The sequence below is a fragment of the Siphateles boraxobius genome, unplaced genomic scaffold (genome assembly GCF_051911475.1).
Source record: "Siphateles boraxobius isolate OS27281-9 unplaced genomic scaffold, OSU_SipBor_1 30, whole genome shotgun sequence".
NCBI classification, from domain to species: Eukaryota; Metazoa; Chordata; class Actinopteri; order Cypriniformes; family Leuciscidae; genus Siphateles; species Siphateles boraxobius.
The window spans coordinates 1,242,870-1,314,958 of record NW_027508920.1 but is presented as its reverse complement, the minus strand read 5'-3'; the positions used below and the strand labels follow the sequence as shown (position 1 = coordinate 1,314,958).

Here is a 72,089-nt window from a genome sequence, read left to right as displayed (position 1 = left end):
AAGAACGAAAGAAAGATTAGTTAGAAACAAAGAAAAATAGATAGATTAGTTAGAAAGAAAGAAAGATTAGTTAGAAATAAATAAAGATTAGTTAGAAAGAAATACAGATAGATAGATTAGTTAGAAAGAAAGAAAGAAAGAAAGAAAGAAAGAAAGAAAGAAAGATTAGAGAGAAATAAAGATTAGTTAGAAAGAAAGATGGATTTGTTAGAAAAAAGAAAGATTAGTTAGAAAGAAAGAAAGATGGATTAGTTAGAAAGAAAGATGGATTAGCTAGAAAGAAAGAAAGAAAGAAAGAAAGAGGGAAAGAAAGAAAGAAAGAAAGATGCATTAGTTAGAAAGAAAGAAAGATTAGTTAGAAGGAAAGAAAGAGAAAGAAAGATAGCTTAAGAAAGATTAGTTAGAAAGAAAGAAAGATTTGTTAGAAAGAAATAAAGATTAGTTAGAAAGAAAGAAAGATAGATAGATTAGTTAGAAAGAAAGAAAGATTAGTTAGAAGAAATAAAGATTAGTTAGAAAGAAAGATGGATTTGTTAGAAAAAAGAAAGATTGGTTAGAAAGAAAGAAAGATGGATTAGTTAGAAAGAAAGACGGATTAGCTAGAAAGAAAGAAAGAAAGAAAGAAAGAAAGAAAGAAAGATGGATTAGTTAGAAAGAAAGAAAGAGAAAGAAAGATAGCTTAAGAAAGATTAGTTAGAAAGAAAGGAAGATAGATAAGTTAGAAAGAAAAAAGAGAAAGAAAGATAGATTAGTTAGAAAGAAAGATTGATAGATTAGTTAGAAAGAAAGATAGAATAAGTAGAAAGAAAGAATGAGAGAAAGATTAGTTAGAAAGAAAGAAAGCAAGATAGATTAGTTAGAAAGAAAGAAATATAGATTGGTTAGAAAGAAAGATTAGTTAGAAAGAAAGATAAATAGATTAGTTAAAAAGAAAGATAGATAGATTAGTTAAAACGAAAGAAAGATTAGTTAGAAAGAAAGAAAGATTAGTTAGAAAGAAAGAAAGAAAGAAAGAAAGAGAAAGAAAGATAGATAGAATAGTTAGAAAGAAAGAAAGATGGATTAGTTAGAAAGAAAGAAAGAATGATGGATTAGTTAGAAAGAAAGATTAGTTAGAAAGAAAGAAAGAAAGAAAGAGAAAGAAAGATAGATAGAATAGTTAGAAAGAAAGAAAGATGGATTAGTTAGAAAGAAAAAAAGAATGATGGATTAGTTAGAAAGAAAGATTAGTTAGAAAGAAAGAAAGAGAAAGAAAGATAGATTAGTTAGAAAGAAAGATATATATAGATTAGTTAGAAAGAAAGATGGACAGATTAAGTAGAAAGAAAGAAAGATTAGTTAGAAAGAAAGAAAGAGATTAGTAAGAAATATAGATTAGTTAGAAAGAAAGAAAGAAAGAAAGATAGATTGGTTAGAAAGAAAGAAAGATTAGTTAAAAAGAAAGATAGATAGATTAGTTAGAAAGAAAGAAAGAAAGATAGATAGATAGATAGATAGATAGATAGATAGATAGATAGATAGATAGATAGATAGATAGATAGATAGATAGATAGAAAAAGAAAGAAATATTAGTTAGAAAGAAATAAAGATTATTTAGAAAGAAAGATGGATTTGTTAGAAAAAAGAAATATTAGTTAGAAAGAAAGATAGATTATTTAGAAAGAAAGATGGATTAGTTAGAAAGAAAGAAAGAAAGAAAGAAAGAAAGATGGATTAGTTAGAAAGAAAGAATAGTTAGAAAGAAAGAAAGAAAGAGAAAGAAAGATAAAGAAAAAAGAAAAGATAACTTAGTTACTAAGAAAGATAGATTAAGTAGAAAGAAGGAAAGAAAGAAAGAAAATTTAGTTAGAAAGAAAGATAGATTAGTTAGAAAGAAAAAAGATTATTTAGAAAGAAAGAAAGATTATTAGATAGATAGATAGATAGATAGATAGATAGATAGATAGATAGTTAGATACATAGATAGATAGATAGATAGATAGATAGATAGATAGATAGATAGATAGATAGATAGATAGATAGATAGATAGATAGATAGATAGATAGATAAGTTCATAAGTACATATAGAATGGTTGTTTAATTGAATCTAGGGCTTCAGGGAGTTTAGATTTGAGTTTTTGTGTTGTACACTACTGGGCCACCGTAGCCTTGGCTCAATTTGAACTGTTGCAATGAAAGTCAATGGTATTTTTATGGTTTTTAATATTAATTTTTAAGAAAACTGAAAGTCAAATCAGTCTGAAAAGATATATCAACTCGAGTCAGAACAGTCTGAAGGTCTGACCCGAGTTTGGAGTTTGTAGAGTTAAAACTCTAGGAGGAGTTAGAGTCAGAAAATTTTGGTTAAGAAGAAGAAGAAGAAGAAGAAGAAGAAGAAGAAGAAGAAGAAGTTTAAATAGGATTTCAGTAAGTTGGCTTTCACAAGCCAACTTAATAACAATATTTCAAGATTAATATTTCTCTGAAAAAACTAAAGTATACATTTTATCATACATATTTCAAAGTTAAGGATTCATTAGTTTGAATAAAGCCTACATTGGAACAAACACTATAATAGCATCCTAGTTGATGACTTTATTTTTGACAAAACAAACATAGCCTAATATATTTAACATTTGAGCAGAAATTGGTGAACAAAAGCTTATTCAATGTGGCAGTAGTCTAGTTTACAGTAAACATTTAATAATCTATCCAAAACTAGTCAACGAAATGTTGTCTTTCATATTTCGTCTGTAACATAGGCATATCGTTTGTTGTTTTTATGAGCCTATATTAGGGCATATAAATATTAATTTGCAGTTTAATACGTTGCTAATACAAAGCCATTTTAACGTTATTGCAACATATTTCAGTCGATTTTCACTCATCTCAGTATAGCAATAGGGTTTGGTAAAATCTGTTCAGTTCATTCATTCACACACAGACGCGATTCATATTTAAACATTTTTGCGGTTTACATACACTATGATATCGCGATTAGAACAATAATAAAAAAAAACGTACTTCTCGGCTAGATCCGTTGCTCCTCGAAATGAAAATAAATCAGCACATGTTCTGAGCTAAATGTCCCAGGATTATTCCTCACACAGTCTCGCAAGAAGAAATAGTACATTAATCTGATGATTACATTTATTGTGTTATCGCGTTTATGAGGGGCGTTGACACTTTGCATGTGTTGCTTCAGATCATTTGCGTTTGAATACCGCGCGCTCTCCGTGGGCGTGTCACATTAGCAGAATAATGAGCTGAGAGAACGATAATGAGATCGGCTGACACCTCTCTCTTTTTTTATAGATTACATAAACAGAGAATATTTATTTTAGTTTTGAATTAGATATTTTAAAAGTACAAACTTAAATGATTATAAAGATATATTGCTCATGCTTGTGTGAACAGTATTCGCTGAGCTTTGTTTAAGTTTAGAGACGTGCTCCAGAAAAAAAGTTAACAGAGACAGAGAGGCAGAAAGCACACCCTGTTTATTTTCTTTATTTTACAAAAGCACACGGTTTTGATGCTAATGTGAGTGTACACAAAAAAAGAAGACCCTCTATAGTTTATAATCATGTATTCATTTTTTTTGTATGACCAAAAATGACCGAGTATTTTAAGTCTATGTTGCTGCTATGTGGAAAAAAAACAGCAAAACGCGCCGGCGCGTTTCTGGACCCCAGAGGGTTAAAGCTGATAATGAAAGGCTGCGGCAAGAGACAGTCTCCGTTGCGCAGCCGGGTCCATCTAATGTTGCTAATCCCGTGGCTGCGGATCCCCCAAGTATTGGTGCTGGTGCATCGACCCCGGAGCGGTTTGTTTTCGTTCCCTGGGATCGTAAGTGCCCAAAGTTTCGTGGCCGGTCGGGCATTGGCATCAATGAGTGGGTGGAGGAGGCCCAGGCTTGTATGGGGCTTCGCCATCTGTCTACAGCGGATCAGGCATTTTTCTTGTTTGATCATCTGGAGGGAGAAGCAAGGGAGGAGATTCGTTATCGATCTAGGGACGAGAGGGAGGATCCGGATCAAATTATTCAGGTATTGCGTGATTCTGCGAAGTCTTATGTAGCGCTCCAGGAGTCATTTTTTTCCAGAAGACAGCAGGAGGGGGAGACATTGGTGGAATTTTCTTTGGCCCTGATGAGTCTTCTGGAAAAAGTTAAAAGTCAGTCGCCTCATGGTATGCCTAATAGTGAAATTTTGCTAAGAGACCAGTTTGTTGAATATGTTAATGATTGTGCCCTTCGACGTGAACTTAAGCACTAGTGCGTCGTCAACCCACTGCTACCTTGTTCGATATTCGCGGCGAAGCGCTTCGTTGGGAAAGAGAAGGCATGCCTGGTGGAGTGCGCGGTCGAAGTCAGTCTGTCCCATCTGTTTATGGCATTCAATATGGGGTGCAGGGACATCCGCATCGTAATGGCAGTGGTTCAGCAGTGTCAAAAATAAGTGAACTACGGGATATGCTTAGAAAGCAGCAGCAACAATTGAACCAGTTGACTCAAGGTATGGCTCAGCTGCAAAATCCCCCGTTACGGTTGCGACCATTTAAGGCTAATTTAATTTGCATAAGGTGTCAGCAACCGGGCCATTTTGCCAGGGATTGCGAGGGGGAGCGGATATTGGTTCCGCCATCAGCCCGTGTGAATTCTGATTTAATGAGGGGTGGACAGTCATCGTCTATGCAGCCGTCGGAAAACTAGTTCCCACCGAGTCTCAGGGCCGCAACTTGGTTGGGACAAAGATAGGCTCCAAAAATGTATCTAGTTCCGATTTTATGTCACGCTTTATGTCTACTTGCCCACAGCTCGTAGTATTGATGGGTGGGGTTCAGGTACCGTGCCTGGTGGACACCGGATCCATGTCGTCCACCCTTACGGAGAGTTGGTTTGTGGCTAATATTTTGGTTATGGGCTCAGAAACGGCTTAGATCGTGTCATTGGTTACAGCTTCGAGCCGGCAACAGCCTTTCAATCCCTTATATTGGTTATCTAGAATTGGACGTGGAGCTTTGTGGCCGAGTGGTTTTGGCTTGCGGTGTGCTGGTGGTCCGAGATCCTCCTGGTGGTGGGTGTGCAGCTGTTCCTGGGGTGTTGGGTATGAACATCCTGAGCCGCTGCTACCAGGAGCTATTTGGCCAGCATGGCACAGCGCTTTTCAAGCTACCCGTGGTGTCACAGGCCCCTAATTCTGTTTTTCAGGCTTTACAATATTGCCATCAGGTTGACGTTCAGTCGGTTTCGGATTGTGGGGGGCGAGTTAAAGTGCGGGGACATCGGGCGTGTCGCATCGCGGGTGGCACCATGAAATTTGTTCCAGCAACCTGTTCGATGACATATTCGAGCGTTACAGTATTGTTTGAACCACCAGCTCCTGGTCTACCGGCAGGTTTGCTGGTGTCTCCTTCTCTTTTAAGGGTCGATGTTGGTACAGTCTATGTGCCCGTAGTTAATGTTGGTACTATAGATGTAGTGCTGTACGCTAGTACTGTTATTGGTACGGTGAATAAGGTGGATGTGATCAGTTTGCCCCCAGAGGGTACTGAAGTTAAGACTGTTACAGCTAAGGTGAGTACTCAGGTTGTGCAGGTCTCCCCCACTGTACGGGAACAGATAGCTCTGTTCGACTTATCAGTGCTGTCGGAAGAAGAACAGGGTAAGGTCAGGGCACTACTGGAGAAGTATGTGCCTGTGTTCTCTATGAACGATGGGGATCTGGGTTGTACTAATTTGATATACCATGAGATCCCCTTGTTAGATGACATCCCTGTCAGGCAGCGGTTCCGGCGTATTCCTCAATCCAAGTACGAGATGGTGAAGGCACATATCAACCAATTGTTGGAAACTCAGGTAATTAGAGAGAGCTGTAGTCCTTATGCCTCGCCCATCGTCCTGGTCAAAAAGAAGGATGGTAGTCTGTGCATGTGTGTGGACTACCGTCGCTTAAATTCAAAGACTAGGAAAGATGCGTTCTCTCTACCACGTATTGAGGAAACTTTGGACTCGCTGGCTGGGGCCCGTTGGTTCTCTACCATGGACCTGGCCAGCGGGTACAACCAGGTACCTGTAGCTGAGAGGGACAAATCTAAAACTGCTTTTTGCACTCCTTTTGGCCTATTTGAGTGGAATAGGATGCCATTTGGGTTGTGCAATGCTCCAAGCACCTTCCAACGATTGATGGAGCGGTTGTTCGGTGACCATCAGTGCCAATCTCTCCTTTTATATCTTGATGATATTGTTATCTTTTCCTCCTTTGTGGATCAACATCTTGCTCGGATGGAGGTTGTCCTGAGCCGCTTGCAGGCTGAAGGATTGAAGGCCAAACTATCCAAGTGTGCCTTTTTCAAAAAAGAAGTACATTATTTGGGGCATGTCATCTCTTCAGAAGGAGTATCTACTGATCCCGGGAAGGTAGAGGCAGCTGCACAATGGGCTTGTCCCACCAGTGTTGCAGAGTTCGCTCATTTTTGGGATTTTCTAGTTATTACCGACGGTTTGTGGAGGGGTACGCCAAGTTGGCTGCCTCCCTCCACAGGCTGGTGGCTCAGCTGGCAAGCCCAAAGCACCCGAATCGGGGTGTTCAGGGGTTTGCTGAAGCTTGGTCTGCGGAATGTCAGTGTGGCTTTGAGGGGTTGAAAGGTAAGTTAACCACAGCCCCAGTGCTCGGCAATGCCGAATTTTCACTGCCTTTCATTTTGGAGGTAGATGCCAGTCATGGAGGCCTATGGGCCGTCCTTTCACAGGAGCAACAGGGCAAAGTGCGCCCTATAGTTTATGGCAATCGCAGTTTTAGGCCCACTGAGCACAATACATCTAACTACAGCTCAATGAAACTGGAGTTTCTGGCGCTTAAGTGGGCCATGACTGAAAAGTTTAGAGAGTACTTGCTGGGCCAGAAATGCACGGTATTTACTGATAACAACCCCCCTAGCTACCTGACTTCTGCAAAATTGGGTGCCATGGAACAGCGTTGGGCTGCCCAATTAGCATCCTTTGATTTTGAGATCAAGTATAGATCAGGGAGAAGCAATCGCAATGCTGACGCAGTGTCGCGTCAACTTTTCCGGGTTCGGGAGATGTGCACCAGTGGTGTTCAGGTATGGCTGTTCCAGTGGCCTTGCAGCAAGCTGCCCAAGGTGGATTGGTGACCTCGGTTAACCAGGTTACCTCCTTTCCTTGTACTTCCAACAGTGACATGGGAGCTCAGCAGGTAGCAGACCCAGTCATAGGAGAGTTGTTGGTGTTCTGGAGGCGCAAGTCGCCCCCGACTCCTGACGAGCACAAGAAACTCTCCAGGTTGGCAATTATTCTGCTCCGGCAATGGGACCGCCTTGTGGACACTGATGGAGTGCTCTACCGGCATGTGTTTCGCTCAGATGGGGGAGAGGAAATCTTCCAGGTGTTATTGCCGGCAGTTATGAAACACTATGTCTTGACCCAGCTTCACCAACAGCATGGGCACCAGGGGGTAGAGCGTACATTCCAGCTAGTGTGCCAGCGATGCTACTGGCCTGGTATGTCGGCAGATATTGCCCACTGGTGTCAGGAGTGTGAGCGGTGCCAGTGTGCTAAAGGTGTTCCTTCTGCCCCTGGTAGTTTTATGGGGCACTTGTTGGCTGCTCGGCCTAACGACATTGTGGCCTTAGATTTTACAGTGTTGGAGCCCTCGAGGTCTGGCCTTGAGAATGTACTGGTCATGACCGATATTTTCACAAAATATACCTTAGCAGTACCTACAAGAGACCAACGAGCAGAGACTGTAGCCCAGGTTCTGGTAGTAGATTGGTTTTGTAAATTCGGAGTGCCGGGTCGTATCCACTCTGACCAAGGTCGGAATTTTGAATCCGTCCTCATTCAACAGCTTTGTTGTCTGTATGGAGTTGAGAAATCACGTACCACTCCATATCACCCGGCCGGAAACGGGCAGTGCGAACGTTTCAACAGAACATTGCATGATCTGTTGCACACTTAGCCGCCCTCCAAAAAGGGTGATTGGCCGTTTTGTCTTCCTCAGGTCCTCCTGGCATACAATACTACTCCTCATCAGGCAACCGGGGAGTCTCCATTCCTTTAATGTTTGGACAGGAACCCAGACTCCCTGTTGACTTCTTACTGGGCAGAGTCCAGGAGCCATTGGCTGGCGGTGTTAATAGGTGTATTCTGGAGCAGCAGGATCGGTTGCAAGTGGCGTTCAAGGGTGCTGGTGAACGGTTAGGTACTGCAGCCGGTCGGCGAAAAGCCCGGCATGACCTGCATGTGAAGGAAGTACCACCTGGTATACTTCCGCAATCATAGTGTGAGGGGTAGATGTAAAATTCAGGACCTGTGGAGCTCAGGGGTCTACCAGGTAATGAGGGCACCTAAAGCAGGTGGGGCAGTATATACCATTGCTCCCATTACATATCTGGGAAAAGTCAAGAATGTGCACCGATCTTTGCTAAAGGCTCAGATCTGCCAGGACCTGCCGATTGGGTTGTCTGACAGTCCGGATAGTCCAGTGGCTGAGTCTGTGCAGTCCCTGGAAGAGGGGTGTGATGAGGATTTGTTTGTCCTGGTGACCGAGACACCACAAGTTAGAGGCAGGGCGAGGTTACAGGACATTGTTCCTCCTCCCCCTCAGACATCTGGTGCTCTGCAAGTTGTGGACACCTGCGGGGTAACAGAGGGTACTATGGTTGAGATGGGTTTACCATCATTGGTAGTGCCTTCTAACTCACTAGAGGATGGTGAGGTTATGGTGAGAAGAACTGGGCGGAGAACTGCAGGTCAGCACTCTAATAGGCATCACCTTCCTCGAACATTGGGTACTGGTTCAGTGTCCCGAATAGTGAGTAGTGCAGATGGTACCCTGTTTCGGCCTTGGAACTGAGAGTTCCTGGTTGGGAGTTTGTCTGGTTCACCGTCGGGGCGACGTTGCAGAAATTGGTGGTGGAATGTAACGGGATTAGGTGATTGACAGCAATATTGGCCTATCAGCAAGTGGTACTTTCCATTTAAAGGCTGATTGGTTGTCACCCGGGATGCGTCACGTCCGTTTTCCCCGTTTGTTTGCTCGTGTCGACGGTGGCTGTAGGTAAGTGTGCTATTTTGTGATAGTTGATGATTCTGGGGATTGTTGTGGTGTGCATAATGTGGAATTGTCTCTCTGTTAATCATAGTGCAGCTTTATGTGTTGGTGCTGTTGCCTATTTGCGCTGTCTGGTGGATGTGCTTATTGTTCACCTTGCAGGTATGTTTATTAAGCGCTTGTTATATAGTGCTGGTGTGGCTGTGTGGGTTTAACACTTCTTTTCGCGTACTAAATATGCGTGTTTCCCTGTATCCTAATGTGCCATCGATGGGCATGACTCTGACCAATCTGTGCGATCTTACGTGATATCCTGATGGTAAGTGTTTAAACGCAACCATGATTGGGACTGTGATAGTATGATGATTGGTAACATTTTCTTTTATGTCGTTTTAGGATTCTCCCTCTCGTTCCATAAGAAGGGGATCTCTCGTTCTATAACAAGAAAGGGGATCTCTTGTTCTCTGACGTGATTCGTTTGTTGCTGCTCTCACGCTGTTAACGCGCTGCGGTTGATACAGCCGCGCTGATGCGATCATCACTATAACAAGAAGGGATTGCTCGTTCTCTGCCGTGATTCGTTTGTTGCAGCTCTCACGCTGTTAACGCACTGCGGTTGATTCAGCCGCGCTGATGCGATCATCACTATAACAAGGGGACTGCTCGTTTGATTCTCTTATCGTGTCGTTTTAGTGTCCTACTTCATGTTTTCTTGTTTTGTTCCTTTGATCTTAACTTTTTCTTTTCTTTTTCTTTATTTAAAAAAAAACATTGAAGTGGTTATCTGGATGCATGTGATTTGCGATTAATGTCATCCCATTTGGGGGTGTGAACATCTACTGAGTTTGAATTGCTTTGTAATAATCTCAAGACCAACTCTTTGATATTTTTAGGTTACATTTACATTTATATTTATTCATTTAGCTGACGCTTTTATCCAAAGCGACTTACAATTGCTATATTTCAGAGGTCGCACGCCTCTGGAGCAACTAGGGGTTAAGTGTCTTGCTCAGGGACACATTGGTGTCGCACAGTGGATTCGAACCTGGGTCTCTCACACCAAAGGCATGTGTCTTATCCACTGCGCCATCACCACCCCAATTTCTTATAGTTACTATAAATAAGAAACACCGCAATAAAAAGGTTATTGGTTTTCCTTTTCTTATTTTTTTTTTTTTTTGCTTTATTAGTAATGTCTTTATTGCCATTTCTATGTTAATTTGTATAGTTGCTTTTTGTTCTTATTTTCTACTGCAGGAGCTGGGGTCCCACGGCCGGAGTGCTCTTCTTCCTTGTGGTGGTGGTTCTTCTTTATCGTGTGCAGTGTACACTTTGAGTGTGTGATAGTGTGATTCAACTGTACGGGTGTGTTTGCGCCAGTGGCGTAGGCAGAAATTGTATTTTGGGTGGGCCAGTGAAAAAGTGAGTGGGCCTATAGTTTTTCCTTGAAAAAAAATGAATTAAATAATAATTAAACCTAAGAGTGAAGAATATATATATATATTTTATTATTATTAGCCTATTAAAACAGTTACACCTTTATTTCATGTTCTTAAATCATCATATTCAACCAACAGAGCTCAATAAAGGCTGGACAAACCAGTTTAGACTAAAGGCTAAAAGTAAAAGAAATTAAAATAATGAAAACTCTCAGCAGAGCACAGTATGAAATAAATAACACACTCTGTTAAATAAACCATATACAATGCAATCAGCCTGGTGTGCCAAAAAAATAGCAACTCATTTAAACTAAACAATGTAGCCTATAAGGCATACAGCTATACACAACACACCATTAAGTTAAATCACTTCATGGGCAAAAATTAAGGAAATTAAGGCCCCTTGTTGTTTTCTTTCTACAAAACTAGACGCAAGCGCCTGGGTTTAGTGTTGAAAACAGAAATGATCTCATCATAGTCCAAAGAGTCACAGAGTTCTTTTTCAAAGGACAAAAGGTACAGCTTGTTGAGGCGGGTAGTACTCATGTATGCTCTGAGGTTAGTTTTTATCCTACCTGCAGTGGAGAACAGTCTCTCAACACTACAAGAAGTCATGGGAAGGGTGATGATGACTTGAAGTAGTTTGTTGAGGTTTGGAAATATGTCAGGAGCACAAATGTCCAATACTTCCATGAGGGATGGAAATTCCAGGCCATTGGCTAATTTCCGACGCAGTTGCTCAATAAATACTGTTAGTTCAGCATCCTCAACCAATATATGAAAGTGATCACACGGGGCCCGCAGTGAATACCTGTCTGCAAAAGTCTTAGACTGTGGGAGAAAAGTTGCTGCTGCCCTCATTATTCCATACTGATCCTGTTGGAAACGATTGTCCAGCTCTGTCAGCTGTCTGTCAAGGATGTCGTTCCATATGTGTCTTAGGTCATCATCATTTCTCACACTTGTTGCTTTCCCCAAACTAGTTGTGACCACTGATCCTGCAAGCCTTGGCGGGAGCTTTCTCACTCTGGTCCCAAATGTGATGTCCCAGCTTGTGATTTCTCTTTTCTGCATCAACTCTTCTGTTAGTTTCATTACATGCTCAAAATCACACCCTGAATTCTCTCTAAACCGAGCAAAGCTGTCTTTTAGTCCCTCAATTAGGTCAATGCACTCAGAGACTGACAATGTTGGGCTTTGTAAACCTTGTGTGGGAAAATCGCTCGTCTGAAATAATTTTCCAAATGTTACGAGTAAAAATAAGAACTTTTTTGTTTGTATTTGTTGCAGCAGGGACTGCGCCTCAACCTTCGAGTGGCCGCTGCTTTCAGCATACTCTGCAAGCACTTCTAATATTACGTCGAGTAACGTCAGTACTTTGCTCACTGCTCCAGATTTGGAGCTCCAGCGCGTGTCTGTGGATCGCTCAAGTTCCAAGCGCGGGCGTCCCGGATGAAGCTCCTTTTGCGCTTCCACAAACTTTGCGTGTCTGCTGCTGCCTGTCATGAAACTGTGAAGATTGTTCAGTGTATCAAAAAATGTGCTCACGTGTCCAGACACCTTTGATGCACCTGTCCAGACACCTGCACAGAGTACCAGATTCAGTCGGTGAGAATTGCAGTGGACATACAACGCTTGAGGAAAAGTTCGTTTCAAAATCACATGCACACCTCCCTTGTTTCCTGACATAACAGAGGCTCCGTCGAAACTGAAGCCAACGCACAGAGATGGGTCAAGTTGCAGTGGTTCAATCCCCTGTAGTATCTTTTCTGAAATACCTCTTGCGCTCAGGTCACTTGTGTCCATGAACCCGATTGCCCGTTCTTTTATTTTCCCTGCGTGAACATATCTCACACAAACAGCCACCAGTTCACGCTTTGACTCATCCTTATATTCATCTGCCATAAGAGCATAATAAGTGCCCGGTGTTTCACAGACTTCTGCTTTGATTTTACGCAACAGCAAGGAGGCTGCGGACTCCAGCAGGTCATTTTGTATATCTGGGCTCATCAAAGTTCCGTTTCTGGGCAGCTGCTCTAGACGATTTCGGATCTGTGGGTCATATTTGCACATGAATTTGAACAGTTCTATAAAGTTTCCTTTATTGAGAGCATCTTCATTTTCCCTGTGTCCACGTAGGGGGATGTCCTGCTTGGCACAAAACAGCACAATGTCTAAAACGACTTTTAGATGGTCCCGATTCCGTTCAATAAATGAATAGTCCACGGCATCACGGTTCATTTGATTTAACACATTTCCCCGGCCTGCAGTTTGGTTGGCCCTGTAGCCTTGAAACTTATCCAGTGAAACGGAGTGGGGCTTGCTCAGCTGGTGTTTTTCACATGCCTGTCGTAGGTGCTTCCAGTCCACAAACCCCTCTCTCGCAAATGGGCTGTCAGCCCCGCTGGGAAAATGTCTGCACATTTTACAGAAAATCGCGTCCTTAATTACACTGTACTCCAACCAAGAAAACTGTCCATACCACTTTGACGAGAAGCTCCTTGATTTTCCATTCTTGACAGTGCAGGGAAATACCTTCAAATTGGGTTGTGAAGGTGGTTCGTCAATCGCACTTAAATCAGCGGGTAAACCCGCGTCAGGGTGACCGGGAGAGAGCACTGGCACTGCCGCCTGGGAGCAATCTGCGGCCGCCACCAGCACCTTCTTGTGGGTTAACGAGTCTGAAGAACTGGGCTGGGTGGACTCGGTAGATGAAGGCAGTGGCGTGTCTTCTTTCTCTACTCTTGCTTTTTTAAAATAGCACATTAAAGAAATTCGCCAGTGCCGCCCTGGCCCATTACTAGCTACACCCCTGGTGTGCGCGTGAACGTGTGCCCCATAATACCGAACTCCACAGTGGTTCCTGTCATTGGGGGCCTCAGCCCTGCTGTTATTATTTGGTATTTGCTTTACAGATATACATCATTGCTATATTGGGTTGTGTGTGTTGTTTCTTTGAGGTGAAGTGGGGTTGTTAGCGTTTGATGTGGGTCTTAGTGTCCATTTTTAATCATTTTTGTATTGATAAACATTTGTACTTTTGTATAGTATTCACGTCTCTTGTCTAACTTAATGAGGGAACCGAACCTGTGTGCTTTACTCAATGTGTGAGTATTTTCCCTGGGGTTAACTCCTAGGGTGGCGTAGTTGGACTTCTCTTATTAATAAATCAACTTGAGCTTGTGTCTCAACTGCACCTACTCGCCACATTTTCTTCATCCCAATTACAAGCAATATAAACAGCATATATGGTTAATATTTTCTCTTTACCTCTTTAGATCACATTTAAGAATTAAAGTGCTACTCGTTTTTTATTTTTTATTTTACTAAAATGACATAAAAAAAGAAAATCAATTATAATCCAGATATGAGTGGAAAAATTCAACAAATTTACAAATGAAGCAAGGTTTTTCATAACTATTTAGTTTTATTTATTTGAACTTCATTAGAAATTTAACCCATTCAGGTCAGTTTACACAACACAAGCGGAACACATACAATAGCCATGTCAGTCTAGATGACACATCAGCCCCATTGAACACATTGCCTTTACATACCAGTCTATACAACACTTGAGGGGCAGAGTTTTAATGTGTGTGTGTTACATATGTACTTCTTGCACTTGATGCATGTATATTGTGTTTTTCTGTCCATCTTGGGTCCACACACTTCGCAGCGCTTCTTTTTGTTGCTGCTGGCCGCAACCTAGAATAATAAAAAGATCAGTAATTTTACTAACACCTCTCTCTCTCTCTCGCAAGGAGATACTATACTGCAACAGCATAACACACTTACTTTAGGCTCTGCAAATGGTAGTTCTGTAGGTCGGGTGGATGGGGCACCACTATTCTCCTCCTGAATCCTCCTCATGATGGCTGCAGACGCTGGGGTTCTTGTGCGGGAATGTGAGAGCAGACAGTGTTGGTGCTTAAATTTTGCAACAATTTTGTAACCTTGTGCAGGAACTCTTGCACTCACACTCTCTCACACCTACATGCAATATCTCTCTCACACGCACACACACGACACACACATAACACACACACATAGATATGTGGTTTATGGTGACTCTCCATATGCGTAATGGTTTTTCTAATGTACAAACTGTATAATCTAGGCCCTACACTAACCCCACCCCTAAACCTACCAATCACAGAAAACATTGGGATTTTTTGAATTTCTAAAAACACCACGTAGTATGTTTTTTTAAGCCGTTTGTTTTATGAGGACACAGATGTCCTCATAAACCATGTTTATGTTGTAATACCCATTATACACACTTGTGTCCTCATAAACCATATAAAAGAACACACACACACACACACACACACACACACACACACACACACACACACACACACACACACACACACACACATTAACAGCAGGCCCGGACAGAGTGAAGGTACACAGAACCTACAATTTTCACCACACTGGCTAAGTTTATTATTTATTATTATTTATACGAACAGGTCCCCGTAGTGTGTGACTAGGAGACACAAGCCGAAGAGAGAACCTGAGCCCCAGGAGTGGAGCTAAAATCGAGAGAATAAAACCTAACGAAAGTGTGCGGTGAGGACCAGCCTGCCGCATCACAAACGTCCTGAAGAGAAGCCCCAGAAAGAAGAGCTGTAGAGGCAGCCATACTCCTGGTAGAATGGGCCCTGACAGCCAAAGGTGAAGTTTGACCGGCCGAAACGTAAGCGAGTGAGATGGCCTCGACCACCCACTTGCTCATCCTTTGCTTAGATGCAGGACACCCCTTCTTAGGTGACCCAAAACAGACGAACAACTGTTCCGATTTCCTCCACAGAGCAGCTCTGTGGACATAAGCATCTAAAGCCCTAACGGGACACAGCAAATTCAAATTTTCCTGGTCTGACGTCAAAAAAGGCGGAGGACAGAAGACCTTCAGTACTATAGGTCTAACGGAAGTGGTTGGCACCCTAGGAACGTACCCTGGTCTAGGACAGAGAAAAGCCTTAACCGAACCAGGAGCAAATTCCAGGCACGAGGGAGCCACCGAGAGTGCTTGAATATCTCCAATTCTTTTTAGAGACGAGATAGCCAGAAGAAGGATAGTCTTAAGTGTAAGGAACTTTTCCGAAACTTCCTCTATGGGCTCGAAGGGAGCTAGGGAGAGACCCTCTAAGACAATGGCCAGATCCCAAGATTGTACCCTCGTGCGAACTGCAGGCCTCAGCCTCAGGGCACCACGAAGGAAGCGAGATACAAGTGGGTGTCTCCCGAGAGATCCTCCGCTTGAAGGAGCGTGGTAAGCAGCAAGGGCCGCCACGTACACCTTCAGTGTGGAGTGGGATAACCCTGTGAAGAGACGGTCCCGCAGGAAAACCAGCACTGTACCAACTGGGCAGTTAACTGGGTCCTGCTGGCGCTCTCTGCACCAAGAGGTGAAAAGTTTCCACCTCGCGGCATATAACTTCCTCGTGGCGGGAGCTCTGGATTGGAGGATGGTCTCAACGACCTCAGTCGAGAGACCAGAGTCTACGAGCTGGGCCCCCTCAGAGGCCAAGCCCACAGCCTCCATAGTTCTGGGCGGGGGTGAAGGATCGACCCACTCACCTGAGAGAGTAGATCTCTCCTGATTGGTATCTCTAGGGGAGAGCCGTCGAGGAGAGACACTAGGTCCGCAAACCATACTCGGGCCGGCCAGAACGGGGCTATTAACAGAAGACTGAGCCCGTCCCGGCGAACCCTCTCCAGAACTCCCGGGAGCAGAGCGATCGGGGGAAAAGCGTACAAGCGTGACCTCGGCCACGGATGTACCATCGCGTCCAACCCCAGAGGGGCTGGTTGGCTGAGAGAGAACTATAGTGGACAGTGAGATGTCTCTCGGGAAGCAAATAGGTCTACCTCGGCACGACCGAAATACTCCCATAGGAGCTCCACCACCTCGGGGTGAAGACTCCATTCCCCGGGCCTCGGCCCCTGTCTCGACAGGATGTCTGCCCCCTGATTTAAATACCCCGGGAGATAAATAGCTCTCAGAGAAAGAAATTTCCCCTGGGACCATAGAAGGATCTGACTTGCCAGTTTGTACAGCGGGCGAGAACGCAGACCCCCCTGATGGTTGATATAAGAGACCACCGACGTGTTGTCTGTTCGGACAAGGACGTGGTGGCCCCTTAGGTCTGGGAGGAAGTGTTTCAGAGCCTGAAATACTGCCAACATCTCTAGACAATTTATGTGCCATAGACGGTGATGGTCCTTCCACAGACCCCGAGCTGGGCGACCACTCATGATCGCTCCCCAACCCGTGAGAGAGGCATCTGTCGTTAGCAAAACGCGACGACAAGGAGCTCCCAACACAGGTCCTTGGGACAGAAAGCAAGGATCTTTCCACATAACCAGGGCGCGATGACACCGTCGCGAACTCATGATCATGCGAAAAGGATCTCCCCTCGGGGAGAAACCCTTGGTTCTGAGCCACCACTGTAATGGTCTCATGTGCAGGAGGCCAAAGGGTATCACGTTGGACGCAGCCGCCATGAGACCTAACAGTCTCTGGAACTGTTTTACGGTGGAGGAGTGGTCTAGCTTGACCTGATATACTGCGGCGAGAATCGAAGCAACACGAGCAGGTGACAGTCGTGCCTGCATCGTCGTCGAATCCCATACTACACCGAGAAAGGTGGTTCTCTGTAATGGAGAAAGAACACTCTTCTTGGCGTTGAGCCTCAACCCCAATCTTTTGATGTGAGCAAGAACAGCATCTCGATGCCGAACCGCCTGCTGTTCCGACTGAGCTAGAATTAACCAATCGTCTATATAGTTCAGAATACGGATGCCCTGCAGCCTGAGCGGAGCTATAGCAGCATCCATACACTTCGTGAACGTGCGGGGTGACAGTGCTAGGCCAAACGGAAGAACCCGATATTGGTACGCTTCGCCCCCGAAAGCGAACCTCAGGAACTTCCTGTGTTGAGGGAGGATTGAAACATGGAAGTAGGCATCCTTTAGATCTATCGTGACAAACCAGTCCTCGGATCTGATTTGTGACACGATCTGCTTGAGAGTGAGCATTTTGAATTTGAGCTTCCCAACAGTGCGATTTAAGAGACGCAGATCTAGAATGGGACGCAGCCCTCCATCTTTTTTCGGAACGATGAAGTACCGGCTGTAATATCCTAACTCCCTGCTGGGTGGAGGAATCCGTTCTATAGCCTCTTTCTGCAGCAAAGTTTTTACCTCCTGTTCTAATACCAGAGCCTGCTCGGGGCCCACCACAGTAGGCAGAACCCCTCTGAACCGAGGTGGACGCGTTCTGAACTGAATAGCGTACCCGTTCTTTATGATATTCAGGACCCACTGAGAAAAATTGGGAAGCATTTCCCATTCCGCCAGGAACTCTACTAAGGGGAACCAGCCTCTCGAGGCTGGCCTCTGGATGAACATCCCGAGTGACAGACGCAGCGCCCTGTAACATACTGGCAGGAAACAGCTGGTCTGAGCACTTCACAACCCTCCTCAGAGGGGGCGAGCGTCCTTCGGGAAACCGCTCGCCGAGTCTCTCTACGCCCTGTATAGGCAGGGTTAGTAGAACAGACCCCTGAGGGCATCGAGAAAGACAGGGCACCGTGATCTTGTGCGGTGAACTCAAGTCTTTCCCGATGGGGACCACCCTCAGAGTCCTGACGTTCAGCACGTCAGGATTTTTTCGACGCGGCCTTCCTAGCGACAATGACTGTCCTCAGGTCAGTCCTGCCCCGAGAAGGCCGCGCCGGAGAGCGCCCCGCCTCGTCCCTCCAGTCTCTCGGCGGGGGGGCACGAGACGCGACACTCCGTTTCTGCTGTGCTCTCTTGGAGGTCGAACTCGACGGCTGGGACTGCCCACGTTCAGCAGCCCCAGTGACACGCACTTTAAGAGGGATGTATTTATGAAAAGCAGCTGCCTGTTTTTTCTCTTCCTGGAACCTCTCCGTGACAGAAAGAAGAGCGTCACCGAAGAGGCCCGCAGGCGAAACGGGAGCATTTAAAAGGAGAGATTTGTCTTTCTCTTTCATGGAGGTCTGACTCAACCATAAGTGCCTTTCTGTGGCCACCATGGCTGCCATAGAACGACCGATAGATTTTGCGGTCTCTCTGGTAGCACGAAGAGTGAGATCGGCAGTCTGCCTGAGTTCGCTAATCATATCAGCGGAAATTTCCCCCCCCTCGCACGCATCTTTTAGCAGGTCGGTCTGATAAGCCTGCATAATAGCCATCGTATGTAGACAAGCAGCCGCCTGCCCAGCCGCCGAGTAAGCCTTGCCCACCAGCACAGAGGTATTTTTTAGTGGTCTCGATGGAAGAGCCGGTGCTTTAAGTGAAGACGACGAAGCCAGCGAGAGATAGCTCGCGAGCGTCTCCTCTGCCTTCGGCATCGTCACATAACCAGCAGATTTAGCACCAGAAATATTACCATAAGCATTAGACTGATTAGTGTAAATCCTGCTAGAAACCGGTCTAACCCAGGTCTTTGAAACCTCAGCATGAAGGTCTGGGAAGAACGGTAGGCACCGATGAGAAGGTTGAGGTGATGCAGACAGAAATCTATCGTCTAGTTTACTTTTATTTCTAGACTGCTGTCTATCAGCTGGCCAATCGATACTAAGTTTTTCAACAGCCCGAGATAACACATCCATCAAACCTTCATCATTTGCAGTATAATGTGGCAAGCTAGTTTCCTCAGATGCAAAGCTTTCGACATCCAGCTCCTCAGAACTGGACAATCTTAAATCAACATCATCATGTGCCTCCACCCGGGCAGAAGTAACCGCCGCAGCGCGTGCTTCCAGAGCCGGGTGAGAGGCACTGGATCCCGCCGGAGAAAGCTGAGATAGCGCGGGGCCCGTCTCAACGTCGCCGGTGAGATCCATCTGCGAGCCCCAAGACAAACGCCGCCGCTCTGCCTCAACAGAAACGGATTTAATTAAAAAAATTAAACAGCGGCGGAAGCGCCTGACCTGGGCTACAGAGAAGCAGCACTGGACTTCAGGCATTTTGGCATTTCCTTCTCCCCAGTCTTCCTCCAGACTCTGGCACCTTGATTTCCGAATGACATGCAAGATTTGCTCTCATCCGAAAAAAGTACTTTGGACCACTGAGCAACAGTCCAGTGCTGCTTCTCTGTAGCCCAGGTCAGGCGCTTCTGCCTTTGTTTCGGGTTCAAAAGTGGCTTGACCTGGGGAATGCGGCACCTGTAGCCCATTTCCTGCACACGCCTGTGCACGGTGGCTCTGGATGTTTCTACTCCAGACTCAGTCCACTGCTTCCGCAGGTCCCCCAAGGTCTGGAATCGGTCCTTCTCCACAATCTTCCTCAGGGTCCGGTCACCTCTTCTCGTTGTGCAGCGTTTTTTGCCACACTTCCTTCCCACAGACTTCCCACTGAGGTGCCTTGATACAGCACTCTGGGAACAGCCTATTTGTTCAGAAATTTCTTTCTGTGTCTTACCCTCTTGCTTGAGGGTGTCAATGATGGCCTTCTGGACAGCAGTCAGGTCGGCAGTCTTACCCATGATTGCGGTTTTGAGTAATGAAACAGGCTGGGAGTTTTTAAAAGCCTCAGGAATCTTTTGCAGGTGTTTAGAGTTAATTAGTTGATTCAGATGATTAGGTTAATAGCTCGTTTAGAGAACCTTTTCATGATATGCTAATTTTTTGAGATAGGAATTTTGGGTTTTCATGAGCTGTATGCCAAAATCATCAGTACTAAAACAATAAAAGACCTGAAATAATTCAGTTGGTGTGCAATGAATCTAAAATATATGAAAGTTTAATTTTTATCATTACTTGTTTCACAGCTGAGAGAATCGAAACGATGCGGGTCGGAGCGAGTCGCGCCTGCATCGAAACCGAAACCCAAACGACACCCAGAAAAGCGGTCTTCTGAGGAGATAATACACTTTTTTTTCGTTCAGCCTCAACCCCAACTTCCTGATATGAACGAGAACGACATCTCAATGTCGAACCGCCATCTGCTCTGTCTGAGCTAAAATCAACCAATCGTTGATGTAATTGAGGACACGAACACCCTGAAGCCTCAGGGGCACTAGTGCTGCGTCCATGCATTTCGTGAAAGTGCGGGGAGATAAAGCTAGGCCAAATAGAAGAACCCTGTGCTGGTACACCTCGCACAAGGATGGAAATGTGGAAGTACGCGTCCCTTAGATCTATCGTGACAGACCAGTCCTCGGATCTGATTTGTGACACGATCTGCTTGATAGAGAGCATCTTGAATTTTGGCTTCCCTACCGAGCGATTCAATAGGCGCAGGTCTAAAATTGGACGCGACCCCCCATCCTATTTTGGAACGATGAAATATCGGCTGTAATAGCCTGACTCCACACTGGGAGGAGGAACCCGTTCTATAGCCTCCTTTTGAAGGAGTGCTTTCACCTCTTGTTCCATAACCAGAGCCTGCTCGGGGCCCACCACTGTAGGCAGAACCCCTCTGAATCTTGGTGGACGACACCTGAATTGGATAGCATAATCCCTTTCTATTGTCTGCAGGACCCAATGAGATATTTTTGGAAGGCTTTTCCACTCTGCCAGAAATTCTACTAAGGGTACCAGTCTCTCGAGACTGGCCTCTGGTGTAACTTGAGCAGCAAACGCAGCGCCCTGTAACGGCACACCGGCAGGGAACAACTGGTCTAACCGCTCTGAAACCCTCCTCAGAGGGAGCGAGCGTCCCTCGGGAAATCGCTCGCTGGGACCGTCTGCGCCCCGGCATGAAGGCGGGGTTGGCAGAACGGGCCCCTGAGGGCACCGAGGAAGAATGGGCACCGTAGAAAGAGGTGAACACCTTTCCGCCTCGGTGGGGACACCCTCAGTGTCCTGCGCGCCGTGGCGCGAGGACTTCTTCTTAGCCGAAGCCTTCTTAGCTAATATAACTGTCCTCAGATCAGTTCAATTACTGGGAGATTTCGGCTGAGAGTGCCGCGGCTGAGCCCACTGTCCAGCAGGGGGAGCACGAGACGCGGCACTCTGCTTCAGCGCCCTATATGATGAGCTCGCAGACGGCCGGGGCTGCTCCCTGTAAGGAACTCAGCTTTTTGGAAATATTAATAATCAATAATATCTTGTTATTATTAATTATAATTATTTGGGTCAGTTAATTGGATTAACTTGATGTGGCTGAATTAATATTACAATCAATTTATTCTAATAAAGGGTATCTTCCATGGCCACCGAAGAATAATTATTTCTTCGCCTGTACAGTACTTTGAGCCAGTAGCAAAAACCGTGATCGTAAAGTGACTTGTATTGCAAACAAAACAGAACCAAATACATATTATGTACAAGTTTTATTAACTAAATATAGATATTTATATGAATATAAATAAACTAAACAACATACACACATGAATACATAAATAGGTTAGTGATAGGATGAAATTGGAAACCGGAAGAGGGTCTATGAGAAGAACCATCAGAATTTCATTTTCACATTTCATTGAATTGAATACTTGCATTTGTAATGGGAACAATTCTTGAAGTTGTTGAAAATTGGAGTCGTTGATGGTTACGGCAGTGTCAAGTGGAAGTTGGTTGAGCGTTCTCTTTCTCCAGGAACGCATGACTGGTTTGGTGAAGGCCTGGGACTCTGTTGAGGCCACGCCGAGCACCCAGGAGAAGTGAGGAAGTCGGAAGGATGGGTGATTGGAGTCGTTGTTGGTTGGAGTCTTTGTTCCTAAACTCTTGAGATTGTCCTTGGTTCTTTGTGAGAGAGTCATCTCTCTCCTGCCTGAGCCCATATCTGGTTGGAATCGAGGCCTGCTGGGCCCTGGGGCCCCCGTGGAGGGGGAAGGGGGTTCCCCAGTAACACCAGAACAGTGTTCCGGCTGGATGAAAGAACTAAGAGAGGGAGGTCACATGTGGACTGTCTCTAATAAGGCCTGGAGAAGATCCTCCCCTAAGGGTTGAACTCGACCAATCAGAAAGGGGACATGTCTGAGAGGGAAAGTGGCTCTTAGTTGATTTACGGATCTTTGTCCCATAATATGATTATACCTTCATTAATGCTAAAATAGCTATAACACATCCACACTGCATTCTAGAAGAAGGTGATGTACATCAAAGTGTGAGTCATTAAATGAGGATTATTTAGGTAGGAGGCATTATACAGGTGAGGTTACATTGATCGTTAGTTGGTTGTATACCAGGACACATACCATAATATATACCTAATAGTACACAAGACAGTAAACCATTTACACTGTTTCTTTCACAGTTTTATGCATGTTCATTTATAGATCAGTTAGTCTATGATTAACGCAGCAAAGTCTGTTTTAAAGAGGGTTTCTGTTTCATAGTCTCTCTCTTGAGTATGTGGCCACATTCCTCGGAGGTCGTAAAATCTCCTTATCATGCCCTGTAACATGACACTGTTTCTTTCACTTGTGTTTGTTCATTTGGGCTGTGTGAGGAGTTTCATAAACCTTTGTATATAATGAATAAATAGTATGTGTCTTATTGGTCCATACCCTACAGATCCCCCCTCTCGATCGTTGTTGTCCCCCCTCAAGGACAACCACGAGCGAAGTTGGAAGTGCAGAGAGATCGGACACACACTTGTCATAGAAGGCTGGAAGGCCATGGTGGCCTCTGGTTGCTCGTGTCTTCTGGAGCGGTGGTCGTTCCACGGCTGGTGATGTGGACAGTAGCCAAGTCCAGGTCTCTGCAGCAGGTGTTGAGGCAGCAGGTGTTGGGACATTCTGAAGTTCATTAGTTTTGGGGCAGGTGTTTCCTTGTGGTTGCAGGAAGTGGTTAGGCCTCTATGTAGCATAGAGAGGTTTTCAAGCTGACATGGTGCTGGTGGCCGGAGGTCAGAAGGTGGTTGTTAGCCTCTCAGTCACGAGAGGTCTGAAGGATTGAAGTGTTGTTCTGTCCTTATGGTGGTGCCGACGCAAGCTTGCCTAAGCTGGGGTGGGCAAGGAGTCGGAAGCTTGTACCTTACAGGACTCCTCGGGTGAGTCCTGTGCAGGGAGCTATTTTGCGTGTGTCAGCGGCTCCAGTAACTCTGAGGCAGGTGCGTCCAGCTGTCCTTGCGGAGCCTCAGATTGACACCTGTGTGAAGGGTATGGAAGAGGATGCTGTCGTTGACAGCCGTGGTCTTCCTGTGGTGTTTGCAGGTTGAGGGTGCTGTCCTCCATGGCTTCTCCAAGGGGCTTGGCTGGTACCTGGGTTGTTGCCATGGTGACAGTTCTGTGCTGGTCCTGGGCATGCTCAGTCCAGCTGCATTGAATCTGGTTCGAACCTCAGTGTCTAGCTGGTCTGTAAGGCTTTGGGCACAGGTCCGCTCCTTGTGGGACGCTGTGATCTATTATGTGAGGTTGTTTACCTTCTGTTTTATACCCATAAGGTGGGGTAAGGAGATGAGAATCTTGATCACCCCGGTGTGGCTGTAACTCTGGCTTGGGTCATGGGTCGGATGTCAGCAGCCATGGGTGGAACAGTGTTCCTCGCGATGGCTTGTCAGTCTTTTCGTTCTCCTAACCAGTTAAGGTCAGGTTAAGCAGAGGATCTGCAACATTTTGGCACACCTGTGGTGAGAGACTAATGCATGACCCTAGAAAGTTCAGAGCCACGGTTTAATGGGTTCGCTAGATATGTATCATAAAGCTAGGTATTTCATGTGTAGCTAGCTAGTGAAGTGTGTATTGTATCCTTATCATCTTAGCTGTGAATGTTAGGAGGCTAAGACTTGTGTGGTTCCGAGAGTATTTCCTGGAAAGGGCATAGCCGAGATGAAATAAATGACTTAAGATGGTTCTTATGACTAAAATATTTCTCTGGACTTAACTGGTGGTTCACTACGGCTTGACGAAGTGAAGAATAGGAGGAAAAAGGACAGCTTTCCTATTCAAATTATGCTTATTATCAATCCTCAGGACTATAGTTATGCCCTAGTAATCGTTGAAGTTACTTGTGTTGCAGGGTCATAAAAATTAGTGCACTTGTTGAAAATAAACAAAATCACAAATAAAGGTGTCTCTGGTTCCTTTCTGGGCCCTATGGGAAATGGAACCACATTTGAACAAGAGAAGAAATGGAAATAAATCATATACATGACAGTATAGACAAGTGAATAGCTGACTGCTATTATTATCGAAGTAAAATAAAAATAAAAAGGACTTAAGTAAGTGATCAAAACAGCCGGAATGATCTGAAATTGAGAGTAATCAATAGCACTAGTGACTAACCTTTAGATTTGCCTGGACCAACACTCCATAGTGGGTCACAGCTGTTGCGTGTTTAAGACCACACCGTGTGTGTCCCTCCAAAGGTTTAGTCAACATGCTGATGAAAATTCTCATAACTATAAGAATTCTTCTCTAGCTACACAGCTTACATGTAATTAAACTTGGGTTTAATTGACAGGGCATCTGCAAATTTAGCCTACAGCGCTCAGCAAGGACTATGCCTAAACTAGTGAAGGTGAAATTCAGCTGAGAAGAATTGAAAGTAAGGAAAGAGAAAAATTAGAAACCCTAAATGGGGTTAAAGAAAGTATTTTAGAATACTTTGCGCTGTATACATAAAATCTGTAATTAAGGCTTCAAGTAAATGATGCTAACCGCTAACTGTAGAAGTTATTATGTAGCTTAGCCTAAGCTGGATTGATGCTAGGTTAGCTTAGCTTAGCCTAAGCTGGATGGACGCTAGGTTAAGTTAGCTTAGCCACCTAGGCTGGTTTGTTTACAAAATGACGTCACGAGTTAGCACTTCCTGTGACAAGCCGTTGTCATGGGAACCAGTGCATGTCAGAACAATTCAACAGTACCTGAAGAATGTCTACACATTTTACTGAGTTATGAATGTTTAAACGGTTTAAAAGGGGGCGCCTAGACTTTAAGTCTTTCAAGAACTTGATGTTACATTCAGTAAAATGCTAATGTGTTTTGGCATTTGCTAATTTTACTCATGGAACTCTTCTCTTTACTTTACACAACTTATTCTATTTGTTTACAGAGCAAGGAAATAGATTTGCTGTAAGTCAAAGCTTGTCTAAGCCTATATAGTTACGTCCCTCTCATGCATAAATGCTGACTTTTCAGCGAGTGAACAACGAGTCAGCGAGTTTTGATCACTAGGTAGCTCTCTGCTTGTGGATGCAGCTAAAAATTTAGGTGAATTACATCAATCTAACAATAATTTGTAAGGCCTTTACATTGTAGAAAGGGGAGCATCACCCAGGTCTACGTATATATAACACTGTCCTGAGCTTTCTTTGTCAGAAACAGGTTTAGCAATACTGCAATTTGGATTTCTTTAACCAAAGCAGGATAGATATCGTTACAGTTTACAAGCTGCTGAGATGAGATTCCTTTGTCAAACAGACTTACGCTTTAATGCTGAACTTACTGATACCAGTTGGAAATCTAAGACTCTTTCACTTACAGTAGAGATGTCAATTCCCGCTATCGTTTTATCTGCATTTAGACAAGCCAGCAACCAGTGATCAAAATGCGTATCGCATGTTGTGTTCCAGTTGGACCGCAATGGTCAAATGCACGCCTGTAGGTTAACAGTAGTTTAAAACTCAGGTGGTTTTCCTACACTATGGCGTCAAGGTATGCCCTATTTGGAGCTAGTATTTCCTGTAACCCTTCATTGTCATGGAAACTAATGTGTAGCAGTGCCAATTCAACCAGCATGTAGCAAATGTTTGTTTCAAAAGAGTCGTGCATAGTCTGTTGGCAGGTGAGGCTTACACGTCCATTCAAGATTTTCTTTATATCAGTAAAATTCTACTTTTACTAATGCAGAGTCTTGCTGCTCTTTGAGCACACATTTTCATCTACTTTAAAAGTTTTATGTCCTATGTTGACCAGGGACTTTTTAGCAGAGTCTTGCATTGTTTTCATGCTGTGTGCCTTCTGGCTTTGCAGTTCAGAATCAATGGGGTCTTAGGAACCTTTTCTGGGGAGGCCTTCTGTGTTAGAGGCCTTCTGCATCAGGTCACGCATCGTTGAGTGGGCATTGCGTGGGGGCAGGTGAAAATATGGTAACTAACTGGTTTTGGAGGAAAAGTTTCTTGAAGCTGGTGTCCTCCTCCGTCACAGGTTCGTTGTAAGTTCCACAGAAAACTCGTTCGGAGTCGGTGGTGGTAGCACAGGCCCTTCTAGGTCTGTCCTGCTTGGTGTTTGGGCAGGGCCCAGCTGGGCTGGATGTGTCTAGATCAGATGGAGTCTGTCTCGGTGTGCCACACCGGCTGCAGGTGCAGACTGCAGGTGAACATCAATGTCTCGTGGATTGGCAGGGATGTCTCTGACCTTTCACTTGAGATTGTTGAGTGTCACTTCATGTGCCATTTCAGGGATTGTCTGAGTTACCTTTTCCTCCTGCAGCTGCAGGGGCTCTCAGGACACTGTCTGGTGAAGTGTTAAGCCGAGGGCTTTGGCTCCTCCCCCCCTTTGTGCTGGGCTGGGGAAGCTTACGCTGCTAATGTGAAGGTCAGGAGGGTCCATCTTTCTTGTGTGGTCCATTTGCAGTGGGTTGGACTGTTGCAGCTCTCTTTGGACCACATGGAGTGCGTCAATAATGTTACAGCATCGCTAAGTCAGTGTTCGGACTTCCGCTGCACATTGATGGCTTTAGCTCTCTTTGAGTTCAACCATTTCTTTAAGTTCTTTGAATGAAACAGTTCTTTACCCGTCAGTTTGCAGGTGCTCAGAGCTGTCGTCCGCCTGAAAACTGATGATCTCTTTCAGTTGCTCTGCTCTGTCAGGGTCCTTGCATCTGTCCTGTGCCTTCTCCCGTTGAGCAGGGTTCGTTCTCTGTGGAGTCCTGTGGCTGGCAGCGTTAGTTCATTTACCTCCTGTTTGAGGCCTGCGGGAGCATGGCCAAGGAGAAGATAATGCTGGTCAGCTCTTGGTGGCTCAGGCTGGGTGTCAGACGTCTGCTTTCATTGTTGCCTAACTGTTCCTTCCTCTGCCGTGGCAGGTCGTTGCCTGCTTCAGGCTGAAGGATGTCCATGACACTGCTCTGCCGGGTCTTCAGGTGGTCCTGGTGGCAGGGCTGGGTGTCTGAGGCCTACTGGAACACTTGTGGGAACACGAGAGAGAAATGGCAAAGGCAAATGCAAGTTTCTACAGAGGTGGTGAGCTATCTGTGTGGGAGAATGGCTATGTGGAGCAGCTAAAATTTAGTGTTGGTGAGCACACACAACAAAAAAAAAAAAGTTTTGAGTATCTTAGTTGACGTGCATTAAGCAGCATCGACTGATGACTGGGCTCTTACATGTCATAACCTATTACTCAAAAATGCTGATGGTTCTTCTCACATGTTGTGCTACGAGAGTAACAGATAGAGCAAAACCAAAATAAAACAATGGGATGAAACCAGAAAAGAAGAGGAAGAAAGGAGTGTTTTACCTATTTAGGTTTAGCTAGGAGACATAGGTAAACAGGAGTCACTTATGGGTTATGCTGCTGTTAGACTAAGCTACCAGGGACACATCAGACATCTCAAGGTCCAAAAGAAGAAGAAGAAACAATGGGAAGTGTTTCCAGTTCTGTCTGGGGCCTACTGTGCGTTTGTGTTTAGCCGTACTTCATGTACTTAGCTTGGTGCTAAGGAGTGAGGATGGGTAAAACACAGACAGGAAGTAGGATATTAATGACCTGTGTAACTCGCTATGGAAACAACAGTCGCTAGATATTGTAATCCTATAGAGAGAGAGAAGATGAGGATAGTGACTAGTGATCTAAAATAAGGTAAAGGTAAAGTTAGAACGTCCTTATAGCTCTAAGAAAACTAAAAGGAAAGGGAAGCGTATCAAGTAATTTAATTCAATTTCAAATTTAGTTAAGCCCTTCTTTTTTTCTTTAGCTGAATATAAGAATTCAGGCTGAAACAAACGTAAATAACTAAATTGAAATAAAATAAAAATAAAATAAAAAAATGTATGTAAACATTGTGTGTTCTCATAGCTCTGGTAACTAGAGGGGAACTTGACTAAGCAAATTGATTTAATTAAATTCCCAATTCCCAACCAGAGCTGCCATAGATCGACCCACTAGCTTGGCCGACTCTCTGGTTGCGCGCAGGGATAAATCAGCAGCCTGACGCAGTTCGCGAACCACGTCAGCACTGACCTCCTCACTCTCACTCACGTCCCTCAGCAGGTCAGCCTGGTATGCCTGCATAATAGACATAGTATGCAGACATGACGCAAGCTGACCTGCCGCCGAATACGCTTTACCCACAAAAACCGAAATATTTCTAAGAGGCTTGGTGGGTAATGCCGGTGCCTTAACAGATGACGCAGCCTCGAGGGAGAGAAAACTCGCAAGCGTCTCTTCCACGCGAGGCATAGCCGAATAACCATATGATTTTGCCCCCACAATATTAGAATATGTTGAAGTCTGGGGACTAAACACTCTATATGACACCGGTTTTTTCCACGATTTCGACACCTCAGTGTGGAGATCGGGAAAAAACGGCAAGCACCGGCGTGGAGGTTGCACTCGTGACGGCAAAAATCTCTCATCTAATTTTGATTTAGAAACAGACTCCTGTCTAGTCACTGGCCATACAATGCTGAGTTTTTCTACAGCTCTTGTTAATACCTCCACTAGCTCATCACTTTCGGGAGTGTAAGGTGGCGAATCCTCCACATCTCCCTCATTTATAACTGGTGCCTCAGCCCGAGCGGAAGAAACCGCAGCGCGTGCTTCCGAACACAGGACTGAGGCACTGGATCGCACAGGTGAAGGGAGAGATAAGGCAGAGCCCGTCTCTAACCCCGCTGAGAGATCCATCTGCGATCCCCACGATACGCGTCGTCGCTCTGCCTCGGCAAGAGCGGGACCCGAACCGCGGGGAGCGCGCACCGAACCGCTCTCCTCGAAGAGCGCCCGGCGGGAGCGGAGCGTCCTTAATGGCAGACGCTCGCAATGCTCACAATCAGCTCCCTCGAGAGCTGACTGGGCATGCTGCACTCCCAAACAAACAACTCAAAGAACGTGTGTATCCCCACTCGTAAAATAACGCGAGCAGGGAGGGACACACTTCCTAAACTGCTGTTCGTTCGCCATATCTCTCTTAATATATATATATATATATATATATATATATATATATACATATATATATATATATATATATATATATATATATAAATTGTTTGTGTGGTGCAGAGTATGTAAAGACAGACAATATTCACACAGGGACAGATTCACATATAGCGCGACTGAAGGCACAGGAAGCTGTTGCGCTTGTGTTTATGGGGTGCTTTATAGTTTCCTGGTCGATGACGTCACCCGCCTATGACGTTCCATCTCTCCATTGGGCTGATTCCATACGTGCTTCATGACGCACAACGCAGGGGCGTTCCCACAGCGTTTGACGCAGCTCGAGTTCCCTTGAAAGGGAACAGAATGATAACCCTGGTGTCATAGTGATTGCTTAATTTTGCTATAATTACCTTCATTTTCCCTGTAGGCTGAAGTGCACTCTCTTACACACACACACACAAAATATTCTGATGGATGACAACACAAAATAATAATTTTTTTTATGTTATATCAACATAACATATGTTTTGTTGTTGTCTTTTTTAATATTAAAGTGCATGTCTTGCTTTGCTCTAATGCTCTCATCTTCAAAATATCAGTTCTAAAATTTGTTTTCATCCTCCAGGAAAATCACTCTCTGCAAGGGCATTAAGCAATTATCCCCCACTCACCTGTTTTTTGTTGTTGTTTTTTTCTCGTTGTTTTTCTGTTGCATGGTCTTTTTCCCTTGGCAAATTAAAGTCTACAAAAGGCGAGTTATCATCCAAGCCTTATTCCTTTGCAGAAAACGTCTCAGTCTGCACTTCTGCATATACTCAGTCTCTCTCATTTTGATTGTGTAAAGTGATGGGATTGATTATGTGGTTGTGGCTGATGAGATTCATAGTTGAGATGGTCAGGGTTTGTGGTGCAGGCCTGTCATGTAGTCTGCAGGACAGATTTGTTTCAGAGAGCTTGTATAGAGAGGGAGATGTGATAATTGGTGGTCTGTTTCCAGTTCATGTTGAATCAACAGAGCCTGATCATGCTTTTACTGAAATACAGCATTGTGCTCGCTGCCATGGGTGAGTATAATGTGAGTGTTTAAAATGAACTAAAAGGCAAAGTTGTAGGGCAACTGTTAACCATTTTTGCAAACTATAATTCACCTGTAATAAATTGTTAAAAGTAAAATATTAAAACATAACAATTACTGTTTTTTTATGAATTCATGTATATATTTAATGCGATCTAATGCAGTACAGTTGATTCAATTATATTTTGAAAATCAGTTAATTTAGAGGCAAAAATTTGAGTGCTTGGCAAAACATTTTTTTGTGTATATTTTGACATAATGTTAAGAATATTCCCTTAATCATATATTAACAAACTGTGATATCTATCCAATTCCCCCTTGAATGCAATATCACATTAAACTTACTTACAAAAACTCCCCCCTCAGTGTTGACCTTCGTTCATACCGCTGGCTCAAAGCTATGATCTTCACCGTGGAGGAGATTAATCGGGACCCTGTTCTGCTACCAAACATTACTTTGGGATACCTGGTAGCCGATACATGCCTAGCTGAGAGCACAACACTGAGTGCTGCTTTAGCTCTGGTAACAGGGCAGGAGGAGACAGTGTCGAGTGCTGAGTGCAACGGATCTCCAATGGTGCCTGTCATTGTCGGTGACGCTCGTTCCTCTGCCTCAATAGTGGTGGCTGACACGCTGGGAGCGTTTGATATTCCCATGGTATAATAAAATGTTCTGAATTTTACAGCTTATTTATTTTATTATTTTTGAGCAACAAATTTGGTAATCTGAAATTCATACATTTCAGTGAAATGCTTCCCTTTCCTCCCAACACGTGTCCTGTGTTTTTTCTGTTCAGGTGAGTTATTTTGCATCCTGCGCTTGTCTCAGTGACAGTCATAGATTTCACTCTTTCCTGCGCACTGTTCCTAGTGATGCTTTCCAGGCCAAGGCCATGGCCCATCTGCTACGCCTGCTGGACTGGACCTGGGTAGGGGTGGTCGCAGGGGATGATGAATATGGTAAAAGTGGCTTGCAGCTGCTCTTGAAAGAGCTTGAAGGTACAGGCGTGTGTGTGGACTATGTGGAAGTCATTCCTAAATCCCATTCCCAGAGTAGGATCAGGCGGACTGTGGAGAGGATCCAGAGTTCCACAGCTCATGTGGTGGTGACATTTGCCATCGGCCCAGACCTTGAAGTTGTGTTCAAGGAAGTCGGGGTGCAGAATGTGACCAACAAGCAGTGGATAGGCACAGAGGCCTGGAGCACCTCCATTCAGTACTCTGACCCAGCAAGCCTTCCTTTTCTAGCCGGTACCATTGGCTTTGCCCTACGCCGAGCTGATATTCATGGTCTTGGTGCTTATCTTGCCCAGCTGAGCCCTGTGAAGCAACCAAATGAACCGTTTGTAAAAGATGTATGGGAAGAAATATTTAGTTGCTCGCTGGCACAGGACTGGCAGCCTTCATTTAAAAGACCAAAGTGCACAGGCTCAGAAAATGTGGAGAAACATGGTCGCATCTACACAGATGTTTCACAGCTGAGAGTCACATACAATGTGTATAAGGCTGTATATGCTATTGCCAATGCTATTCACAACATGATGGCCTGTCAGCCTGGTAGTGGGCCATTTGAAGATGGAGAATGTCCTGATGTGAAACAAATAAAGCCCAGACAGGTACAGACAAGAGACAAAAATTTAAATCGTCATTAAATGATTTTTAATTATTTGTTATATATAGGCTATATATTTAATAACTAATTAATAATTTAAATTACTGTACATTTTCCTTTTAACAGCTTCTGTACTACTTAAATGCAGTGAACTTCACAACACCAGTGGGTGAGCTGGTTTATTTTGAAGATAACGGCGAGCCATCTGCCTCTTATGACATTATGAACTGGTATGTAGATGAAAGCGGTGCAGTGAATTTTGTCCAGGTTGGACAGTTTGATGCAGCCAAAGGACCAGGCCAGGAGCTAAACATAAGCCTTGAGAAAGTGGTTTGGGGTGGGGGCTGGGCGGACCAGGTAAGAGTCCTGTGACTTTGGTTCTTTCTTTTTTTCTCAAATACAGTGGGCTGGCCCCAAAAAGTATTTAGACACTTAAACCATACTGTATAAACAATATATTAAATAACAAAATATTCAAGTGACATTTAGTTTACTACACAATCAGATTGTCAAGCAGTAAAAGACAGTTGTTGTAAAATATGAAACAATAGAAGAAATATTTAAAATTATGAAAAAAAGTATTTATTATTATTTATGTATTCATTGAGAATAGGTTTAGCATTTTGGTTTGATATTCTGTTATCTATGCAAATAAAGTTTGTGGCTTAGGAGATGCAAATACAAATTGAGAAAAGAAAGAGTCTCAATGTGTGTGGGCTGTGTGTTTATAAATATTTTAGATGTTTTTGTGTGAAATGTTAGAAGTAAAGACCAATGTTGCTTTGTTATTATTTTGTATTTTTTTATGAAGGGTCAGCATGAGTCTTTTGCAATTTAGAGAAAAAATGGCAGTCAATAAACAAAAGAACACATTTTCAATGGCAGGCATCTCCTCCCAAATGAAAACAGTATGTGTGTGGTGTTCCTTGTGTGATTGTATTATGTATGAGGTGTATATGCTTATTATCATGAGCACTGACCCTAATTACTGTATTCTGTAATTTCATGAATGTGTTAGTTTTTGTGTATGTACCCAGTATTCATTATGCAAGGGACATAGTCAATAAAATAATGGAATGGACAGACCTCTGGTGCGAAAGGAGAAGAGATATGCTATCGGAATGAGTCTATGATTTTGTATCTGTATTGCATATGTGTGAAAAAAAATCTTTCCGCTGTTCTTTATGTGCTGATATGACAGATATAGTATTGTTAGATTATTGTTAGAGGGCTGCTGTGAGTCTGATGAAGTTTCTTCCTATATCATTCAGGTTCCTGTGTCAGTGTGCAGTGTGAGCTGTCCTCCGGGCACTAGAAAGTCTGTACAAAAGGGAAAACCCATCTGCTGTTTTGACTGCCTCTCTTGTGCAGCAGGGGAAATCAGCAATGAGACAGGTATTATTAACATATGTAAAAACATTCAGTTTCTAAATAATGGCAAGATTGTCGTTATGGGACATGATTCAACCGGTTGAGAAATGATGGTCTATTAAATGTAAGCCCACAAATATGTGCCATGTCTTCATCTGTATCATAATGTTCCTTAGACTCTATAGCGTGTACAAGATGTCCTGAGCAGTTCTGGTCAAACACTGAAAGAACAAGGTGCATCCCAAAGGTTGTGGAGTTTCTGTCCTTGCAAGATACCATGGGGATTGTCCTGACAGTCTTATCTGTCACAGGGGCGACACTGACCACAACTGTTCTGGGTGCCTTTTTCCATCATCGTTACACACCCCTTGTGCGGGCCAACAACTCGGAGCTGAGCTTCCTGCTATTGTTGTCACTCACCCTCTGCTTCCTGTGCGCCCTAATTTTCATTGGTCGGCCTGCGCCATGGAACTGCATGCTACGTCACACCCTGTTTGGAGTGAGCTTTGTGATCTGCATAGCCTGCGTCCTTAGTAAGACTGTGGTGGTGCTGGTGGCTTTTCGAGCCACTCTGCCTGGACCTAACCTGATGCAGTACTTTGGGCCCATCCAGCAGAGGGCAGGCATCTTCCTTTGCACGCTGGTTCAGGTTGTCATATGTCTGCTGTGGCTGCTGCTGGCTCCCCCTCTGCCCACAGAGAGTGCAGGTGAGCTTGGCACTCGATTGATACTGCAGTGTACAGTGGGATCTGTTGTGGGGTTTGTACTGGTGCTGGGCTACATCGGTCTGTTAGCAGTGGTCTGCTTCCTGCTGGCCTTCTTTGCTCGAAAGCTCCCAGACAATTTCAATGAGGCTAAATTCATTACTTTCAGCATGCTGATCTTCTGTGCTGTGTGGATTGCATTTGTGCCAGCGTACGTCAGCTCACCAGGGAAGTACACTGTGGCTGTGGAGATTTTCGCCATTTTGGCTTCCAGTTACGGCCTGTTGTTGTGTATATTCACCCCAAAATGTTACATCATTCTGCTTAAACCTGAGAAAAATACAAAAAAGAACATGGTGGCAAGATAAATTTGACAAATTAAAGACTTTTGTGAGAAGGCAACATTTATTATCACAATAACAACAACAACAAAATCTGCATTTAGTTTAATAAAACATTCTACTCTAAATGTTATAGGTGGTTTGTTTGTATATGTGTATTTCAATGTATTGTGTCTCAGTAAACAATATGATATGAATAAACAGGAAAATAATTACTTTCCATGTTTAATCTCTGAATTTGCTTCACCAGCACAATGTAGAATTAAGAGAAAAATAGCATGATACAAGGTTTCATGGGCTCATAAACTGTTTCCCCTCTCTACACTCACCAAAACCCAAAACCCAGACAATGTGTGGGAGAGAGCAAGGTGAAGTGCTAAAAAGGGAGAGCACCCTTATGTCCTTACAAAAATGTATATGCCTTTCTTCTGTAGAAACCAAAAGATATTTTCAAAAATGTTGGAACTACATGAGGGTGATTAAATGACATAATTTATTTGAGTATCCTTGTTACATGTTACATGTACTGAGTAGTAATAACAGTAAATAGTTACAAGCGTAGTTACAAGCAGCAAACCATAAGCCTATCCCTAATCCTAACTTTATAACAAGTTGTTAATTAATGACTTGTTATATGTCGCTAACTAATATATAACGCAGTACTGTAAAATTACATTATAACAAGGACACCTTAAAATAATCAGTAACAGTTTAGAATACTGTTCCATCCTTAACGAATAACTACACAGGAACAAATGAGTAACACACTATCAACATTCTATTAACTACTAATAACTAACATGAAACTCTGATTAACAAATTAGTAAGTAATTGTAATGTTTGATCAGGCTCCAGTCAAACAGAGGGAGCCCTCACCTGAATATTGAACTCTGTAACTTCCTGTTCTTGCCACATCAGTTCCTGTCTTGTAATTTCCTGTCACCCTGTATTTAAGCCATGTGCTATCACTGCCATATTGCAAAGTATTACCAGTTCCCTTTCAGTCGATAACGTCGGACGTAGTCGACGTCGACTGAATGGGGATCGCGTCAGAGAGCCTATCATCTTCGAGTACTATTGAACGAGCCAATGTAATTGGCGTGCGTGATTCGCATCACACACTCCGCCCCCGCGCCTCGGGTATAAATACGGAAGTGGATGCATGCACTAGTTGCCTTTCGCTTCAGAGCCGATCGTTTGATGTCTCTGAGAGTGCTGTTGTTTACAACGAGCGAGTGTGTCGGTGTTCTTCAGGAAGACTCTCCCAGTGCTGGTGTTCTACGGCGCGAGTGCAGCGGTGATCGCGAGCTTTGAGCTCTCAACTGCTGTTTTAACAGCAACAAATTTCTAAATGTTTGTGTGTGTTGACGGCTGGTTAGAGGGCGAAAAAGTGAGTGCTTCACTGTTTCAGTTCTCTGTTCAGTGTTAGCGCGGTCATTCCCCTGTGTGCTCCATTGTCATGCCCCACCCCGGGTGACGTGTGGGATGGGTGATCGGAGGATAGTGATGGATGTCTTGCCCGGTAACCATTCCCTGTGGGCTCCTCACTCCTCCATCACACCGCAGCCGATGGAATTCCTGTTGAGCATACTGGTCCCTCTGTAATGGACTGATCAGCTGTTTCAATGGGGGTTCCCCCTGAGGATAAGATGTCGATAGCAGCATTGGAGGGTGAGCTGGCCTCTGGAAATGACAACTTGGCTGTGTTATCTCCCTCTGGGAGTGTAACGTTGCCCAAGCCAGATCCAGAAATGTCAGCTATGCTGAAACGGGCCGCCGGGGCTGCCGGGCTCGAGTGGAACCTCCACCGTGTCCCGTTCAGTCTCGGTTGGAATCTGGAGTTTGGTATCTTAGGGCGGGCCGCGCTGGTTCTCAGGCCTGTGAGTTTTCGTCCGTTCCGACGGGCAGAGCTTACAAAGCCTGTGGGCAAGCCGCTTCCTCTTGCATGCCATGGCATTGCTTCAGGTCTGTCAGGCCAGGGCACCCATGGCATGCATGAGGGTAATCCAGACCGTGCGCTCATAGGTGAGCACCGCACTGCATCCGACCTCGCCCTCCGGGGCACGAGTGTTGTAGCGTGCGTGATCGGTCTGGCGATGTCCACCTTAGTGGTCCAGGAGCTCCATCGTTGGCTCAGCCTGGTTGATATGGCGGATGCGGACAAGGTTCGGTTCCTGGTCTCCCCAATTTCCCAGGTTGGGCTGGTCGGCGACCTGGTGGAGAACTGCATCCAACAGTTCTTTGCCGCTCAAGCGCAGACAGAGGTCATCCGGCACATCCTGCCCCGGCGACCAGCTGCTGCCTCGACCCGCCGCCGGTGGCTGCTCTCCTGCCTGCTCGTCGCCGAGGGCGTTCTCCGGCCGCCGCTCCTGCTTGGCCTCCGCAGCAGCCTCCACCCAGGCCTCAGCATGGAGCCGGCCGCAGTAGAGACGCCCAGCCCAGGGATGGATGAGATGCTCTCGGAGCTGGCACGATCACTACCTCCCCCCGGGTGAGGGCCGGGTGGAGTCTTTGTTTGTGTGTGCTTGTCTGTTCCGCTGCTGGCTCCCCGAAAAAAAAAAAACGGAGAAAGCGATACCAACACTTCAAAGAGAGAGCAATTTCATCTGTTCCTGGGTCCCAAGAGGGCCAGTCTGGCGGGTGTGACCCTGTATAGCCTTACACCCTTCAGCTCCCCCTTGGTCACCAGCAGGCAGCATGGTGCGTTCAAAGACCCGGTCATCCGCCATCTCACACACTCCCTGCCGCCAGTGGAGACAAGTAAGTGTTGCACAGCACACTAACACCACTCTCTCTACTTTGCTGCCCCACCTCAGGCTCGGCTATCCCGCTCAAGTCATAATCATCACATTTGGTGTTGAGCAGACGTGCTCCTGAAAATCCAGTGATATTCATCACACCGAGTGTTGAGCAGTACTCCTGACTTGTGCTTATCTTATCCTGCTGGCGAAGGATTTGATATAGCCACTCCTCCAGCCGGTACGAAGGCCAGTTGTAAACTCGTTCTTCGTGCTACTAGGTGGTGGGTCATGACCATCTTGGCCCAAGATTGGTCTGCAGCTCTGACCTGAAAGACATGTGCTTCAGATCTCTACCTTCCGCACCGCAGGCCATCCTGTGTGTTGCATGTGAGGGAGTATCAGTATCAGTCCTTCCCTTCTAGTGCTCCGGAGCCTGTTGGGTCTTCAGGTCAACTGGGAGAGAGTAATCTCGCCCACGGGCTGAGTATCTCTTTTTCAGTTTTGGAGATGGACTCGGTCTAACACGTCTCTCCAATGAGAATGTGTTCAGCTGGTGTTTGAAGTGAGAAAGGGTCCCACTGAAAGAACTTTCAGAGGCTCCTGGGGTATATTGTAGATGCAGCCATTGGCTTCCTCCATGTATGACCACTTCAGCGCTAGCTACATGATCAAGTCCCGAGGTGACCGTGGCAGAGCAGCTCACCCTGTGTGACTATAGTCATCCCGGTCGGCTGCCAAACCCTCTTCAACTGAGGGGCCATGTATAAAGGGCGTGTTTTAACGGGGGGCTGGGCGACCCTCGACTACACGGCATATGTGCCTTGAGTTGTTGGACATTGTGAACGTTGCTTAAGCTTCCCTCGCATGTCACGACTCACCCGTCACCTCCTCCTTGGAATCTGAAGCTTCTGAGGACGCTTTGTTCCACTATCTCCGCTCTACTCAGTCGTGACGCCGATGAGCCTAATGACAGTTAGAGCCAGGGTGAGTGGAGACTCCATCCCCTGGGGTCCAGCTGGGTCATGACCACTCCGGAGCCGCCCAGTTGCCTCTCCGGTTTCGTCTCCTTGCCAGTGTTGTACGAGTAGTCTACCCTTGGACAGACACTGGCTCTCAGCTGCCCCAGGGGCCTGCAGAAATGCGTTTCCCCAGTGAGCCTCCTAAAAGCGATTGCGACTCAGGGTCGTCAGGCGCCTGCTCAAGTCAGTGAATTCTTCACACGTCATGTTGAGCAGAAATGCTCCTGAAACTCAGTGTAGTTCATCGCACTCAGGTGTTGAGCAGCAATGCTCCTGTAGCTCAGTGAATTCATCACACTCAGGTGTTGAGTAGAAATGCTCCTGAAGCTCAGTGATCTTCACATGTTTTGTTGAGCAGAAATGCTCCTGTTACTCAGTGAAGTTCTTCGCACTTAAGTGTTGAGCAGAGATGCTCCCGTAGCTCAGTGAGTTTATCACACTCAGGTGTTGAGCAGAAATGCCCCTGAAGCTCAGTGAACTTATCACACTCAAGTGCTAAGCAGAAAATGCTCCTGAAGCTCAGTGATCCTTCACATGTTGTGTTGAGCAATGCTCCTGTCTTTTTGCACCCGTCGCTTGCACCTACGGTGCCAAGTCAGGAGGGAGCAGGTCTTCATAGTTGCCCCTTATTAGACCTGGTTCCCATCGACAGCCTTTCTGACTTCCCCTGAACACTTTTTCAGGGACGGGGCACGATGCCACCCGCGTTCTACCCCTGGAGATTCCGGGCGGTCTCACATCTGAACGCGGAGTTTCAGGTGGCTATCACAGGGACATGTGATAATTACCATCACTTCTGCGAGCACCCCCTAGAAATGGGTAGCGTGCTTACACCTTTAGAAGTGGAACCTAGTCGTTGAGTGCGTCTTCTCTCCAGAGGAGATCCTGAAAGCTTTCGATCACTTCAGTGCTCTCTTTCCTGCAAGATGGGTTAGAGTAGGCTGTTTTCCTTCACCCTCAAAATGATGTTGCCACAGTGTTTAAACAACGCTCATCGTGATGCAGAAGTATGGAGAAGCACGTCCTGATTGTCAGGTTCCTGAGGAGCAAGGTAATGTAAATCCTTGTGTCCCTCTTTATCCTTTTGGGCCTTATCTCTGGTGCAACTGCACTGCAGAGACCGCCCCTGAGCCACTGCAGGGAGTGAGTTAAAAATTCTGTTATATCAGTTCTCCTGCTCGCGTGGTCTCTACTAGAGGGTAGGGACTTGCTCGCTCTCGCTCACAAGCTGAGACCCCGGCTCGGATTGTGTCCAAGGTTCCTACCTCTTCCGTAATAGAAGCAGGTGGTGAGCCTGCAAGCGCTGCCCCAGAGGAGCCAGATCCAGCCCTGGCTTTCTCTGTCCGTTCGCTTATAGCGGTTAGACGTGTACAGAACCCGAGCTATAGACCTCAGACCAGCTCTACAAATATCTGTTAGGAATTCAGCAGAGAGGGAAGGCTGTTTCCAAGCAAAGTTGGCCACTTAGTGCTTGCTTTCATTTCGGTAAAAATTCTGAGATGCAACATGTCCACTTAGGTGTTGAGCTCCTCTATGATGAGTGTAAAGTGCTCCGCCTGGGCGTTGACGATATGCTTTGCTAAACAGATTCTAGAGTTGGGGGCTGGACGACACCTAGTTGAACCGCTGCTTCCCGTGGGCTCCCTTCTCATGAAGCCAGTTTGCTTTCATTTCGGTAAAAATTCTGAGATGCAACATGTCCACTTAGGTGTTGAGCTCCTCTATGATGAGTGTAAAGTGCTCCGCCTGGGCGTTGACGATATGCTTTGCTAAACAGATTCTAGAGTTGGGGGCTGGACGACACCTAGTTGAACCGCTGCTTCCCGTGGGCTCCCTTCTCATGAAGCCAGTTTCACCGTGAGCCCGGTTCAAGTGTCGGCTTGCTGCGCCATTCCCCTCCTATGGACTGGATACGTGTGCCTTTCTACTCAAGTTGAGTTCCCTTGAAATTGAACCCTGTTGAGTTCCTCCACACCCCTCCGACGTCGGACGTGCGGAACGTCTGGTGTTAGGCCTACCACTTGTAAGCAGTGTGGAACCTGTGTTAGGCTGGGTCCATATGTTGCGGTCCCTACGGTGACCCCATATGTGTATTCTTCCACGATACGGCTCCCTACGGCGAGCCCGTGTCTTCCCTTGGCAGAGTCTCTTTGCCGTCACTGTCCGGTGAGTCTTCCCCCGCCTTAGGCTGGAGCCACCCCAGTGTTATTAGTGGTGCTTGCCAAAGGCAAGGCATCACTATTGTTATCCGTCATACTTATTATAAGTGGTGCTTGCCAAAGGCAAGGCATCACTAGTGTTCTTCTCCATACTTATTAGTGGTGCTTGCCAAAGGTAAGGCATCACTATTGTTATTGTGCATACTTATTCTTATTATTATTAGTGGTGCTTGCCAAAGGCAAGGCATCACTAGTGTTCTTCTCCATACTTATTAGGGGCCAAGCACCGAAGGTGCAGAGGCACCTATTGTATCTGTTCCGGTTCTTATTAGGGGCCAAACACCGAAGGTGCGGAGGCACCTATTGTATCTGTTCCGGTTCTTATTAGGGGCCAAGCACCAAAGGTGCGGAGGCACCTATTGTAATCGTTGGCGTTCTTATTATTCTTCTTCCGCTCTTGGAGTCTATGGCAGCCCATAGAACCGATTGCGGGAAAGTTGTTTTGGTTTGACATTCTGATAGAGGACAGTCCCAACATTAAATACACCAATTTTGGTGTTTCTAAGTCATTCCCTTTAGCGCCACCACCTGTCCAAAGTTTCACTTTTATTTTGCTAATAACTTATGAATCATAAGGCCAATCAACAAAATTATTTTTTCCTCTGATTCCTGAGCTCATGACGATTCGATTACACCCCATGAGGTAATTTTCCGTCATAAAAATATGGCCGCCATCTTGAATTTTCTCAAAAAGCTAATTTTTCTAACTCGTCCTAGACGGTTTGTCCGATTTGCACCAAAATTCAACCAGATCATCTTCAGGCAGTACTGACAAAAAGTTATTAAAATCAAATTGATTCGTCAAATCGTTTTTGATAAACTCTCGAACAAATTTTACGGAGCGCTTGCAAAAACAGTCGTAAGGCTGTATCTTCGCAACGCTTAAGCGTATTAAGACCAAGCTTGGTCCATGTCATCACAAGCATGACCTGAGGCTACATGCTGCGTTTTGGCGCAGCGCCACCTATTGGTCCGGAGATACAGAAAATGGCTATTTTTGCTTATAACTTCGGAACGGTTTGTCCAAAAATCATAAAAGTGGTCTCGTTAGATTCAGGGCATCACGACGAGTTGAGCGAAATCCAATTTTCCCAGATTGGCCATTTTGGCTGTCGGCCATTTTGAATTATGTGATAAAATGCTGTATTTTCTGAAAGCATGGACAAATTGTTACGAAACTCGGTATGGGTCATCAGTACGATGCCCTGAAGGAGCATGAGAAGTTTCGAAACAGCGCCACCTAGTGGTAAAATTTATTTTTCAAATGCTTGGTTGCTCAAGCAAATGCTCAACTCTGGGTGTGGTTGACTTATTTTCACGGGAGTCATCTCGTTAAGTTCCTGAATCCTTGCCGAGTCCACAGATATCAAACATGCTAGGTTTTGCCTAACGGTTTGTGTAGCGTTGTGATTTAGTGCTGAAAAAACATTTGCCGATATCTTCGAAACCGTTAGTCCGATCGAGACGAAACCACCGTCAGAAATTTGAAACCATAGCTTGTTAACGAAATGACATAGCCCAAATGCCAAAATATTGATAGTAAGGGGTAGTAAAATTCTATCAAATTCACGTGTCAGTCATTTTTAACGTGTTTTTTCATATAAATGTCAATAACTCCGAAGCGAATTGAGATATTTTCACCAAATTTGGCACACACATGTATGTGCTCATAGGCTCATTCTGAGGACACAGGAAAAAAAAACTGTGAGATTTTGCCTCTTGGTGGCGCTATAATAGATCAAAACATGAAATTCCCATTGACTTCAATACAGTTTTGTGATGTAAAATGCTATACTGAACAAATGCATTGGTGTAACATTATGAAACTCAGAATTTGCAACCAGCACCATCTCCTGAAGGTACTCAAAAGATTTTGAGACAGCGCCACCTTTTGGTCAAAAGTTATAATTAAATATACAAAAATGCTAATAACTTTTTAATGAATTTGCCTATTTTAATGACTCTGGTCTTAATTGATTCCTTGGGTTATGCTGAAAACAAAGATACCAATTTTGCCAAAGTCAGCCAAACTTCCTGTCCGCCATCTTGATTTTCATTAAATACCTACTTTTTCGATCTCCTCCTAGACCGTTTGTCCGATTTTCACCAAAATCGAATCGTATCTTCTCCAGACCGTGCCGACTAAAATTTATGGATTTTGTGTTGATAGATGAAACCGTTTTCGTATACCGCAACATCAAAGTTGAGGCATGCTGCCGAAATGACTATTCAGACTATCTCTGCAATGCCTTGACATTTTGAAACCAAACTTTGTATGTGTCATTGTCACCTCACTCTGACCACATCACATCAATTTCGTAACTGCGCCCCACCTATTTGTTGAAAGTGATAAACCATTAAATCATCTTATAAGTTACTTTATATATGATTTTTCAGCCATTTTCCCAAAATTCTCTTAAGATGTCTTTAATTGCTCCTTGCTGCAGTTGGTCTGCCACTCCCACCTATGATGGCATTTGTTGCCGCTTCTTGCGCTTGGCCCCGGTAATGGCTGCTTGCAGCTATATTTAGGGGCCAAGCACCGAAGGTGCGGAGGCACCTATTTTATCTGTTCCGGTTCTTATTAGGGGCCAAGCACCGTAGGTGCGGAGGCACCTATTGTATCTGTTCCGGTTCTTATTATTATTATTCTTCTTCTTCCGACTGGGCGTCTATGGCAGCCCATAGAACCGTTTGCGGGAAAGTTGTTTTGGTTTGACATTCTGAAAGAGGACAGTCCCAACATTAAATACACCAATTTTGCTGTCTCTAACTCATTCCCTCTAGCGCCACCACCTGTCCAAAATGTCACTTTTATTATGCTAATAACTTTTGAACCATACGGCCTATCAATAAAATTCCTTTTCCTCTGATTCAGGAGCTCATGACAATTCGATTGCACCCTATGACGTCATTTTCCGTCATAAAATTATGGCTGCCATTTTGAATTGTTTATAAAACCTACTTTTCCGAACTCATCCTAGACGGTTTGTCCGATTTTCACCAAAATCGCACCAGATCATCTTCAGGCAGTGGGGACAAAACTTTCAATTTCAAGTTGATTCGTAAAACTGTTTTCGATAAACGCACGAAAAAATTTTACGTAGCGCTTGCGAAAACAGACGTAAGGCTGTATCTCCGCAACGCTTTATCATATTAAGACTAAACTTGGTACATGTCATCACAAGCATGACCTGAGGCTACATGCTGCGTTTCGGTGCAGCGCCACCTACTGGTCCGGAGATACAGAAAATGGCTATTTTTGCTTATAACTTCGGAACGGTTTGTCCAAAAATCATAAAAGTGGTCTCGTTAGATTCAGTGTGTCATTTCAAGTCGAGTGATATCCAATTTTCCCAGATCGGCCATTTTGGCTGTCGGCCATTTTGAATTATGTGCTAAAATGCTGTATTTTCTGAACGCATGAACGAATTGTTACGAAACTCGGTATGGGTCATCAGTACGATGCCCTGAAGGAGCATGAGAAGTTTCGAAACAGCGCCACCTAGTGGTAAAATGTATTTTTCAAATGCTTATAACTCTGAGTGTGGTTGACTTATTTTCATGGGAGTCATCTCGTTAGGTTCCTGAATCCTTGCCGAGTCCACAGATACCAAACATGCTAGATTTTGCCTTATGGTTTGTGTAGCGTTGTGATTTAGCGCTTAAAAAAGATTTGCCGATATCTTCGAAACCGTTAGTCCGATCGAGACGAAACCACCGTCAGAAGTTTGGAACCATAGCTTGTTACACATTATTTACTGCCCAAATGCCAAAATATTGATAGTAAGGGGTAGTAAAATTCAATCAAAGTCACGTGTCTGTCATTTTTGACGTGTTTTTTCATATAAATGTCTATAACCCCGAAGCGAATTGAGATATTTTCACCTAATTTGGCACACACATGTATGGGCTCATTTTGAGGACACAGAAAAAAATAGTGGTATTTTGCCTCTTGGTGGCGCTATAATAGAATGAAACATGAAATTCCCATTGACTTCAATACAGTTTTGTGATGTAAAATGCTATACTTAACAAATGCATTGCTGTAGCATTGTGAAACTCAGAATTTGCCACCAGTACCATCCCCTGAAGGTACTCAAAATATTTCGAGACAGCACCACCTGTTGGTCAAAAGTTAAAATTAAATTTCCAAAAATTGAAAATAACTTTTGAAAAAATATGCCTATTGTAATGACACTGGTCTTAATAGATTCCTTGGGTCATGCTGAGAACATAGATACCAAGATTGACGTATTTGGACGAACTTCCTGTCCGCCATCTTTATTTACTTTCAAAGCCTTCTTTTTCGAACTTCTCCTAGACCATTCGTCCGATTTTCACCAAAATTTAATCATATCATCCCCAGACCATGCCGACTAAAAGTTATGGATTTCTTGATGATAGACGAAACCGTTTTTGTATACCGCAGCATCAAAGTTGAGGCATGCTGCCAAAATGACTATTAAGTCTTTTTCTCTGCAATGCCTTCACATTTTGACACCAAACTTTGTATGTGTCATTGTCACCTCACTCTGACCACATTAAATTGATTTCATAACTGCGCCACCCATTTGTCGAAAGTGATAAACCATTAAATCATCTTAAAAGTTACTGTATATATGATTTTTCAGCAATTTTGCCAAAATTCTCTTAAAATGTCTTTAATTGCTCCTTGCTGCAGTTGGTCTGCCACTCCCACTCATGATGGCATCTGTTGCCGCTTCTTGCGCTTGGCCCCAGTAATGGCTGCTTGCAGCTATATTTATTAAGATGGCTTGTGAAAGCCAACTTACTGAAATCCTATTTAAACTTATTATTATTAAGTTGGCTTGTGAGAGCGACCTTACTGAAATCCTATTTAAACTTATTAAGTTGGCTTGTGAGAGCCAACTTACTGAAATCCTATTTAAACTTATTATTATTATTAGTGGTGCTTGCTGAAAGCAAGGCAACACTATTGTTATTGTCCATACTTATTATTCTTTTTAGTGGTGCTTGCCTATGGCAAAGCAACACTAGTGTTATTGTGCATACTTATTATTAGTGGTGCTTGCCTATGGCAAAGCAACACTAGTGTTATTGTGCATACTTATTATTAGTGGTGCTTGCCTATGGCAAAGCAACACTAGTGTTATTGTGCATACTTATTATTCTTATTCTTCTTATTAGTGGTGCTTGCCTATGGCAAAGCAACACTATTGTTATCTCACATACTTATTAGTGGTGCTTGCCTATGGCAAAGCAACACCATTGTTATCTCACATACTTATTATTCTTATTCTTCTTATTCTTATTCTTCTGGCCACTTTTTGACGCGCTACTCCTCCCTCAGTTTTTGTCACAGACCCACGAATGAGGCGTCAAAACGTGCGGCCTGTTCGGGAATGGTGTGCTATGACTTTTATAAGGGATCGGGGGTACGATGTTCGCCCCAGGGGCGAAAAACCGGCCGAAAAATCCCATAGACTTAACATTGCGTCAAACTTTGACGAGTCGTAGCTCGGAACGAGGATGTCGCAGAAACGTGTAATTTACCACATTTGAAGAGGCTGACAGACTCTGTAAGAACATACCACACAATGGGGTAAAAGTTGCACCCCTGGGGGGCAGGAGCTGCCCAAAGTTTCCCCATTGACTTACTATGGTGTAGGACGGCCCATGAAATGGGCCGTCCTACACCATAGAAACCGCTTTTATATTGAACATAACGGGGCAGCAAACAGCCAATCATGAATCACCTCAACACTTCCTAGCCACGCCCTAGCAACCATTGTCGAGCACCTTAGCAACCAAAATCCAAAGAGGAATATCGTCCATTCTGAATGTCACAGAGGCATGGGAGTTGGTTTATATCATTCATACTGACAAGCAGCCTTTGGAGTTTCATCATTGGCAGCTGCCAAGCCACTCCCTAGCAACCAAACAGAGTACTCTAGCAACCATTTTGCAAGACCTACATCTCTATATCAGAACGTCGTATAGAGATGGGGGTTGGTTTATATAATTCATACTGACAAGCAGCCTTTGGAGTTTCATCATTGGCAGCTGCCAAGCCACTCCCTAGCAACCAAACAGAGTACCCTAGCAACCATTTTGCAAGACCTACATCTCTGCATCAGAACATCGTATAGAGATGGGGTTTGGGTCTTTTGACTCATGCTAGCACACAGGACTTTCAACATGCTAAACATGCTAGCTGTGAATAGCTACATGCTAATATTGATTAGCTAAGTGCTAAATCATGCCATTAACATTATAAAAACTCTATAGTAACCAAATGTGAACACTACCAACCACCTAGTAACACCATAGCAACCATCCAGAATACCATAGCAACCACCTAAAACACCCTAGCAACCGCCTAGCAACACCATAGCAACCACCCAGAATACCCTAGCAACCGCCTAGCAACACCCTAGCAACCACCCAGAACACCCTACCAACCGCCTAGCAACACCCTAGCAACCACCCAGAATACCCTAGCAACCACCTAGCAACACCCTAGCAACCACTCAGAACACCCTAGCAACCGCCTAGCAACACCCTAGCAACCACCCAGAACACCCTAGCAACCGCCTAGCAACCACCCAAAACACCTTAGCAACCACCCAGAATACCCTAGCAACCGCATAGCAAAACCATAGCAACCACCCAGAACACCCTAGCAACCGCCTAGCAACACCCTAGCAACCAACCAGAACACCCTAGCAACCCCCTAGCAACCACCCAGAACACCCTAGCAACCACCCAAAACCCCTTAGCAACCACCCAGAATACCCTAGCAACCGCATAGCAACACCATAGCAACCACCCTGAATACCCTAGCAACCGCCTAACAACCAACCAGAACACCCTAGCAACCGCCTAGCAACACCATAGCAACCACCCATAACACCCTAGCAACACCCTAGCAACCACCCAGAATACCTTAGCAACCACTCAGAATACCCTAGCAACACCATAGCAACCACCAATAAACCCCCAGCAACGCCCTAACAACCACCCAGAATACCCTAGCAACCGCCTAGCAACCACCAAGAACACCCTAGCAACCACCTAGCATCACCCTAGCAACCGCCTAGCAACACCATAGCAACCACCCTGAATACCCGAGCAACTGCCTAGCAACACCATAGCAACCACCCAGAACACCCTAGCAACCACCTAGTAATGCCCTAACCACCCAGAATACCCTAGCAACCGCCTAGCAACCACCAAGAACACCCTAGCAACCACCTAGCAACCACCCATAACACCCTAGCAACGCCCGAGCAACCACCCACAACACCCTAGCAACCGAGTGCCGAGTTTTGCCACTGCAAGCACCACTTCACATTTTCTTCTGGAAATGTACATTCTAGTTATTCTTATTCTTCTTATTCTTATTCTTCTGGCCACTTTTTGACGCGCTACTCCTCCCGCAGTTTTTGTCACAGACCCACGAATGAGGCGTCAAAACGTGCGGCCTGTTCGGGAATGGTGTGCTATGACTTTTATAAGGGATCGGGGGTACGATGTTCGCCCCAGGGGCGAAAAACCGGCCGAAAAATCCCATAGACTTAACATTGCGTCAAACTTTGACGAGTCGTAGCTCGGAACGAGGATGTCGCAGAAACGTGTAATTTACCACATTTGAAGAGGCTGACAGACTCTGTAAGAACATACCACACAATGGGGTAAAAGTTGCACCCCTGGGGGGCAGGAGCTGCCCAAAGTTTCCCCATTGACTTACTATGGTGTAGGACGGCCCATGAAATGGGCCGTCCTACACCATAGAAACCACTTTTATATTGAACATAACTCTGGATCACAGTGTCGTAGAGACAAAGAGGCGGGCTCATTTTACTCAGACAACCAATCAGTCTCTCAGGATCATTGTGAAGCTATCAAGCCACGCCCTAGCAACCATTTAGAGCACCTTAGCAACAACTCCCATAGACTTCCATTGAAAGAGATCGAAGGGATATCTCTGGACTGAATTGTCATAGAAACATGAGGGTGGTCTCGTTTGACTCGGGGCATCAAACAGACAATCATGAATCACCTCAACACTTCCTAGCCACGCCCTAGCAACCATTGTCGAGCACCTTAGCAACCAAAATCCAAAGAGGGATATCTTCCATTCTGAATGTCACAGAGGCATGGGAGTTGGTTTATATCATTCATACTGACAAGCAGCCTTTGGAGTTTCATGATTGGCAGCTGCCAAGCCACTCCCTAGCAACCAAACAGAGTACCCTAGCAACCATTTTGCAAGACCTATATCTCTGCATCAAAACATCGTATAGAGATGGGGGTTGGTTTATACATTCACATTGACTTTGGAGCTTAATGATTGGCAGCTGCCAAGGCACTCCCTAGCAACCAAACAGAGTACCCTAGCAACCGTTTTGCAAGACCTATATCTCTGTATCAGAACATCGTATAGAGATGGGGGTTGGCTCTTTTGACTCATGCTAGCAAACAGGACTTGCTACATCCTACACATGCTAGCAGTGAATAGCTACATGCTAATATTGATTAGCTAAGTGCTAAATCATGCCAATAAAATGCTACAAACTCAACAGTAACCATCTTTGACAACTACCAACCACCTAGTAACACCATAGCAACCACCCAGATTACCCTAGCAAAACCCTAGCAACCACCCAGAACACCCTAGCAACTGCCTAGCAACGCCCTATCAACCACCCAGAACACCCTACCAACAGCCTAGCAACCACCCAGGATACCCTAGCAATGCCCTAGCAACCACTCAGATTACCCTAGCAACCGCCTAGCAACGCCCTAGCAACCATCCAGAATACCCTAGCAACACCATAGCAACCACCCAGAACACCCTAGCAACACCCTAGCAACCACCCAGAACACCCTAGCAACTGCCTAGCAACACCATAGCAACCACCCAGAATACCCAGAATACCCTAGCAACCGCCTAGCAACACCATAGCAACTACCCAGAACACCCTAGCAACTTCCTAGCAACACCCTAGCAACCGCCCAGAATACCCTAGCAACCACCTAGCAACACCCTAGCAACCACCCAGAACACTCTAGCAACCGCCTAGCAACCACCCAGAATACCCTAGCAACCGCCTAGCAACACCATTGCAACCACCCAGAACACCATAGCAACCGCCTAGCAACACCCTAGCAACCACCCAGAATACCCTAGCAACCTCCTAGCAACACCATAGCAACTACCCTAGCAACATCCTAGCAACTGCCTAGCAACACCCTAGCAACCACCCAGAACACCCTAGCAACCACCTAGCAACACCATACTAACCACCCAGAATACCCTGGCAACCGCCTAGCAACGCCCTAGCAACCGAGTGGCGAGTTTTGCCACTGCAAGCACCACTTCACATTTTCTTCTGGAAATGTACATTCTAGTTAGTGGTGCTTGCCTATGGCAAAGCAACACTAGTGTTATTGTGCATACTTATTAGTGGTGCTTGCCTATGGCAAAGCAACACTAGTGTTATTGTGCATACTTATTATTCTTATTCTTATTCTTATTCTTATTCTTATTCTTATTCTTCTGGCCACATTTTGACGCGCTACTCCTCCCGCAGTTTTTGTCACAGACCAATGAATGAGGTGTCAAAACGTGCGGCCTGTTCGGGAATGGTGTGCTCTGACTTTTATAAGGGATCGGGGTTACGATGTTCGCCCCGGGGGCGAAAAACCGGCCGAAAAATCCCATAGACTTAACATTGCATCAAACTTTGACGAGTCGTAGCTCGGAAGGAGGATGTCGCAGAAACGTGTAATTTACCACATTTGAAGAGGCTGACAGGCTCTGTAAGAACATACCACACAATGGGGTAAAAGTTGCACCCCTGGGGGGCAGGAGCGGCCCAAAGTTGCCCCATTGACTTACTATGGTGTAGGACGGCCCATGAAATGGGCCGTCCTACACCATAGAAACCGCTTTTATATTGAACATAACTCTGGATCACAGTGTCATAGAGACAAGGGGGCGGGCTCATTTTACTCAGACAACCAATCAGTCTCTCAGGATCATTGTGAAGCTATCAAGCCACGCCCTAGCAACCATTCAGAGCACCTTAGCAACAACTCCCATAGACTTCCATTGAAAGAGATCGAAGAGATATCTCTGGACTGAATTGTCATAGAAACATGAGGGTGGTCTCGTTTGACTCGGGGCAGCAAACAGCCAATCATGAATCACCTCAACACTTCCTAGCCACGCCCTAGCAACCATTGTCGAGCACCTTAGCAACCAAAATCCAAAGAGGAATATCGTCCATTCTGAATGTCACAGAGGGATGGGAGTTGGTTTATATCATTCATACTGACAAGCAGCCTTTGGAGTTTCATGATTGGCAGCTGCCAAGCCACTCCCTAGCAACCAAACAGAGTACCCTAGCAACCATTTTGCAAGACCTACATCTCTATATCAGAACATCGTATAGACATGGGGGTTGGTTTATATCATTCATACTGACAAGCAGCCTTTGGAGTTTCATCATTGGCAGCTGCCAAGCCACCCCCTAGCAACCAAACAGAGTACCCTAGCAACCATTTTGCAAGACCTACATCTCTCCATCAGAACATCGTATAGAGATGGGGGTTGGGTCTTTTGACTCATGCTAGCACACAGGACTTTCAACATGCTAAACATGCTAGCTGTGAATAGCTACATGCTAATATTGATTAGCTAAGCATAGATATCATATAGAGACTAGATGCCCTATTGGCCGCTGTGGCGCAAGAAACGCGGCCGCCATATTAAGCAGGTCATACTCCTATTTGCGTTGCATAGCAGCAGTAGATTTCAGAGCACTGTGCAGTATATTCCTGCTCAAATCGGCGGACCATCACTCGGGAATTACTTTACACAAGTAAGATTTAACATTTAACATTACCGTACTAATAGTTGTATTTTGTGAACAAAATATTCAATGTGTCCTGTATCGTAGCTACGTGTATGACCTTTGCAGTAAAAAAACCCGCGTGAAAATCAGTTCGGTATTCAGTGAGATATGATTAATTAAATGCGCTGGCAGCTCATTGCACCTGCCAAACAGATTACACTGAGCGGAGCGGGTGACCGGTTTAAGATGGCGGCCCCGCGGCTCGTCCGCGACAATAGGCAGTAGCGGTCGATAGGGCGTCTATCTATATGATGTCTATGTAGCTAAGTGCTAAATCATGCCATTAACATTATAAAAACTCTATAGTAACCAAATGTGAACACTACCAACCACCGAGTAACACCATAGCAACCATCCAGAATACCATAGCAACCACCTAAAACACCCTAGCAACCACCCAAAACACCCTAGCAACCGCCTTGCAACACCATAGCAACCACCCAGAATACCCTAGCAACTGCCTAGCAACACCCTAGCAACCACCCAGAAAACCCTAGCAACCACCTAGCAACACCCTAGCAACCACTTCTAACACCTTAGCAACCGCCTAGCAACACCCTAGCAACCACCCATAACACCCTAGCAACCGCCTAGAAACACCCTAGCAACCACCCAGGATACCCTAGCAACCACCTAGCAACCACTCAGAACACCCTAGCAACCGCCTAGCAACACCCTAGCAACCACCCAGAACACCCTAGCAACCGCCTAGCAACACCCTAGCAACCACCCAAAACACCCTAGCAACCACCTAGCAACACCCTAGCAACACCCTAGCAACCACCCAGAACACCCTACCAACCGCCTAGCAACCACCCAGAACACCCTAGCAACTGCCTAGAAACGCCCTAGCAACCACCCAGAACACCCTAGCAACCACCAGAACACCCTAGCAACCACCTAGCAACACCATAGCAACCACCCAGAATACCCTAGCAACCGCCTAGCAACACCCTAGCAACCACCCAGAACACTCTAGCAACTACCTAGCAACCACCCAGAATACCCTACCAACCGCCTAGCAACACCATTGCAACCACCCAGAACACCATAGCAACCGCCTAGCAACACCCTAGCAACCACCCAGAATACCCTAGCAACCTCCTAGCAACACCATAGCAACTACCCTAGCAACACCCTAGCAACCACCCAGAACACCCTAGCAACCACCTAGCAACACCATAGCAACCACCCAGAATACCCTGGCAACCGCCTAACAACGCCCTAGCAACCGAGTGGATAAGTTTTGCCACTGCAAGCACCACTTCACATTTTCTTCTGGAAATGTACATTCTAGTTAGTGGTGCTTGCCTATGGCAAAGCAACACTATTGTTATCTCACATACTTATTATTCTTATTCTTCTTATTCTTATTCTTCTGGCCACTTTTTGACGCGCTACTCCTCCGCTACTCCTCCCGCAGTTTTTGTCACAGACCCACGAATGAGGCGTCAAAACGTGCGGCCTGTTCGGGAATGGTGTGCTATGACTTTTATAAGGGATCGGGGGTACGATGTTCGCCCCAGGGGCGAAAAACCGGCCGAAAAATCCCATAGACTTAACATTGCGTCAAACTTTGACGAGTCGTAGCTCGGAACGAGGATGTGGCAGAAACGTGTAATTTACCACATTTGAGGAGGCTGACAGACTCTGTAAGAACATACCACACAATGGGGTAAAAGTTGCACCCCTGGGGGGCAGGAGCTGCCCAAAGTTTCCCCATTGACTTACTATGGTGTAGGACGGCCCATGAAATGGGCCGTCCTACACCATAGAAACCGCTTTTATATTGAACATAACTCTGGATCACAGTGTCGTAGAGACAAAGGGGCGGGCTCATTTTACTCAGACAACCAATCAGTCTCTCAGGATCATTGTGAAGCTATCAAGCCACGCCCTAGCAACCATTTAGAGCACCTTAGCAACAACTCCCATAGACTTCCATTGAAAGAGATCGAAGGGATATCTCTGGACTGAATTGTCATAGAAACATGAGGGTGGTCTCGTTTGACTCGGGGCAGCAAACAGCCAATCATGAATCACCTCAACACTTCCTAGCCATGCCCTAGCAACCATTGTCGAGCACCTTAGCAACCAAAATCCAAAGAGGGATATCTTCCATTCTGAATGTCACAGAGGCATGGGAGTTGGTTTATATCATTCATACTGACAAGCAGCCTTTGGAGTTTAATGATTGGCAGCTGCCAAGCCACTCCCTAGCAACCAAACAGAGTACCCTAGCAACCATTTAGCAAGACCTATATCTCTGCATCAAAACATCGTATAGAGATGGGGGTTGGTTTATACATTCACATTGACTTTGGAGCTTCATGATTGGCAGCTGCCAAGCCACTCCCTAGCAACCAAACATAGTACCCTAGCAACCGTTTTGCAAGACCTATATCTCTGCATCAAAACATCGTATAGAGATGGGGGTTGGCTCTTTTTACTCATGCTAGCAAACAGGACTTGCTACATGCTAAACATGCTAGCAGTGAATAGCTACATGCTAATATTGATTAGCTAAGTGCTAAATCATGCCAATAAAATGCTACAAACTCAACAGTAACCATCTTTGACAACTACCAACCACCTAGTAACACCATAGCAACCACCCAAATTACCCTAGCAACACCCTAGCAACCACCCAGAACACCCTAGCAACTGCCTAGCAACGCCCTAATAACCACCCAGAACACCCTAGCAACCGCCTAGCAACCACCCAGGATACCCTAGCAACCGCCTAGCAACACCCTAGCAACCACTCAGAACACCCTAGCAACCACCGAGCAACACCCTAGCAACTACCCAAAACACCCTAGCAACCGCCTAGCAACACCCTGGCAACCATCCAGAATACCCTAGCAACCGCCTAGCAACACCCAGGCAACCACCCAGAACACCCTAGCAACCGCCTAGCAACGCCCTAGCAACCACCCAGAATACCCTAGCAACCGCCTAGCAACGCCCTAGCAACCACCCAGAACACCCTAGCAACCGCCTAGCAACACCATAGCAACCACCCAGAACACCCTAGCAACCACCTAGCAACCACCCAGAACACCCTAGCAATGCCCTAGCAACCACCCAAAATACCCTAGCAACCAACCAGAACACCCTAGCAACCACCCAGAATACCCTAGCAACCACCCAAAACACCCTAGCAACCACTCAGAACACCTTAGCAATGCCCTAGCAACCACCTGAACAACATGAATAAGCCATATCTCAGCACCAGAACATAGTACAGACATGTTTGTTGCCTAGTATGCAATCATGTACCACACCCTAGCAACCGAGTGGCGAGTTTTGCCACTGCAAGCACCACTTCACATTTTCTTCTGGAAATGTACATTCTAGTATTGTGATTACTATTCACATAGACAAAACTTCGGCACGCTACTCCTCCCGCAGCTTTTGTCGTAGACCCATGAATGAGGTGTCAAATCGACCGGTTCATTGAGGAGAGGTGTGCTATGTCTTTTCTAAGCGATCGGGTGTACGATGATCATCCGGCGGGCGATAAATCGGCCGAAAAAAGTCCCATAGACTTAACATTGGCACAAAATTTGTGAGATCATATCTTTTGACCAGGAGGTCATAGAGACTTGGGATTGGGCTCTTTTGACGCGGCATATCAAGAGGCCAATAAGTAGTGACATAATAACTTCATAGCCGTGCCCTAGCAACCACTTGGGGCACCCTAGCAACCATAAAACAACATTTACAAGCCATATTTCAGCTCCAGACAATAGTAGAAACATAGTCAGACTGTCAACGAGTCTTTAAATATCATCTCATAAACTGTATAAGCAGACCATAGCAACCATATAGAGTACCCTAGTAACCATACAAACACATGAATAAGCCATATCTCAGCTCCACAATATCGTACACACATGGTTGTTGGCTCGTATGCAATAATGTACCACACTCTAGCAACCGAGAGGCAAGTTTTGCCACTGCAAGCACCACTTCACATTTTCTTCTGGAAATGTACATTCTAGTTATTCTTATTCTTCTTATTCTTATTCTTCTGGCCACTTTTTGACGCGCTACTCCTCCCGCAGTTTTTGTCACAGACCCACGAATGAGGCGTCAAAACGTGCGGCCTGTTCGGGAATGGTGTGCTATGACTTTTATAAGGGATCGGGGGTACGATGTTCGCCCCAGGGGCGAAAAACCTGCCGAAAAATCCCATAGACTTAACATTGCGTCAAACTTTGACGAGTCGTAGCTCGGAACGAGGATGTCGCAGAAACGTGTAATTTACCACATTTGAAGAGGCTGACAGACTCTGTAAGAACATACCACACAATGGGGTAAAAGTTGCACCCCTGGGGGACAGGAGCTGCCCAAAGTTTCCCCATTGACTTACTATGGTGTAGGACGGCCCATGAAATGGGCCGTCCTACACCTTAGAAACCGCTTTTATATTGAACATAACTCTGGATCACAGTGTCGTAGAGACAAAGGGGCGGGCTCATTTTACTCAGACAACCAATCAGTCTCTCAGGATCATTGTGAAGCTATCAAGCCACGCCCTAGCAACCATTTAGAGCACCTTAGCAACAACTCCCATAGACTTCCATTGAAAGAGATCGAAGGGATATCTCTGGACTGAATTGTCATAGAAACATGAGGGTGGTCTCGTTTGACTCGGGGCAGCAAACAGCCAATCATGAATCACCTCAACACTTCCTAGCCACGCCCTAGCAACCATTGTCGAGCACCTTAGCAACCAAAATCCAAAGAGGGATATCTTCCATTCTGAATGTCACAGAGGCATGGGAGTTGGTTTATATCATTCATACTGACAAGCAGCCTTTGGAGTTTCATGATTGGCAGCTGCCAAGCCACTCCCTAGCAACCAAACAGAGTACCCTAGCAACCATTTTGCAAGACCTATATCTCTGCATCAAAACATCGTATAGAGATGGGGGTTGTTTTATACATTCACATTGACTTTGGAGCTTCATGATTGGCAGCTGCCAAGCCACTCCCTAGCAACCAAACATAGTACCCTAGCAACCGTTTTGCAAGACCTATATCTCTGCATCAAAACATCGTATAGAGATGGGGGTTGGCTCTTTTTACTCATGCTAGCAAACAGGACTTGCTACATGCTAAACATGCTAGCAGTGAATAGCTACATGCTAATATTGATTAGCTAAGTGCTAAATCATGCCAATAAAATGCTACAAACTCAACAGTAACCATCTTTGATAACTACCAACCACCTAGTAACACCATAGCAACCACCCAAATTACCCTAGCAACACCCTAGCAACCACCCAGAACACCCTAGCAACTGCCTAGCAACGCCCTAGCAACCACCCAGGATACCCTAGCAACCGCCTAGCAACACCCTAGCAACCACTCAGAACACCCTAGCAACCACCTAGCAACACCCTAGCAACCACCCAAAACACCCTAGCAACCGCCTAGCAACACCCTGGCAACCATCCAGAATACCCTAGCAACCGCCTAGCAACACCCAGGCAACCACCCAGAACACCCTAGCAACCGCCTAGCAACGCCCTAGCAACCACCCAGAATACCCTAGCAACCGCCTAGCAACGCCCTAGCAACCACCCAGAATACCCTAGCAACCGCCTAGCAACACCCAGGCAACCACCCAGAACACCCTAGCAACCGCCTAGCAACGCCCTAGCAACCACCCAGAATACCCTAGCAACCGCCTAGCAACGCCCTAGCAACCACCCAGAACACCCTAGCAACCACCCAGAATACCCTAGCAACCACCCAAAACACCCTAGCAACCACTCAGAACACCTTAGCAATGCCCTATCAACCACCTGAACAACATGAATAAGCCATATCTTAGCACCAGAACATAGTACAGACATGTTTGTTGCCTAGTATGCAATCATGTACCACACCCTAGCAACCGAGTGGCGAGTTTTGCCACTGCAAGCACCAATTCACATTTTCTTCTGGAAATGTACATTCTAGTTATACTTATTCTTATTATTCTGGACAAAGTTTGGCGCGTAACTCGTCCCGCAAATTTTGTCACAGACCCCCGAGTGAGGCGTCAAATCGTGCGGCTCATTGAGGAGAGGTGTGCTATGACTTTTCTAAGCGATCGGGTGTACGATGTTCGCACAGCGGCGAAAAAGCGGCCAAAAAAATCCCATTGACTTAACATTGCAGAATGTTCAGAATTTCAAATCCCAACCGACATTTTCACACACACAGACACAAAGAGCCTGACACCCCTGCATTTCTCTCCCTCTCTCTCTCCCTCAGAGGATTTATATTATCAAGCAGCCAATAAGTAATGGTCTAAAATCTTCATAGCCTCAATCTAGCAACCAATTACAGCACCCTATTAACCGCAGGCCATAGCAAAGGCACTTTTTAATAAAGATTTTAAGAACTCTATAATAACTCTATAGTAACTATCTTTTACTATGTTATAAAAAATACATGCTGACATCACAGACACCTGAGAAAGGCGTCAAATCGTGCGGCTTATTGAGGAGAGGTGTGCTACATCTTTTCTAAGAGATCGGGGGTACGGTAATTGCCCCAGGGGCAAAAAAGTGCCCCAAAAAATCCCATAGACTTAACATTGCAACAAACTTTGACGAGTCATAGCTCAGAAATCAGATTTCACAGAAACGTGTGATTTGCCACATTTGAAGAGGCTGACAGGCTCTGTAAGAACATACCTCACAATGGGGTAAAAGTTTTACCCCTGGGGGTCAGGAGCTGCTCAAAGTTGCCCCATTCACTTACTATGGTGTAGGACGGCCCATGAAATGGGCCGTTCTAAACATTGCATAAGGATTTTGTATTGAACATAGCTCTGGATCACAGTGTCATAGAGACAAGGGGACGGGCTCATTTTACTCAGATGACCAATCAGTCTCTCAGGATCATTGTGAAGCTATTAAGCCACGCCCCTAGCAACCATTTAGAGCACCTTAGCAACAAGTCCCATAGACTTCCATTGAAAGAGGTCAAAAGAATATCTCCGGATAGAAGTGTCATAGAAACACAAGGGTGGACTCGTTTGACTCGGGGCAGTAAACAACCAATAATGAATCACCTCAACACTACGTAGCCCCTCCCTAGCAGCCATTGTCGAGCACCTTAGCAACCAAAATCCATAGAGGGATATCTTCCATTCTGAATGTCACAGAGGCATGGGAGTTGGTTTATATCATTCACACTGACAATCAGCCTTTTCAGTTTCATGACTGGCAGCTGCCAAGCCACTCCCTAGCAACCAAACAGAGCACCCTAGCAACCATTTTGCAAGACCTATATCTCTGTATCAGAACATCAGAATCAGAATCAGAAAGAGCTTTATTGCCAAGTGTGCTTGCACACACAAGGAATTTGTTTTGGTATTGAGGCTTCCAGTGGACATATACAAATACAAATACAACATGAAACATAATACTACAAATTATAAGAATAAAAAATAAAAATATAAATATATGAGAATAAACCTATCACAGTTGGGTTTAGTCAGAATAGACATTTTCAGATTTACAGATTATGAACCTATTTACAGTGTTTTGAATATTATAAATAAATAAATCTACATATAAGTATCACCTGAGTTGTAGGATATTGCACTAAACAGTGGGAGTATTGCACTTACAGGCATATGCCTTGGGAGGAGTGTTAACTGTTCAGGAGGGAAATGGCCTGTGGGAAGAAACTGTTCCTGTGCCGAGATGTTCTTGTGGCCAGTGATCTGAGTCTCCGTCTTGACGGTAACAGTTCAAACAGGTGGTGTCCAGGGTGAGTGGAGTCTGTGATGATTTTACCTGCTCTCTTCCTCACTCTGGAAGAGTACAGGTCCTGGAGGTTTGGCAGGGGGGCACCAATGATCCTCTCCGCAGTCCGGACTGTCCGTTGTAGTCTCCTGATGTCTGATTTGGTAGCTGAACCAAACCAGACAGTGATGGAAGCTCACAAGACAGACTCAATGACGGCTGAGTAGAACTGAATCAGCAGATCCTGTGGCAGGTTGAACTTCCTCAGCTGGCGAAGGAAGTACAGTCTCTGCTGGGCCTTTTTCACAGTGGAGTCAATGTGATTGTCCCACTTCAGGTCCTGAGAGATGATAGTGCCCAGGAACCTGAATGACTCCACTGCTTCCACAGTGCTGTTCATGATGGTGAGTGGGGGGAGTGCTGGGCTGTTCCTCCTGAAGTCCACGATCATCTCCACTGTTTTGAGCGTGTTCAGCTCAAGGTTGTTATAACTGCACCAGGCAGCCAGCTGTTCAACCTCCAGTCTGTAAGCAGACTCGTCACCGTTTTGGATGAGACCGATGACAGTGGTGTCGTCTGCAAATTTCAGGAGCTTGACAGTGGGGTCTTTAGAAGTGCAGTCATTAGTGTACAGGGAGAAGAGCAGTGGGGAGAGAACGCACCCTTGGGGGGCTCCGGTGCTGATTGTGAGTGTCTTGGATGTGTGTTTACCCAGTCTCACTCGCTGCTGCCGGTCCGTCAGGAAAGTGGTGATCCACTGACAGATCGATGATGGTATGGAGAGCTGGGTCAGTTTGGCTGTGAGAAGAACAGGCATGATGGTATTGAAGGCCGAAATGAAGTCCACAAAGAGGATCCTTGCATAAGTCCCTGGTCTGTCGAGATGTTGAGGATATAATGCAGTCCCATGTTGACTGCATCATCCACAGACCTGTTTGCTCTGTAAGCAAACTGAAAGGGATCCAGCAGGGGTCCAGTGATGTCCTTCAGGTGGGCCAGCACCAGTCTTTCAAACGACTTCATGACCACAGACGTGAGAGCGACAGGTCTGTAGTCATTAAATCCAGTGATTTTGGGTTTTTTGGGGACAGGAATGGTAGTGGAGCGTTTGAAGCAGCAGGGAACTTCACACTGCTCCAATGATCTGTAGAAGATCTGCGTGAAGACCGGGGCCAGTTGGTCAGTGCAGGCTTTTAAACAAGCAGATGAGATGCCGTCTGGGCCTGAGGCTTTCCTAGTCTTCTGTTTTTTGAAGACTCGGCTCACGTCCTCCACACAGACCTTAAGCTCAGGTTGGATGGCAGGAGGGGGGAGTGATAATTGGAGTGCAGGAGGTGATGGTGAATGTGTGAAGTGCAGATCAGACCGGGTGTGTGGTGTGAATGAGGGCTTTTCAAACCGGCAGTAAAATGAATTTAAATCGTCAGCCAGGTGTTGATTGTCCACAGATCGAGGGGATGGTGACTTGTAGTTGGTGATGTTCCTCAGGCCATTCCAGACTGATGATGGGTCGTTGGATGAAAACTGGTTTTTCAGTTTATCAGAGTAGTTCCTTTTAGCAACTCTGATCTCCTTTGTCAATCTGTTTCTGGCTTGGTTATACAAGATTTTATCCCCACTTCTGTAAGCATCCTCTTTGGCATGACGAAGGTGTTTGAGTTTCCCAGTAAACCATGGTTTATCATTAGTGAATGATAAGAATGTCCTGGTAGGAATGCATGTATCCTCACAGAAACTTATATATGATGTTACAGTATCTGTGAGCTCATCCAGATCATTGGTAGCAGCTTCAAAAACAGTCCAATCAGTGCAATCAAAGCAGGCCTGTAGATTCTGCTCTGCTTCATTAGTCCATCTTTTTACAGTCCTTATTCCAGGTTTAGCTAATTTCAGTTTCTGCCTGTAGGTCGGTATGAGATGAACCAAACAGTGATCAGAGAGCCCCAAAGCTGCCCGTGGGACGGAGTGATACGCATTTCTTATTGTGGTGTAACAGTGGTCCAGTATATTACTGTCTCTGGTGGGACATGTAACGTGCTGTCTGTATTTTGGTAGTTCACGGGAAAGATTTGCTTTGTTAAAATCCCAAGAATGATTAAAAGAGAGTCTGGGTACCTTTGTTCCGTTTCAGATATTTGTTCAGCCAGCTGTTGTAGCGACGCGCTCACGCACGAGTCTGGAGGGATGTAAACATTCACGAGAATGAAAGAGGAAAATTCCCGAGGCGAGTAGAAGGGTTTACAGTTTATGAAATGTGCCTCTAAACTAGGAGAGCACATCTTCTTCAGTGTTGTTACATCTGAACACCAACTTTCGTTAATGTAGAAACACAATCCACCACCTCTCGTTTTCCCCGTTAGCTCCGCGATGCGATCCGCTCGGAACAGCTGGAAGCCCGGCAGATGTATTGCGTTGTCCGGTATGGCTTCACTCAGCCAGGTTTCAGTGAAGCACAAAGCAGCAGAGTTTAAAAAATCCTTGTTAGTGTGGGTGAGGAGAAGAAGTTCATCCGTTTTGTTAGGAAGGGATCGGAGATTCGCGAGATGAATACTGGGGAGTGCAGTGCGCAGGCCACGCTCGCGGAGTTTAACCAGCGCGCCGGCTCGCTTCCCGCGTTTGCGTCTGAACGCGCGTTTGAACAACACCACTGCCCCTCCGACGAGAATGTCCAGCAAAACGTCCGAATAATCAAAAACTGTAGAAAAGGTTTCTGGTGTGTGTTTCCTAATGTCCAGTAGTTCGTCTTTGGTGAAACTGATAGGAAAAGAATGACTAAACGCAGAACAAACTAACAAAAACAACACAATAGCTGGAGAGCTCCACACCGAGGCAGCCATCCGCGGCGCCATCTTGGATGGACCATCCAACATCAACATCATATAGAGATGGGGTTAACACAAGTTTGACTCTGGGCAGCAAACAGCCAATCATGAATCATGTCAATACTTCCTTGCCCCTCCCTAGCAACCATTGTTGAGCACCTTAGCAACCAAAATTCAAAGAAGGATATCTTCCATTCTAAATGTCACCGAGGCATGGGAGTTGGTTTATATCATTCACACTGACAATCAGTCTTTGGAGTTTCATGATTGGCAGCTGCCAAGCCACTCCCTAGCAACCAAACAGAGTACCCTAGCAACCATTTTGCAAGACATATATCTCTGCATCAGAACATTGTATAGAGATGGGGGTCGGTTCTTTTGACTCGTGCTAGCAAACAGGACTTCCAACATGCTACACATGCTAGCTGTGAATAGCTACATGCTAATAGCAATTAGGTAAGTGCTAAATCATGCCAAGAAAATGCTAAGAACTCCAATAGTAACCATCTGTGACAACTACCAACCACCTAGTAACATCATAGCAACAACCTAGAATACCTTAGCAACTGCCCAGAACACCCTAGCAACCACCCAAAATACCCTAGCAACTGCCTAGCAACACCATAGCAACCACCCAGAATATCCTAGCAACCACCTAGCAACATCATAGCAACCACCCAGAACACCCCAGCAACCGCCTAGCAACCACGCAGATCACCCTAGCAACCACCTAGCAACCTCATAGCAACCACCTAGCAACCTCATAGTAACAACCCAGAACACCCTAGCAACACCCTAGCAACCACCCAGAATACCCTAGCAACCGCTTAGCAACACCATAACAACCACTCAAAACACACTTGCAACCGCCAAGCAACCACCCAGAACACCCTAGCAACGCCCTAGCAACCACCCAGAATACCCTAGCAACCACCCAAAACACCCTAGCAACCGCATAGCAACCACTCAGAACACCCTAGCAACCACCTAGCAACCACCTGAACAACATGAATAAGCCATATCTCAGCACCAGAACATAGTACAGACATGTTTGTTGGCTCGTATGCAATCATGTACCACACCCTAGCAACTGAGTGGCGAGTTTTGCCACTGCAAGCACCACTTCACATTTTCTTCTGGAAATGTACATTCTAGTTATTATTATTCTTCTGAGCAGAAAAAATTCTGACTCTAACTCATCCTAGAGCTTTAACTCCACATACTCCAAACTCGGCTCAGACACTCAAACTGTTCTGACTCGAGTTGCTACATCTTTTCTAACTGATCGGACTTACGGTTTTCTTAAAAATTAATATTAAAACTCATAAAAATCCCATTGACTTTCATTGCAACAGTTCAAATTGAGCCAAGACTACGGTGGCCCAGTAGTGCACAACAAATAAACTCAAATCTAAACTCCTTGAAACCCTAGACTCAATTAAACTACCATTCTATATGTACTAATGAACTTATCTATCTATCTATCTATCTATCTATCTATCTATCTATCTATCTATCTATCTATCTATCTATCTATCTATCTATCTATCTATCTATCTAATAATCTATCTTTCTTTCTAACTAATCTTTCTTCCTTTCTTTCTAACTAATCTTTCTTTCTTTCTAACAAATCTCTTTCTTTCTTTCTAACTAATCTTTCTTTCTTTCTAACTAATCTATCTTTTTTCTTTCTAACTAATCTTTCTTTCTTTGTAACTAATCTTTTTTCTTTCTAACTAATCTTTTTTCTTTCTAACTAATCTATTTTTTTTTCTTTCTGACTAATCTTTCTTTCTTTCTTTCTTTCTTTCTTTCTTTCTTTCTTTCTTTCTTTCTTTCTTTCTTTCTAACTAATCTACCTTTCTTTCTTTCTAGCTAATCTATCTTTCTTTCTTTCTAACTGATCTATCTTTCTTTCTTTCTAACTAATCTTTCTTTCTAACTTATCTATCTTTCTTTCTAACTAAAATTTCTTTCTTTCTTTCTAACTAATCTTTCTTTCTAACTAATCTATCTTTCTTTCTTTCTAACTAATCAATCTTTTTTCTTTCTAACTAATCTATCTTTCTTTCTTTCTAACTAATCTTTCTTTCTAACTAATCTATCTTTCTTTCTTTCTTTCTAAATAATCTATCTTTCTTTCTTTCTAACTAATCTTTTTCTTTCTTTCCAACTAATCTTTCTTTCTTTCTAACTAATCTATCTTTTTTTCTTTCTAAATAATCTATAATTTTTTTCTTTCTAATGAATATATCTTTCTTTCTTTCTTTCTAACTAATCTATCTTTCTTTCTAGCTAATATTTATTTTTTCTTTCTAACTAATCTTTCTTTCTAACTAATCTATCTATCTTTCTTTCTAAATAATCTAACTAATCCATCTTTTTTCTTTCTAACTAATCTATCTTTCTTTCTAACTAATCTATCTTTCTTTCTTTCAAACTAATCTTTCTTTCTTTCTTTCTAACTAATCTTTCTTTCTTTCTAACTAACTAATCTATGGTTCTTTCTAACTAATCTATCTTTCTTTATAACTAATCTATCTTTCTTTCTTTCAAACTAATCTTTCTTTCTTTCTAACTAACTAATCTTTCTTTCTTTCTAACTAATATATCGTTCTTTCTAACTAATCTTTCTTTCTTACTAATCTTTCTTTCTTTCTAACTGATCTATCTTTCTTTCTAACTAATCTATCTTTCTTTCTAACTAATCTATCTTTCTTTCTAACTAATCTATCTTTTTTTGTTTCAAACTAATCTTTCTTTCTTTCTAACTAACTAATATATCTTTCTTTCTCCCTAACTAATCTATCGTTCTTTCTAACTAATCTTTCTTTCTAACTAATCTTTCTTTCTAACTGATCTATCTTTCTTTCTAACTAATCTTTCTTTCTTTCTTTCTAACTAATCTATCTTTCTTTCTTTCTAACTAATCCATCTTTCCTTCTTTCTAACTAATCTATGTTTCTTTCTTTCTTTCTAAATAATCTTTCTTTCTTTCTAACTATTCTTTCTTTCATTCTAACTAAACTTTCTTTCTTTGTTTTTCTTTCTAATTAATCTAACTAATCCATTTTTCTTTCTTTCTAACTTATCCATCTTCCTTTCTTTCTAACTTATCCATCTTTCTTTCTTTCTAACTTATCCATCTTTCTTTCTTTCTAACTAATCCTTCTTTCTTTCTTTCTTTCTTTCTTTCTTTCTGTCTTTCTTTCTTTCTTTCTTTCTTTCTTTCTTTCTTTCTACCTAATCTTTCTTTCTAACCTCTCTATCTTTCTTTCTTTCTAACTAATCTTTATTTCTTTCTAACTAATCTTTCATACTTTCTAACTATTTTTCTTTCTTTCTAACTAATCTTTTTCATGAATTTGAACTTATGAACTCATGAATTTATACAATTATGAATTTTCCTAAATTCATACACTTATGAACTTTTAAATTCATAAATAGTTCACCATAGCAACCACCCAGAACACCCTAGCAACCACCCAAAATACCTTACAACACCCTAGCAACACCATAGCAACCACCCAGAACACCCTAGCAACTGCTTAGCAACCACCTAAAACACCCTAGCAACCACCCAGAACACATTAAAACACCCTAGCAACACCATAGCAACCACCCAGAACACCCTAACAATCGCCTAGCAACCACACAGAACACCCTAGCAACCATCCAGAACACCCTAGCAACTGCCTAGCAACCACCCAAAATACCTTACAACACCATAGCAACCACCCAAACTACCATAGAACACCCTAGCAACACCATAGCAGCCACCCAAAACACCATAGCAACTGCCTAGCAACGACCCAAAATACCTTAAAACACCCTAGCAACACCATAGCAACCACCCAAAATAGCCTAGAACACCATAGCAACACCATAGCAACCACCAAGAACACCATAGAACACCCAAGCAACCATCTAGAACACCCTAGCAACCGCCTAGCAACTACCAAAAACACCCTAGCAACTGCATAGCAACTACCCAGAACACCTTAAAACACCCTAGCAACACCACAGCAACCACCCAGAACACCCTAGCAACTGCCTGGCAACCACCCAGAACACCCTAGCAACCACCCAAAATACCTCAAAACACCCTAGCAACACCATAGCAACCACCCAAAATAGCCTAGAACACCCTAGCAACACCATAGCAACCACCCAGAACACCCTAGCAACCACCCATAATACCTTAAAACACCCTAGCAACACCCTAGCAACCACCCAAAATAGCCTTAAGCACACTAGGAACACCATAGCAACCCCCAGAACACCCTAGCAACTGCCTAGCAACCTCCCAGAATGCCCTAGCAACCACCCAAAATACCTTAAAACACCCTAGCAACACCCTAGCAACCAAGCAAAATACTCTAGAACACCATAGCAACACCATAGCAACCACCCAAAATACCTTACAACACCCTAGCAACTGCCTAGCAACCACCTAAAACACCCTAGCAACCACCCAAAATGCCTTAGCAACCACCCAGCAACCACCAGAACACCTTGGCAGCCCACTAGAAACACCCTAGCAACCTTAAATTACTTTAAACTACTTTAAACTACTTTAAACTTTAAACTATTTAAAACTTTAAACTACGTTAAACTACTTTAAACTAATTTAAACTTTAAACTAATTTAAACTTTAAAATAATTTAAACTTCAAACTACTTTAAAATTCAAACTGATTTAAACTTCAAACTACTTTAAACTTCTTCAAACTTTCTGGTCAAAACTTTCACAAGTCAACTTTTTTTTTCACAAGTTTGTCTCGACGCACTTTTTCTAGTTCTTCTTCTTCTTCTTAACCAAAATTTTCTGACTCTAACTCCTCCTGGAGTTTTAACTCTACAAACTCCAAACTCGGGTCAGACCTTCAGACTGTTCTGACTCGAGTTGCTATATCTTTTCAGACTGATTTGACTTTCAGTTTTCTTAAAAAATTAATATTAAAAACCATAAAAATCCCATTGACTTTCATTGCAACAGTTCAAATTGAGCCAAGGCTACGGTGGCCCAGTAGTGTACAACACAAAAACTCAAATCTAAACTACCTGAAGCCCTAGATTCAATTAAACAACCATTCTATATGTACTAATGAACTTATCTATCTATCTATCTATCTATCTATCTATCTATCTATCTATCTATCTATCTATCTATCTATCTATCTATCTATCTATCTATCTATCTATCTAATAATCTTCTTTCTTTCTAACTAATATTTTTTCTTTTTAACTAATCTATCTATTTTTCTTTCTTTCTAACTAATTTTTCTTTCTTTCTTTCTTTCTTTCTTTCTTTCTTTCTTTCTTTCTTTCTTTCTTTCTTTCTTTCTTTCTTTCTTTCTTTCTTTTAACTTTATCTTTCTTTCTAACTAAGCTATCTTTCTTTCTCTTTATTTCTTTCCAACCAATCTTTCTTTCTAACTAATCCATCTTTCTTTCTTTCTTTTTTTCTTTCTTTCTTTCTTTCTTTCTTTCTAACTAATCCATCTTTCTTTCTAATTAATCTATCTATCTTTCTTTCTAACTAATATTTCTTTTTTCTAACAAATCCATCTTTCTTTCTAACTAATCTTTATTTCTTTCTAACTAATCTTTCTTTCTTTTTAACTAATCTATCTTTCTTTCTTTCTAACTAATCTATCTTTCTTTCTTTCTAACTAATCTTTCTTTCATTCTTTCTTTCTTTCTACTTAATCTATCTTTCTTTCTAACTAATCCATCTATCTTTCTTTCTAACTAATCTATCTTTCTTTCTTTCTAACTAATCTATCTTTCTTTCTCTTTCTTTCTTTCTAACTTATCTATCTTTCTTTCTTTCTAACTAATCCATCTTTCTTTCTAACTAATCCATCTTTCTTTCTTTCTTTCTTTCTAACTAATCTATCTTTCTTTCTCTTTCTTTCTTTCTAATTTATCTATCTTTCTTTCTTTCTAACTAATCCATCTTTCTTTCTAACTAATCCATCTTTCTTTCTTTCTAACTAATCTTTCTTTTTTTCTGACAAATCCATCTTTCTTTCTAACTAATCTTTCTTTCTTTCTAACTAATCTATCTATCTTTCTTTCTTTCTAACTAATCTTTCTTTCTTTCTAATTAATCTATCTTTCTTTCTTTCTAACTAATCTATCTTTCTTTCTTTCTAACTAATCTATCTATCTTTATTTCTAACTAATCTATCTATCTTTCTTTCTAACTAATCTATCTATCTTTATATCGAACTAATCTATCTTTCTTTCTAACTAATCTATCTATCTTTCTTTCTAAGTAATCTATCTATCTTTCTTTATTTCTTACTAATCTATCTTTCTTTCTTTCTTTCTAACTAATCTATCTATCTTTCTTTCTAACTAATCTATCTATCTTTCTTTCTAACTAATCCATCTATCTTTCTTTCTAACTAATCTATCTTTCTTTCTTTCTTTCTTTCTAACTAATCAATTTTTCTTTCTTTCTAACTAATCTTTCTTTCTTTCTTTCTAACTAATCTATCTATCTTTCTTTCTTTCTAACTAATCTTTCTTTCTTTCTTTCTTTCTAACTAATCTATCTTTCTTTCTAACTAATCTATCTTTCTTTCTTTCTAACTAATGTTTCTTTCTTACTAATCTCTTTCTTTCTTTCTAACTAATCTTTCTTTCTTTTTTCTTTCTTTCTTTCTACTTAATCTATCTTTCTTTCTAACTAATCTATCTTTTTTCTAACTAATCTTTCTTTCTAATTAAGCTATCTTTCTTTCTCTTTCTTTCTTTCTAACTAATCTTTCTTTCTTTCTAACTAATCCATCTTTCTTTCTTTCTTTCTTTCTTTCTTTCTAACTAATCCATCTTTCTTTCTAACTAATCCATCTTTCTTTCTTTCTAACTAATCTTTCTTTCTTTCTAAATAATCTTTCTTTTTTTCTAACTAATCTTTCCTTTTTCTAACAAATCAATCTTTCTTTCTAACTAATCTATCTATCTTTCTTTCTTTCTAACTAATCCATCTTTCTTTCTAACTAATCCATCTTTCTTTCTTTCTAACTAATCTTTCTTTCTTTCTAACTAATCTATCTATCTTTCTTTCTAACTTATCTATCTATCTTTCTTTCTAACTAATCTATCTATCTTTATTTCTAACTAATCTATCTTTCTTTCTTTCTAACTAATCTATCTATCTTTCTTTCTAACTAATCTATCTTTCTTTGTTTCTAACTAATCTATCTATCTTTATTTCTAACTAATCAATCTTTCTTTGTTTCTAACTAATCTTTCTTTCTTTCTAACTAATCTATCTTTATTTCTAAGTAATCTATCTTTATTTCTTTCTAAGTAATCTATCTTTCTTTCTTTCTAACTAATCCATCTTTCTTTCTAACAAATCCATCTTTCTTTCTAACTAATCTATCTATCTTTATTTGTTTCTAACTAATCTTTCTTTCTTTCTAACTAATCCATCTTTCTTTCCAACTAATCTTTTTTTCTTTCTTTCTAACTAATCGTTCTTTCTTTCTTTCTAACTATTCTATCTTTCTTTCTTTCTTTCTAACTAATCTATCTTTCTTTCTAACTAATCTATCTATCTTTCTTTCTTTCTTTCTAACTAATCAATCTATCTTTCTTTCTTTCTAACTAATCTATCTTTCTCTCTTTCTAACTAATCAATCTTTCTTTTTAACTAATCTATCTATCTATCTTTCTTTCTAACTAATCTTTCTATCTTTCTTTCTAACTAATCTTTCTTTTTTCTAACAAATCAATCTTTCTTTCTAACCAATCTTTATTCCTGTCTAACTAATCTTTCCTTCTTTCTAACTAATCTTTCTTTCTTTCTAACTAATCTATCTTTCTTTCTTTCTAACTAATCTATCTTTCTTTCTAACTAATCTATCTATCTTTCCTTCTTTCTAACTAATCTTTATTTCTTTCTAACTAATCCATCTTTCTTTCTAACTATTCCATCTTTCTTTCTTTCTAACTAATCTATCTATCTTTCTTTCTAACTAATCTTTCTTTTTTTCTAACAAATCCATCTTTCTTTCTAACTAATCTTTCTTTCTTTCTAACTAATCTATCTTTCTTTCTTTATTTATTTATTTCTAACTAATCTATCTATCTTTCTTTCTTTCTAACTATTCTTTCTTTCTTTCTTTCTTTCTAACTAATCTATCTTTCTTTCTAACTAATCTATCTTTATTTCTTTCTAACTAATGTTTCTTTCTAACTAATCTTTCTATCTTTCTTTCTAACTAATCTATCTTTCTTTCTTTCTAACTAATCTATCTTTCTTTCTTTCTAACTAATCTATCTATCTTTATTTCTAACTAATCTATCTATCTTTCTTTCTAACTAATCTATCTATCTTTATATCGAACTAATCTATCTTTCTTTCTTTCTATCTAATCTATCTATCTTTCTTTCTAAGTAATCTATCTATCTTTCTTTATTTCTTACTAATCTATCTTTCTTTCTTTCTAACTAATCTATCTATCGTTCTTTCTAACTAATCTATCTATCTTTCTTTCTAACTAATCCATCTATCTTTCTTTCTAACTAATCTATCTATCTTTCTTTCTTTCTTTCTAACTAATCAATTTTTCTTTCTTTCTAACTAATCTTTCTTTCTTTCTTTCTTTCTAACTAATCTATCTTTCTTTCTAACTAATCTTTCTTTCTTTCTTTCTAACTAATCTATCTTTCTTTCTAACTAATCTATCTTTCTTTCTTTCTAACTAATGTTTCTTTCTTACTAATCTCTTTCTTTCTTTCTAACTAATCTTTCTTTCTTTTTTTCTTTCTTTCTTTCTACTTAATCTATCTTTCTTTCTAACTAATCTATCTTTTTTCTAACTAATCTTTCTTTCTAATTAAGCTATCTTTCTTTCTCTTTCTTTCTTTCTAACTAATCTTTCTTTCTAACTAATCCATCTTTCTTTCTTTCTTTCTTTCTTTCTAACTAATCCATCTTTCTTTCTAACTAATCCATCTTTCTTTCTTTCTAACTAATCTTTCTTTCTTTCTAAATAATCTTTCTTTTTTTCTAACTAATCTTTCCTTTTTCTAACAAATCAATCTTTCTTTCTAACTAATCTATCTATCTTTCTTTCTTTCTAACTAATCCATCTTTCTTTCTAACTAATCCATCTTTCTTTCTTTCTAACTAATCTTTCTTTCTTTCTAACTAATCTATCTATCTTTCTTTCTAACTAATCTATCTATCTTTCTTTCTAACTTATCTATCTATCTATCTTTCTTTCTAACTAATCTATCTATCTTTATTTCTAACTAATCTATCTTTCTTTCTTTCTAACTAATCTATCTATCTTTCTTTCTAACTAATCTATCTTTCTTTGTTTCTAACTAATCTATCTATCTTTATTTCTAACTAATCAATCTTTCTTTGTTTCTAACTAATCTTTCTTTCTTTCTAACTAATCTATCTTTATTTCTAAGTAATCTATCTTTATTTCTTTCTAAGTAATCTATCTTTCTTTCTTTCTAACTAATCCATCTTTCTTTCTAACAAATCCATCTTTCTTTCTAACTAATCTATCTATCTTTATTTGTTTCTAACTAATCTTTCTTTCTTTCTAACTAATCCATCTTTCTTTCCAACTAATCTATTTTTCTTTCTTTCTAACTAATCGTTCTTTCTTTCTTTCTAACTATTCTATCTTTCTTTCTTTCTTTCTAACTAATCTATCTTTCTTTCTAACTAATCTATCTTTCTTTCTTTCTTTCTAAATAATCAATCTATCTTTCTTTCTTTCTAACTAATCTATCTTTCTCTCTTTCTAACTAATCAATCTTTCTTTCTAACTAATCCATCTATCTTTCTTTCTAACTAATCTATCTTTCTTTCTTTCTTTCTTTCTTTCTAACTAATCAATTTTTCTTTCTTTCTAACTAATCTTTCTTTCTTTCTTTCTTTCTAACTAATCTATCTATCTTTCTTTCTTTGTAACTAATCTTTCTTTCTTTCTTTCTAACTAATCTATCTTTCTT

At 43.1% G+C, this 72,089-nt stretch overlaps 1 protein-coding gene and 1 long non-coding RNA gene across 2 annotated transcripts; one reads left to right on the top strand and one right to left on the bottom strand.

Moving 5' to 3' along the window:
- The first annotated feature begins 30,381 nt into the window (after window positions 1-30,381).
- Window positions 30,382-36,806, top strand: LOC143757398 (extracellular calcium-sensing receptor-like). Its single transcript, XM_077248516.1, has 6 exons — window positions 30,382-30,587; window positions 30,965-31,256; window positions 31,396-32,214; window positions 32,337-32,567; window positions 33,482-33,605; window positions 33,758-36,806. The coding sequence occupies exons 1-6, from the start codon at window positions 30,382-30,384 to the stop codon at window positions 34,651-34,653; spliced, it is 2,568 nt and encodes an 855-aa protein (XP_077104631.1). The 3' UTR covers window positions 34,654-36,806.
- Window positions 36,807-43,130: 6,324 nt separating this feature from the next.
- LOC143757397 (uncharacterized) lies at window positions 43,131-43,389 on the bottom strand. Its single transcript, XR_013210496.1, has 2 exons — window positions 43,222-43,389; window positions 43,131-43,165 (listed from the first exon to the last, which is right to left on the bottom strand). It is a non-coding gene; the product is annotated as an uncharacterized LOC143757397 (long non-coding RNA).
- Window positions 43,390-72,089: the final 28,700 nt, after the last annotated feature.

Bases quoted from the DNA above. Each gene is read 5' to 3' on its own strand.
- LOC143757398 (XM_077248516.1), top strand. From the start codon at position 30,382: ATGTGGTTGTGGCTGATGAGATTCATAGTTGAGATGGTCAGGGTTTGT. The intron at 31,257-31,395 runs GTATAATAAAAT...TTTTCTGTTCAG, and splicing joins GAGCGTTTGATATTCCCATG to GTGAGTTATTTTGCATCCTG. The intron at 33,606-33,757 runs GTATTATTAACA...AATGTTCCTTAG, and splicing joins GGAAATCAGCAATGAGACAG to ACTCTATAGCGTGTACAAGA.